This window comes from Canis lupus, chromosome 5, assembly GCF_048164855.1.
Source record: "Canis lupus baileyi chromosome 5, mCanLup2.hap1, whole genome shotgun sequence".
In the NCBI taxonomy this organism is placed as follows: domain Eukaryota; kingdom Metazoa; phylum Chordata; class Mammalia; order Carnivora; family Canidae; genus Canis; species Canis lupus.
This window is the reverse complement of record NC_132842.1, coordinates 37430078-37486474: the sequence shown is the minus strand read 5'-3', so window position 1 is coordinate 37486474 and position 56397 is coordinate 37430078. Positions and strand designations below refer to the sequence as shown.

The 56397-nt window shown below is 51.2% G+C and overlaps 1 long non-coding RNA gene across 3 annotated transcripts; it reads left to right on the top strand.

Annotated features, from left to right (window-relative positions):
- Positions 1 to 27048: 27048 nt before the first annotated feature.
- LOC140633555 (uncharacterized) lies at positions 27049 to 44517 on the top strand. Of its 3 annotated transcripts, none has more exons than XR_012031140.1 (7): positions 27049 to 27396; positions 29691 to 29782; positions 31385 to 31423; positions 37028 to 37252; positions 40946 to 41085; positions 42516 to 42566; positions 44398 to 44517. It is a non-coding gene; the product is annotated as an uncharacterized lncRNA (long non-coding RNA). The 3 variants fall into 3 exon arrangements; XR_012031139.1 differs by having other exon boundaries at positions 42413 to 42566; XR_012031141.1 differs by lacking the exon at positions 40946 to 41085 and having other exon boundaries at positions 42413 to 42566.
- Positions 44518 to 56397: the final 11880 nt, after the last annotated feature.

Sequence of the window (56397 nt, the reverse complement as noted above, 5' to 3'; positions counted from 1 at the left end):
AGAGGAAGAGAAGGGAGAGAGGGAGAGAGAGAGGAGAAACATCAGAAATAAAATGACTCAGAAAGACAGTCTCCCAAGGAGGACCCCACTCTTTTCCTTGCACCCCCTGCCAGAGAGGCTTGAATGGACCCAGGGCCTGAGGATGGAGGGACTGTAGGTGAGGACTAGACAGTGGGCTGGGGGCTGTCTGGACACAGGTAATGGGGACACAGGGGCAGTGAGGGAGGAGCAGGGACAGGGAAACCTGAGTGACAGTGTGGAGGCTTGGGTGAAGAATACTTGGTCTGGGTAAAAGACAGATGAGGGGGGATGGGGGTGGGAGACTTGGGGGAGCTCCTTTCCCTTCTTCCCGGCCTAATTGGCTGTTCAGGCTGAAACCGCTTCTTAGTCACTTAGTCTAATTAGAATTGTTCCCAAGAAGACAGTGGGGGAGGGGAAGGAGAAGCTGGGGTGTGAAGGGGGAAGGGTGGATGGAGACAGAGCTGGGGGTGAGGAGTGGGAGTTCCTTCTATGACCTTCCATCCCTTCCATCACCAACCAGTGGATGGCCTGTGCTCTAACTGTCCAGGTTGTGGGTCAGTATACATTCTGGCCCTCTGTCCCAGCACTCTCTCAAATGCCCCTGCTTTCTGCTTGGCCCCTGTGTCTCTGTGTCTCTTGCTCTACCTCCCACCCTCTTTCTCTCTCTGACTACCCCTCTTTATCTCCTCCTCTTCTTTTTCCCCTTTCCTCAGGATCTCCTAATATCTGCCCAACAATATTTGTCTAATAAACAGGTGAAGTATTTAGGAATTCTGGCTGGGGCTGAATCGGGGAGGAAAAGCAGGGAGAGGAGATTGTATTGAGAGCAACCTCATCTTCTGGAAGTAAGAGGGAATGGGACAGACACTGCCTGTCATGACTCTCCTGTCATTCTCTCTCTCTCTCTCTCTCTCTCTCACAGACACACACACACACACACACACACACACCCTCTCTTCCCACCCCTAAGGTGAGACCTCGCTGGTACATGTGGAGCTTGACTTCTGGGGCCAGTCTGGGCTGCCTTGAACAGGTTACTTAACCTCTCTGAGCATCAGTTTCTCTAGCTATGAAATGGGGAATAAATCCTAAATTTGTAGTGTAGATTTAAGGTGATGGTGCATGTAACCGGCTTAGGACAATAAATTGTAAGTGATCAATAAATGCAGCTTTTCTCAGACTCATTTCCTCTCCCTTCTGGAGCCAGGACATCTGCATCTTCCAAACTCCCTCCCTATTGGGTTTCCCCAGTCTTTCAGGCTGAAAAAGACCTCTCAGCTTGCCTGCTCTGGAGCTACCCATGGAGGGGCTTGGTGTGTGACAAGGTAGGCTGTGATCCTGCCGCCTGGCCACAGGGGTAGGTCAGACCCTCCTCCAGTCTGGGGTCTGGGCTTGCCTTCTCTGCAGTATTCCAAGAGGAGGAAAGGGGACAACTATAAATGATGTAGGGGAAGCGTACTTGCTGAGGGGGACAAAAGGGATGAGCAATGTCCAGAAACCTAAATATTTCATGGGGCTGCAGCACTGGGAAGGGTAAAGTTCCCGAGCCGTGTTTGTGAATGTGCTTGCAACTCCACATGGCTTGGAGCCTTTCCACATGCCCAGCACCCTCTGCACATGCTCCAACCCTCAAAGTGCTGCACCCACAGAAAATTGCCCCAATGAACCCCTTCCTGGCCATGATCTCTCCAAAACTTCCTCAGCACATGCAGATTTTATTTCTTACAGCTGTGGGAGTTTGTGCGGGTTTGTAGCTATATTTTGACATGGTCATGCTTGTTTTGCCCATTCAATTTCCCCTTTATTTTTTTTTAAAGATTTTATTTATTTACCCATGAAAGACCCAGAGAGAGGGGCAGAGACATAGGCAGAAGGAGAAGCAGGCTCCTCACAGGGAGCCTGATGTGGGACTCGATCCCAGGACCCCGGAATCATGCCTTGGGCCAAAGGCAGATGCTCAATCGATGAGCCACCCAGGCGCCCCTCAGTTTCCCATTTAGATGCCCCAAGGATGGGCCCCTTTGCCCCTCAGGTCAGCATTATCTGGAGAGCCCAGTAGTTGGAAAGAGCTTGGGGGATGGGGGTGGGGGCAGGGGTGGAAACAGGGGTGGGGGTGGCAGGGAGGAGGTGTAAGGAGGTTGACTGAGGAGGAAGGTATCTGTTAGAGCAGGTGAGAATGGGCGGCTAGCAGCAGGGTCTTCCAGGTCCACCACTTACAGATGAGCTAGGAGACTGCCTCTGCCAAATCTCTGCCTCCAGGTGGCCCCTGTTCCCCACTCTGACCCTTCTCCCGACTCCATATCTAAGTAGAGGATTAGAAGGTGCCCTTGGAGGCTCTGTCACAGCTCCCCCTTTGTTCCTTTCCTTGACCTTATCCCAGTCTATCATCGTTTCATTTATTTGTTTACGTTCAATTTTTGTCTCTTCCTCTAGAATAAAAGCTTGCAGGAGGCAACAATCTTGTTTAACTTATTTATCACCACTCAAAATGTTTGCTGAATGAATGAATGAATGAATGAGAGGAAATCTTCTTGGGGATTCTGTAGCAACAGCATGCCCAGGGAGCCAGAGGGCAGGTGGGTCCCAGGTGAGTAGGGATATAGGCCAGAAGGACTGAGCTTCAGAGAGAGTGGGAAGGAGGTGTGGAAGGTGGGGGGGCGGGGGGAGATGGAGATGGAGCTGAAGCCAGGGCGCATGGGATTTGGCGCAGGTATCCAGGCTCCCAGAGGGGCTAGAGCCAGGGGCTTTGGGGCAGGAGGAGGTCAAGCTTGGAATTGGGAGATAAGGACAGGGTGTGCTTCAGCAAGGCTATGCTTGGAATTTGAGTCTGGGGCTACAGTGGGTGGGGTGTAGAAACAGCGGAGACTGGCAGTTTCCCAGCGCCTACTGGTGCCATCAATGTCCCTCTGACCCACCCTCACCCCCAAATCTGGCCCCGATGCCCAGCCTCAGCTCCCCTCCCCTTACCCTTCTAGGTTCATAAACAGGAAATGCCCCAGGGTGGACTGGCCAGTGCTTCCCTCAGAGACAGAGCCTAGGACACTCCCGATTGGGGTACTGGGGGTGTGCATAGAGCCAGCAGGGAAGCTTTAACCCTTTGACCACCCAGGTTATATCCAGGGAGGCCCCTTTAGAAGCCTCCAACCTCCCAAATCAAAGGTGACAGCAAAATTCACTCGTTAGCTTTAAGCCCCCCACAGCAAGCTGGGGGTGAAGGAGGAGTTCTTTCACAGGGCTCTGCCTGGTTCCTTGGCCCTCTCCCCACCAGGGGCTTCATGAGAAGGCATGCAAGGGACAGTGGTGGTAGCTGGGGTGAGGCCGGAGAGACTCTCATCAGAATGATCTTGTCTCCCCTAGAATTGGCCAGAGAGAATTGGCCAGAGTGGCTGTGTGTCACGGGGGGTGGGTGGGGGGGGGTGGGGGGGTGGGAGTGGAAGGGATTGGAGGTGCACACCTGCAGTGGTTGTCATGGCAACCTCACTTGGTTCCCAAGAGGGTGGTCTATCCCCCAAAGCCCTCCGCAGCCTGGAACACAAGAGTGGAGATACACACACACACACACACACACACACACACACACACACAACCGGGTCTACAGAACTGTTTCTGAGAGAGGCCTATCAGCTTCCTCTCTCTTCTCTCCACTTCTCTGGGTGAGGCTGAGTGAGACCAGAGATGGCGCCATGAGAAGAGGATGTGTTGGGGCCAGGGAGGGTGAGGCAGCCCTCCGCAATGGGTGTGTGTGTGTGTGTGTGTGTTCCCAAGTGTGTTGGTGTGGGGTTCTGTGTGTGGTGTGCCTGGGTGCTGTCCCAGCGTGTGTAGAGAACATGTGTATACTCAACTGACACCCCCCACCCCACTCTCAGTCCCTAAGCCAGACCACACAGAAGAGGGATTTGGAAGGGAGATGATTATTAACAAAGACAACAATAATCAGTTAACCTTAATTGAGAGCTTATTAAATTCCAGCTATGTGATTGTGCTGAGCATTTTTATAGGCCGTGTCTCGTGTGATCCTCACAGCAACTAGACAAAGTAGGAATTAGCCCTATTTACAGATAGGAAAACTGAGATTCTAAGAGGTTAAGTAAATAGCTCCAGATCCAGAAGCTGGAAAGAGATGGTGTGAGATTCTGCAGGAGGGGAGGAGCAGGGGGAAGGGGTACCAGCCCCTGAAGCCACTGGTCCTGTCCCCGGGCTCCACGGGACATACATGCTCAGGTGCCTCTTTACTCCTCAGAAGGTGGTGCCTGCCCGGGCCAGGCTGGGCTGGGGCAGCTGAGGGCACCCGTGAGGGTGTGGGGACACCGAGCAGTGGGCACAGTGATTGGCACGAGCCAGGGGAGCGGCTGGCAGCCTTGCTCCTGGTAAACACGAGGAGAGGTTACTTCACAAGGAAACAGTAATTAACTTTAATTAGCACCTTGCATCTCGGAATATTATTAACATCTCAATTTCTCTAATCAAGGCAGCAGGAGAGGGGCGGCATCTGCCTTGCGGACTCCTTCCTGGCCGTGCTCCCTGGCTTGGCATGGTTCCTGCCGGGCCCCCACCCCGCTGGATGGCACCCAGGAGCACCTCCTCAGAGGCGGGTTGCCAAGGGGAGCTGGGGAGTGAGGGGACCTGGACAGGGCAGCAAGAGCAGGTCCAGGCCAGGAACACGGGGGCAGGGCTCTTGGTGTGGCCTCCTCATCTTTCCAGGAAGACCATCCACACCAAAGGCAGGGCTAGGGGGATCCCTGGGTGGTGCAGAGGTTTAGCGCCTGCCTTCAGCCCAGGGCGTGGTCCTGGAGTCCCGGGGTAGAGTCCCACATGGGGCTCCCTGCGTGGAGTCTGCTTCTCCCTCTGCCCGTGTCTCTGCCTCTCTCTCTGGGTCTCTCATGAATAAATAAATAAACTTAAAAAAACAAAAACAAAAAAAAACAAAGGCAGGGCTAGGTTTGTGACCTCTAATCCAGAGAACAGACATTGCTGCCTTCCCATCTCCCTCTTCTTCCTTTTCCCTGAGTCTCCTCTCTCCCTCCTTCTTTGAGCTAGCCTGTCCTCCCTCTCCCTAGAGTCTTTATCTCTCTTCTAACTCCCCTTCTCCTTCTTGTTATGGGAGGGTTGGGAGGGTGCTGGCTTCCACCACTGGGGACACAGCAATAGGGACAGGATAAATCCTGTCCCCCGGGAGTTTAGGATCCTGTGGTGGAGATAAGGCTTGGGTATAAAAAAACACTAATTGGGCTCCATACTGATAGGCATCATAATGGAGCTAGAGATAAGGGCTGTGGGGGTTCCTGGAAGAAGGCAGGAATGGGAGAGGCTGGGGCCCTCACTTGGGGGCACCATGAAAGCAGGAGATTCTGAGGCAGGGAGGGCACCTGGTGCCGATCAACCCTTTCTGGCCCTCGGCTGGAGGGAAGGCCCTGAGGGCACAGGAGGTGTCTCTCTCTCTCTTCATTATAGCCACCCTCAGTGGCTGTTAACCCTGCCGCGTGTCTGATATTAATAACTGACTATCCTCCTTGGTCTAATTACAGTGGCCTGCTGCTTGCACAATTCGGTATTTATTTGGCAGTGTCCTCGTGGCTGTCTCCCCTATCCATCTAATTTGTATTTATTGAGCACCTATTAAGTCTCGAGGGCAGGGTCTGCCCTTGAGTAGACTCCAAGTGCTGGAGTTCCTCTCTACAGGGACTGGAGGGGACATGGCAGAGCTGCCCGCAGGCCTGGACATCTCAGCAAAATAAGGGCAGTATTCACAGGGGTTCCCTATCGGGAAGGGGCTGGTTTCACATTGGCTTTGTCAGCACCCCTTGCCTGCTGCTGTAGCTGTGCCTGCAGTGTCATCTTAGTACATCCCCTCCTGTCTCTATTTTTATACCATCCGGACGACAGCCTCAGAAGACTAAAGTTCAACTGTAAATCTCGTCCAACATTAACTCCCAGGGCAGGTTAAATGTTCAGTGGAGACTTCGATCTCCAACCCGCTAGTTGGGGAGGGCACACACCATTTGACTTTATTATTTACCTCCATTCAGAAAACCAATCCCACATCACGTTGCCATGTGGCAGGTGGGACCAGTTTTGTTTGACCACCCAAATGTGGGGCCATGGAGCAGGATGGGCACTGGCTTTATTCTTGGCTATCACTGTGTTTGCCAGTCAGGATCATCTTTCATTGAGGCCTATGGGATCTTATTTAATTCTTGCAAGAACACAGAGAAGCAGGATGAGGATGCCCATCTTACAGCTGGGGAAATCAAAGAGGTGAAGCTACATAGCCAGTAAGAAAGTGAAAGGAGGGGCAGCCCAGGTGGCTCAGTGGCTTAGTGCCTGCCTTCAGCCTGGGACATGATCCTGGAGTTCTGGGATCGAGTCCCACCTCAGGTTCCCTGCATGGAGCCTGCTTCTCCTTCTGCCTGTGTCTCTGCCTCTCTCTCCCTCTTTTTGTGTCTCTAAAGAATAAATAAATAAAATCTTAAAAAAAGAAAGAAAGAAAGTGAAAGGAGCAAGACCAGAACCGCAGCCAGATCAGGACTACTTTCTTTTCTTTTTTCTTTTTTTTTTTTTTTAAGATTTATTTATTTATTTATTCATAAGAGACACAGAAGAGAGAGATCAGGATTACTTTCTGTTTTACGGTCTCCCTGCTTTACGGTGAGCCCACTCTCTGGAAGAAGCTGGGGCACTGGGAAGGCCCAAGTGAGGCCCCTGCCCTCCAGGACAATAAGAGAATGGCCACTTGTCTCTGAGCAGACCCTAGCTCTCCCCTCCCTCCTCTCACTCCTCAACAACGCCCCCCCACCCCCCCCCCACCCCCGCCCCAGCTCCCCAGGGCCCGAAGCTGGGCCTCAGTAATTGTAGAGTAGTCCTCACAGGGCGGGGAAGAATCTGACGTTTCCAAAGGCCTTTTTGATGTCGATGATTATGGCGATGAGGAGGCTGTCCGTCTCCTACCAAGACTGGGGCCTTTCTTTGTTTCTCTCACCATCAGGGTCTTTCCTCTCCCTCTCTCCCTCTCTGCCCCAGGACTGGTATTGTCAGAGGACCAGCATCTGCTCCTCTTTTGGAGGAGGAAGAGGACCATCTGGGCCAAAGTGAAACCTGGGGTATCAACCCACTCTTCACCTTCCCCAAGCTGGGCCCAGGGGTGCGCTGACGTGTCATTAGCATAATATTTGCATAAGGAACAATTGAGGAGATTGGAGTCTCGCCTCAGAGGAAACACCTGCAAGCAACTGTGAACGAAAGCTTCTCCCGCCCCCCACTGAGGTCCCACCCCCACCCCCACCAGGATGGGGGAAGTGGCTGGAGCCCACTCCAGGGCCTCACGGTGAGGGTGAGTGACGGTGACGGTGACCCCGGGTATCGGTCCAGAGTGCCTACTCAGTGCCAGGCACTGAAGTGAATGCTCTGTTTCTCTGAATCCTCACAACCCCCCTCAGTGGTACGTTTCATTATTTTGTAATACAACTTACAGAGGAGGAAGCTGAGGCTCAGCCACCTCAAAATCACACGGATTATGCTGGTGGCAGAGCTGAGCTCTGCGGTGGGGCCGTGTGATTCCGTGCTGGCGCCCTCAACCCCTCAACCACTCACAGCAGGTTGGGGTGCTCTGGGCTCACCTCCGGCACCCAGATCCCATCTCCACGGGCCCGGGCCGGGGGTCCGCGCAGGCCTGGAACAAGAGCTCCAAGACTGGCTCCCACCGACAGGCACGCGGGCTGGCGCTCACTTGCGCAGCCGCTCTGCCCCGCCCCCGCCGGGGCTCCTGGAGGCCGGGAGCTTGGCCGTAACCAGGTTAGCCGAGATCCAATTAGCTGGTTAGCGCAGGCCGAGCCGGGGGCAGGCAGGGCGCGCGGCGCGGGACGGATGGGGCGGGTAATGTGCGGAGACAGCCGAGCCCACGGCTCGCGCTAACCTGATAAGCAGCTCCCGACTCACGGCCGCCCGCCTGGCAGGCTGAGGGCTTCAACCCTGGGTTGTGGTGGGGGGGCTGGGACAGCCTCCGACCCCGATTCCCCCCTGAACACACACACACACACACACACACACACACACACACACACACACACACACTCAGCCTTCATCCTCTGGCCCCTCCTCATCCTCTGGACTGTGAGGAAGGCAGCTCCTGCAAGATACTTTCATCCACTATCCGGCGTCAGGCACAGAAGGTGAGGGTGAAGCAACCACGTCCTCCAGGTGGGGGAATTCATGGGGAGGGGAGGTGGAGATAGCAGTGGCCACTATATTGGTCTTAAAGATTTCAATCCTGGGACACCTGGGTGGCTCAGCGGTTGAGCATCTGCCTTTGGCTCAGGGCGTGATCCTGGAGTTCTGAGATCGAGTTCCATGTCAGGCTCCCTGCATGGAGCCTGCTTCTCCATCTGCCTGTGTCTCTGCCTCTCTTTGAGTCTCTCATGAAGAAATAAATACAATCTTTAAAAAGAATGATTTTATTCTTAAGTAATCTCTACACCCAATGCAGGGCTCGAACTCACGACTGGAGATCAAGAGCCACATGCTCTGCTGAGCCAGCCAGGCACCCCCATAGGAGCCACTATTTATGGAGTTTGCCAGCTGCCAGACACTCTGCAAACCATTTATGTGTACTCCCTCACAGACACTCACCACCTGTTGCTGTAGGTACTATTATAATCCCCATTTTGCAGATGAAAAAAAATGAGTATTAGAGAGGTTAAGAAACCTACCAGACTATCAAGATAGCTTGGGCTTAAAACCACCATTCCTTACAGTACCTCTGAACCAGGTCTAGGGTTAACAACAATATGACTGATAACAATACTTCTTGCTTTTATATACCACTTTAGAGTTTACAAAGGCTCTTTGGATTTACCCTGACAAGTCCATAAGGTAAATGTTTTACTTTTGTCCCCTATATATTTTTTAAAAGATATTATTTATTTATTCATGAGAGACACACAGAGAGAGGCAGAGGGAGAAGCAGTTTCCCTGTGGGTAGCCCCATGCGAGACTTGATCCCAGGACTCTGGGATCACACCCTGAGCCAAAGGCTCAACCACTGAGCCACCCAGGTGCCCTCTGGCCCCTCTTTTACAGATAAATGAACTTGAGGCTTGGAGCGGCTTGTGCTCCCCCAGGCCTCACAGTTGGTAACAAATAGTCAGAATTTGAACCCAGGTCAGGTCTTTATGGCTCCAAGTTCAATACTTTTGAGGAGACAGTGGAAATAGTCCCTAAGTCAAGGGTGGGTCTTTCATCTATTTGCTTGTCTGTCACAACTAGTTGGAAGAGTGTGGCACCATGCTGGGCAGGCTTATTCAGGCCTAGAAAAAGCAAATGGCTTCCTGCCTTCATGGAGCAGGTGGAGAGGAAGGCTCTGAAGTTCTGTCTGGGGACTTGGGGCTGCTTTGGTCACGGGACTCCAGGGAATGAAAGACCATTCCGGTCCGACTTCCTCATGTTTTTCAGAAGCTGTGACTGAAGCCCAGAGAGTTAAGTGACTACCCAAGGTCACACAGACACACTGGCTCCTCTGTCAGTGAAGTTTCTTCTCAGCCCTGAAGTCTCCCATTCATTGCAGGATCGTGACTTACTAACCCTATAAACTCTGAGTTCTGTCTGGCACCCACTACCCACTAGTGAGGGAGCAGATGTAGTGGCAACCATCCCTTGGGGAGGCGACCCCATTTCCCCTCTGTCTGTGCTCTGGGGGAAGAGAATCAGCTGGATTCTGGCCACTTCAGGCAATATGGGTTTGGGGGGGTCAGGACTCAGGGACGAGCATACTGAGCCGGACAGCAGGGACACGGCATCTGGGTCATGTGTGTGAGAAGATGTAGGCACATCTGTTGCTCTCTGCCTTTCCTGAATACCAGCGCCAGAGGGGTTAAGCTGTCCCCAGCCCATCCTCTCCCCAGCGGGGGGCCTGAGGAGTTGTCAGTCCGGAAGCTGCTCTCCTAGTCCCAAAGGTCTGAGGAGGGGGAGGGAGAGGGGGGCGACTTTCTCAGTCTCTTTCCCAGGCTCCTCAGCCTCCCTGGGGATCCAGCTACATGCCATAGAGGTGACCCTTGACCCATCCCTCTCCACCAGGCGGCCCTCCCCTGCCTAGTCTGTAAAGACTCCACTCCTTGCTCTGGGGCATTGTGCTGTTGGGAAAGTGGGATCCCCCTACTTCCTCCCCTCATTTCCCCCACCATTTCACACATTCCCCTTGGTGCCTAATTCCACTTGGGTCCCACAGTCTCTATAGTCAGACCCCTGAACTTCTTCCCCCACCCTGCTCTGGGCCCCCAGGCATCTCCTCCCAGTCCCCCCCCCCCCCCCCCCCCGCATGTGTAATTATCTAAAAATAAAAGCTTGGGATTCAAGTAGGCAACTCCGGAAATATACAGTCCAGCCCAGGCCTCCGCCCCTGTGGGACAAGGGAGGACCCGTGCACAGAGAAATACCCAGATAAGGCGACACCCCACCCCCTCAGGTAAACACAGGAACCAGTCTGTTCCTGAGGAGAAAGAAGGCAGAGGAGGAGGACAGGGTCTGGAGGCTTCTCTTCTCTTGGCCTTCCCCATCTGAAATCAGAAGTGATTTCTACATTCTCAGCCATTGCTTGGAGAAGTGGCGGGCTGTCCACCCCCCCCACCCCCCCATGGCCAGCCCCGAAGTCCTGTCAGGACTGAAATTCAGGGAAATTCCAGCAGGTTTGGGCTCTCTTCCCTGCTCTGTTTCCCAGCAGTAGGCAGACAGCCTCTCTGAGCAACACCCTTCAGAGACATCTATTCTTCACCCCTCCACCTCCTCTCAGACCCTGGCCAGGACAGCAGCAGGGTCTAGGAGTGGCATCATCTGAGATCCCTTTCTCTGCCCCAGCTGTGTGATCAGGTGGCCATAGGAGAAGGGTTTTTGCAGGATCCTGCAGGGGATATTCCAGCCCCTCTGCGGCTGGCCCCAGCCATTTCCTCAGGGTGGCCGAAGGACCAGAATCAAATCATACCAGATTTGGTAAGATCCCCTCCCACACTGGGCCTTATGAACTTCCGGCTGGAATTGGTGTAACTGCTCAACAACAGTACATCCTGGGACCTCATGAACAATGGTAATAATTAGAAGAATAATAGCTCACATTTTTCAAGCACTTGCTCTGTGCCAGACCTGGGCCAAATACAACCCATTGCATCATTCTCAATCCTGTCAGGAGCCCGTTTTGATCATCCATACTTGTAGGTGAGGAGACTGAGGTATGGGTTGCTCACAGAGCTGGCCCAAGCCTTAGGTCACACTAGTTAATGACAAGGCTGGGACGAGAACTCATGGCTGTATGACTCCCCGGCTGGCTTTTCCACTTGGTCTGAGGGTAGGGTGCCCCACTGGAGGGACATCTTCTAAGTAACTGTGGTCTCAAGGCCTCAGTGAGCACCACTCGCATCCTGTGGGTAGAGGCCTCCCGGGAGGCCAGGCTTTCTTTCCACTGAGCCTGGGCATCCTCTCTGCACGCGGCAGAGATGTTTGAACAAAACACCCAGGGTTAGATGATCTCTGGCTCATTCCATCCCTGCCACCTTCAGTTCAAGCTTGGGCAAAGCGGCAGAGGCCAGCTTCGGGGATTGGGGCAACCAGTGCCTCATCAGTGTCATCCTGGGATCTGGGTCCCCAGCATCCCCACTGCTGGCCCCCAGCCCCCCAGTCCCCGCTCACCCCAGCCAGACACACTCCTGCGCCAGCCTCTCTTGGGCAGCAACAGCAGCAGCAGCAACACTCCTTCCTATTTCCTTCAGTGAGGTCTGACAGGCTGGCAGCCTGGACTGGGACGTCCACAGCCCGACTGTGAAGGAAACAAAGACTGACTTGAGAAGGCGCCCCCCTGCCCACATCTCGGGGCCCCTGCCTGGCCTGCCTGCCTGCTGCCCAGCCCCACCCATACCCTTCCTCTCAGGCCTGAGGGGAGCTGTCCAGCTCTCCCTACACCACTTGTAATCCCCACCCAAGAGCAGGCATTTAAAATTGCAGCCTTTTTGGTTCAGACAAGATTTATCTGACACAGGGGAATTAGATGATGTGCCTGGGAGAATCACATCATTAAAGTCCGTAACACAGGCAAACAGGCGGGCACCCGGCATATATAGGGTGAGTGAATTAGGGGCTCACTCAGGAGACCCCTTAGATACATCATCATGATAATAATGATGCCAACATCACCAACTTACCAGCTCCTGTTTATTATCAGTCACAAGACTGACACTGTGCTGAGTGCTTTACACACATTCCTTTTTTTTTTTTTTTTCTTTTTGAGGTTTTATTTATTCATGAGAGACACATAGAGACAGGCAGAGACACAGGCAGAGGGAGAAGCAGGCTCCCCGCAGGAAGCCCGATGCGGGACTCGATCCCGGGACTCCAGGATCACACCCTGAACCAAAGGCAGATGCTCAACCACTGAACCACCTAGGTGCCCCCATACATTCCTTTCTTTAAAAAAGTTTATTTATGTAATATCTACACCCAACGTGGGGCTCAAGCTCATGACCCTGAGATCAAGAGCTGCTTGCTCCTCTGACGGAGCCAGCCAGTAGCATTCCAACACGCATTCTTTTTTTTAAAATAGGTTTTATTGGGATCCCTGGGTGGCGCAGCGGTTTGGCGCCTGCCTTTGGCCCAGGGCACGATCCTGGAGACCCGGGATCGAATCCCACGTCGGGCTCCCTGCATGGAGCCTGCTTCTCCCTCTGCCTGTGTCTCTGCCTCTCTGTCTCTCTCTCTCTGTGTGACTATCATGAATAAATAAATAAAATCTTTAAAAAAAAAATTAAAAAAAAATAAAATAGGTTTTATTTATTGATTTTAGAGAGTGAGAGTGCACAAGCAGAGGGAGAGGGCAATGGATAGGGAGAAGGAGACTCCCCACTGAACAGGAAGTCTGATGTGGGACTTGATCCCAGGACCCTGGGATCATGATCTGAGCCAAGGCAGACACTTAACCAACTGAGCCACCCAGGTGCCCCCGCAACACACATTCTTATTTAATATTCACAATGACCATATGAGTCAGATGCTGTCATCCTCATTTTATAGATGAGAAGACTGGGGCTAAAGTCTCACAGTTACTAAGTAAGTGAGCTGGGGTTAGAACCCAGGCATGTAGATATGTGGTTTTCTCGTGGTCACTTGGCTCCTGGCTGATTGGCTCCTGTGCATGTTCATATGCTCTTCAGATAAAGTTGACAGCACTTTCTGAAATTCTTAAACTGGTCTAAGCAGTTCTGATGGAATAGACATGTCCTGCCACTTAGGTGAGGCTTTGCTTTAAGCCTCTAACTGGCTTTGGGCCAGCACTCCCCTTCTCGTACCAAACTCTTCTGATCAATAACTAGTGGATGCTTTTATGTGCAGGAAGCACCCACCAAAAGTCTATGTCATTATCACAGTTCTTGATCGCTCCTCCCAGCAGAGAATCCCTTTGCCCACTTAATGTTTGTCAGCTGAGCTACTAATTTATATGCTCCCTTTGACCTTCTCTCTCAGATGCTACCTCATCCTCCCTCCCACCGTGACCTTAGGGGTCCAGGATAAATTCCATTCAAACCGCCCCTCCTTATCCCTACCCTAGTAGTCCTGATACATAACTTTAATTCTAGCCCTTCTGTCTGCCCACCCTTTATCTCCTCTTAATATTTCTCTGGTCATGTCACTCCCGCTCCTCCTCTGACTGTCTCTGGTGTCTCTATTACTGTCCCCCTCCCTGGAGCCAATGCCACGGAGCCGCCCAACATGTGTAAGTGTGACTGCCTGGAAAATGTAACTTTCAAGGAGCCTGAAATTGAGTGACAGTAAACAGAACCTTGGAGACCCAGACATCATCTAGGGTTTACATGGACTCAGCAGCAGGAACTTGGAAATGAGGCAAAAAGGGAGAGAGAGAGAGAGAGAGAGAGAGGAATTAGGATGATCAAAAGAATGAGCTGGAGGGAGAAATGGGAAATGAGGGGAGTGATATTGATTCAACCAGGCCCAAAGCATCCTTGACGGTCAGTATTGGAAGGGCCCTTAGAGATCAACCAGTCCAGAGTGGCAAAGAAGTTTCAAGTCACGAGTTAATACTGAATGATGAGCAGCAGCTGCCTACAGTGTGTCCTGGGAAGAGAGTGCTGCTATTGATTAGCAATGTCTGCCATGGGCGCTGGATTAGGCACGGTGGTATGTGTGCCAGAATTTACTTCCTTGATCTAGTTTCAACCTCTTTAATGTGGAGTCACTGAGGAGCCCAGAGGGCAAGAAAATTGTCCAAGATTTCCACAGTGAATTGGTAGAAGATCTCACTCAGGGCCCTTGCTATCTCCTAAACTCCAGGAAAAAGTTGTATAATTCGACGAAGACAAGGAGCCCAGGGAAAATGGGTCCTCCATAGGGGATGGTAGGTAAAGGAGCAGCTAATCTGAAGCTGTGGAGAAGACAGTGGATATTATAGTCTAGATGCAGGGTGAGTGCTCCCTTCTCACTGGTTGTTCAGTTGACTGGATGGGTCCAGAAGCCTGGTGATGACTTCGCTGACCTCTAGCTTCTCCACCAGTCCCAAGGAGGACAAGGAGGCTCCCTGGAGCAGAGGTCTTGACTCTCTGGTCAGAGCAGCCAGTCAGAGGCATGCCTGGGTGGCTCAGCGCTTGGGCGCCTGCCTTCGGCTCAGGTTGTGGTCCCAGGATCCCGGATCGGGTCCCTCATTGGGCTCCCTGTGAGGAGCCTGATTCTCCCTCTGCCTGTGTCTCTGCCTCTCTGTCAGTCTGTGTCTCTCATGGATAAATAAATAAATCTTAAAAAAAAAAAAAAAAAGCCAGTCAAAAAGAGACAAGAGGGGGGAAATGGGCTTGGAGCAAGGATGGCATACATCAGGGCAAAGACACCAATGGAGAAGGCCCCGAAGGTTGCAGCAATTTAGAGGAGCCAGACAGGAGACAAACATAGAGGCACTTGTGTGCAGATTTGGCATGTGGGCCAGAGGAGAAGAAAGACCCTCCAGGTGATAAGGGCTGCAGAATGGGGATAATGACACCCTGACAAAGCACTGGGTGTTTGGAGCCCAGCCCGGCCAGGGTGCTGGCACAGCTCAACCATGACACACCTCTCACAGGCTGGGGGATGCAGGCAAGGAGGAGCAGGGGGGCCGAGGTGCCCAGCACCAGCACAGCCTTGGAAGCTTGTTCTTGAGCTCCTGTCTCTCTTCCTCTCTCTATCTCTATTGTTCTCCCCTTCTCTGCCTTTCTCTTACCTTTCTCCCTGCCTTGTCTGCACCACAGAGTCTCCACTGGGAGCAGAAATGGGCAAGGGAGTAGTGAGAATGGTGATACAGAAAGACCTGAGGGCTGCTTTAACCCATATCACCTGTCCAAGGCCACGACAAGAAACCAGGCTCGAGGTGTCTGAGAGCAGAGAATCATCTGGGGTATGCCTGGGTGGTTCAGCGGTTTGGCGCCTGTCTTCGGCCCAGGGTGTGATCTTGGGGTCCCGGGATCGAGTCCCACGTCAGGATCCCTGCACCGAGCCTGCTTCTGCCTCTGCCTGTGTCTCTGTCTCTCTCTGTGTGTCTCTCATGAATAAATAAATAAAATCTTTAAGAAAAAAAAAAGGGAGAGTGAGAAAATCCATCTGGACACCACACCTAGTTTTTATTTTTTCTTTTTTTAAAGATTTTATTTATTTATTCATGAGAGACACAGAGAGAGAGACAGAGACACAGGCAGAGGCAGAAGCAGGCTCGGTGCAGGGATCCCGATGTGCGACTCGATGCCGGGACTCCAGGATCACGCCCTGGGCTGAAGGCAGATGCTCAACTGCTCCACCGCTGAGCCACCCAGGCACCCCCCACCCAGTTTTTTTTTTTAATTTTTTATTTATTTATGATAGTCACACACAGAGAGAGAGAGAGAGGCAGAGACACAGGCAGAGGGAGAAGCAGGCTCCATGCACCGGGAGCCCGACGTGGGATTCTATCCCGGGTCTCCAGGATGGCGCCCTGGGCCAAAGGCAGGCGCCAAACAGCTGCGCCCCCCAGGGATCCCTCCACCCAGTTTTTCAAGAGAGACAACTAGGAGTAAATCCTGCCTCCAAGTCAGTGTCACGTTCATTTGTCATCCCACTCTCCCATCTTCGCTCTGGGGCTAAGCTCACCCACACTTCCCTAAGGGAGCCATCCCTTTCCTATCTCGGTCCATGTGGTGTAGGAAGGGCTCACTCTACCTGACTAGCCAAGACCTCAGGGTGGGCCATGGGACTGGAGCTGGTCCAGCTGCGCCTTTCATCCCTGTGCCCCTTGATTCAATAAAAGCTGATCCAGTATGATCAACACTAAACTATGGGAAAAGGTGTGCTTTCTATGGGGTTGGGCACATTGGTAGGTTTAGGCCTAGAGTTGCTTAAAACACTTGGGGAGTGGATGGGGTGCCTGGGCGTTTCAGTTGGTTGAGCGTCTGACTCAGGTTTTGGCTCAGGTCATGATCTCAGGGTGGTGAGATCAAGCCCTGCCTTGGGCTCCTTGCTTGAGATTCTCTCCTTCTCCCCCTGCCTCTCTCCCTGCTAGTGCATGTGTACATGCTCACATGCTCACTCTCTCGTTTTTTAAAGATTTTATTTATTTATTCATGAGACACAGAGAGGGGGAGAGAGAGAGAGAGGCAGAGACATAGGCAGAGGGAGAAGTAGGCTCCGTGCAGGGAGCCTGACTTAGGACTCGACCTCAGGTCTCCAGGATCATGCCCTGGGCTGAAGGCAGGCGCTAAATCACTGAGCCAGCCAGGCTGCCCTCTCTCTCTCTAAAAATCAATCAATCAATCTTAAAACAAAACCACTTGGGAAATAGCTACCAGAGTATACATCTAACACAAAGGAGAACAGACCCGTGAGTTGGAGAGAGCAGCCAAATGATCAAGTGCCTGGATCCAGCTGTGCCTGAAGTCTACATCTGGGCTTTTCAGTTATGTGTGCAAAAAAGCTCAAGCCAGTTCAAGTTGGACTTCTATCCAAGAGATTCTAAGTCAACTTAGAGAATCAAAGGAGAGAGGCAGGGAGACAACTGCAGGAACGAGTGCTTCATCTGATGGGAAAGCAGGAGTGTGTGTATGGGGGGTGGGGGCTGGTACATTAGGATCACTGAACCTGCATGTGACAGTGAAGCCAGATACCAGAATTTACTGGAGAGAACACATAGCCAAAGTTGATTCTCCATGTGGGCCAACCTGAGGTGGGATGAAAACTTCCATACCGCTATATACACACTATCTGCGTCATGACAGAAAGTCCATCTGACCCCTGGTCTGCCTGTGGTGTGGGGAGGAAGGCAAGGTCAGGTGGAGTTTATCTTGACAGCACCCAGTTGCAACGGATGTCCCTACTAACAGCTCTTATGATGTAAACCTCATTCCAAGACAGACATTTAAAGACAAATGAAAACATTCAACCAATCCCTGCTTATCATACACGCTCAGCATCTTTCCAACCCCTTCCTTATCAGATGTTTCCAGATTTCATCTAATTTACAGAATACTAAACTTAGTGATAGACAAGAGAGACAAGAGGAACAAAGTCACAAGCTGGACTTGTAAATGGTCCAGATTGCACAACTCCAACACATCATCAGGTGACCCCGGCTTTCCTCTTCACCCTGGAGTGGCAAGATGTGTGGAAACCCTATTGGTTATAACCTAAGAAATGATCTCCTGGGGCCTTGTCTGCACTGCTTGCAGGAGGTGCCAGGTGGGGAAGGGAATGTTAGGAGGAAGCCATGCCCAGCACAGGTCCCTTCCCAGGCACCTGCGTGGCTCAGGTAGGTTGAGCATCTGCCTTTGGCTCAGGTCATGATCAGGTCAGGGTCCTGGGATGGAGCCCCACATGGTAGGGCTCCCTGCTCAGCAGGGTGTCTACTCCTCCCTCTCTCTCTCTCTCTCCCCTTCCCCCCTTCTCCTGCTCACTCTCTCAAATAAATAAATAAAATCATAAAAAAAAAGAAACTCTTTTCTCTTGTCACAGGCACATGGATGTCTGTGCTGGGAACCCTTGTGGGGAGGGGGGACACAGCCTCAAAAAAAAGACAGACAGGGTGGAGAGTCTGATTCCTGGTGCTTGAGAGTTACTTAACTCTTCACACTTCTCCACCTTTTTCCATCTCCCCTTGCTGAGAAACCATCAATGCTTTAAGGAAAAAACCCTACACAAATGAAATACATATATGTAATATATGTGTGTATATAAACCTGCACAGAATTCAAATGTTGTGTTTCTCCTCTGTTACGTCTGTGTTCTATAGAGATTTCCCTGCTGTTCAAGTAAGGCCTGCCTCATCTTCCTTACAGCCTTCATGGTAATACTGTTTATTTTCCTATCCCTTTATTGATGGACATTAAGATTGTTTTGGATTTTTTTTAAGATTTTATTTTTAAAATTATTTTTTAACGTTTATTTAAGTAATCTGTACACCCAACATGGGGCTCGAACTCAGGGCCTCAAGATTACAAGATCAAGAGCTGTCTGCTCCTCCAACAGAGCCAGGCAGGTACTCCTGTTGAGGATTTTTTCTTCTGTCATGTATCTGCTCTAAATATCTAATATATTTTGTGCGGTGAACACCTAATACACCTTGTGCACATGTATGAGTGTTTCTTGAGGATTCATCCTAGGAGAGAGATTGTTGGCTCAAAGCGTGTATGTGTTTTTCACCCCGAAAGAAACTGCCAAGTTAGAGTGGAGACATTTTTCCTGTGAAGAACCCTCCCTGGGGCTGAAGCAGAGATTAAAGGCACCCAGGGTGGAAAGAGCATGGGCTTTCAAATCAGATCTATTCAGGTCCAAATCTTGGCTCTGCCATCTTCTTCCTGTGTGACCTTGGATAAATCACTTAACCTCTCTGAGCTGCTATTTCCTTAACTGCAAAGTGAGGGACTGTAAGAACTGCCTCACGAAGCTGATGTGAGGATCAACTGGCATCTTCTAGGCCAAGACTCTAATATGGGCCTGGCACACAGGAAGTTCTTGGGCAATGTGAGCACCTTTTCCCAGCACAGACTCCCTACCTCATTCATCATGGGTGGCCAGCTCTGGGGAGAGGCTGAGAAGGTGATTTATTAGTGAATGTCATGCAGAAGTCAGGACTCCATGGTGGCTCCTTCTAAAAGGTCACCCAGGCAACACTTGGAGCTGGGAACTGTTGCAAGTAAAGCATAAAGGTCTGCTTTTGAGAACACAGCCTGGGGGCCATCTACTGGAGGACCTTTCACTAAATGATCCCTTCACCCCAGCCACTGCCCTCTGTGTTCTGTCTCTGCAGAGGAGGAGGAAGAAAATCTTCCTCAAGAAAGAGTGAGCTGGCTGGATTTTATCACCGGGAGTGGCTGGATTGCTCTGTGCCCAGAGAACAGAACAAGGACGAGGATAATACACAGGACCAAGGTCGGGCAGCAGAGTGAGATCTCTGTCTTGGGGACCCAATGTGCATGCTCGCAAAAAGCTGCAGGGCTGCCCTGCTGAAGACCCTCGCCCAGGAGGTGGCCCACCCATTTCATCTCAGGTTCCATGAAGGGGTGTGCAAAGCTGGAGGGGGGCGGGAGGAGGCCATCCTTCAGGGGGTAATGGCCAGGTTGTGCCATAGTCCCAGTCAGATGGCAGCAATCTTAGAGCCCCTACAGGTCACTGTGTTTTACTCTCTTGAGGCACCCTCCTCCAAACTTCAGGACTATCGGCTCTTCTTTCTGGAGACTACATGGGCCGTAGAATACAAGACTGGGCTCCCTTCCTGGAGGAGGATGAGTGTATGAGCCCAGAGACTGCTGCCCTGGGGATCACGGTGGTGATTTTGGCAAAAGATGTGAAGCTGAGCAGCCTGGTGACAGCAATGGTGACGAGGCCTCCAGTAGGTGTAGTCACAATGAATGATGGCTTGCTTAGGGAAGCTGGGGGGTCTGGTAAGAATGAGCTCTGTAATAGGAGTCTAAACACATGGTTTTCAGTTCCAGATCCATCTATTACAAGCTGTGTAGTCTAGGGGAAATGGCTTATCCTTTCTGACCTCAATTTCTTCATCAGTAAAATGGAGAAGCTCATACCACCAGTCCTATCTTCCTCAATCTCTCCAAGCAGCAGGTGTCTTTAACATGCCAGAGGGTGAGTGAGAATTCAGATGGAGCTACTTTGCTAAAAACAGCTTGGGAGGGGAGAAGATGACTGAGCAGAACTGGTCGATCACATTATTCCCAGAATGATTTCTTGTGTCCCCTGGAGGCTCCTGTTACTGTGATTATGTTTCCTGGTTCCCAATTCCTGGACTCTAGGGTAGCTGGGATCTCTGGTTCTCTCTTCACTTAGCATTTTACAATGATGTCCTGGCTTCTTGCCCAGGCCCTACTCACTGATGCTGGAGCTGACCCTGTAGGGCCCTGGCTCCCTCCGCCCAACCTGGAGACAGGGCCCAGACTCTCTGGAAGGAAGTAGCAGGAGGCTTGCATGAAAAGCCAAATGCTGTGCATGACAGGAGCTGATTGTGGTGGTTGAGGGCGGGGCCTGAGCAGTGTCACCCAAGGAATATTTCACCCAAGGGGCCCAGAGAGTTTCGGCTCTATGCCTCAGCGTGATCCTGGGATGAGCGGGTCCTGGGATGAGCGGGTCGGGGATCGGGGATTAGGCAGGGAGATGTGTCCTCCAGGTGGTCCCTTAGCCTATAATGGAAGTAGGTTCCCTGCTTTGTCCATGCCCTGTTCATACTCTAGAGAGGTGGGCAAAGGACAAAGTATGAGGGACGCCTGGGTGGCTCAATGGTTGAGCATTTGCCTTTGGCTCAGGTCATGATCCTCTGGTCTTGGGATCAGTCCTGCATCAGGCTCCCCTGCAGGGAGCCTGCTTCTCCCTCTGCCTATGTCTCTGTCTCTCTCTGTCTCTCTCCATCTCTCATGAATAAATAAAATCTTAAAAAAAAAAAAAAAAAAGGACAAAGTGTGAGACTCTGTCCAGGAAAACAAACTCCCCACATTGAGAAGGGAGATGAAGGCCACTCAGTCCCCACCATTGCAAATACAGTTTTTAGAAAAGGAATAGGATTGAGGGGGTACCTGGCTGGCTCATGTGATTCTCAGTCTCAGGGTATTGAGTTTGAGCCCCACGTTGAGTGTAGAGATTACTAAAACAAATGAGTAAACTTTAAAAAGTAAATAGGGAGTAAGATTGACCAGTGCTTGCATATAAATGGAAGGGGGTGGTGTGGGGGGTGAGGGCCCTGGCAGGGGAGGGAAAGTGGGCAGACCATCCTTTATTGGGCACTGAGGAGATGCCAGATACAGCTCCTGCCCCGCTTCAGTCCTCCTCAGGGCCGCCTGGTGAGGCTGTCTCCACAGCTCCATTTAGCTGATGAAGAAACTGAGGGTCTGAAAGATTAAGTGGTGCTGCTAGGATGGCGCTACTAGGAAAAGGCTGACTTGGAATCTAAACCCACGACTGCCTGCCTGTCTGTCTGCTGAACTGGAGCTTTGTGTTTGTCACCTGTTCCCAGGCCTCAGGGCCAGCCCTCCTCAGACCCCCTCCCCTGGCCTTGCCTCCCTGCCCCAGCCCCTCCAACCCGCGCTCTGTTCCCCAGAGCCCCTTGAATCTCTTCACTCACTCCTCAGTCTGCTTCCTCTTTGGAAACAAGCCACAGGCTTTTTAGTTCCATCCGAGGGATAGAAAATGGTCTCATTCCCCACCCCCAGGTCTCTCCAGCCTCTTATCCATCCAAACCTAAGCATCTCTCTCTCCTCCCCTCCCCCCTCTCTTCTTGGTTTTTTTTGTTTTGTTTTGTTTTGTTTTTTTCCTTTCTGTTTATCCATCACTAGAATCCACCACCCCCCTTCCCTCTTGCCTGTAGGTTCTGTGGCTATAATCAAATCATAACTTTTATTAAATTTAAGATTACTTTTTAATGGAATCAATTTCTTGTGTGGTGCTTCTCTGCCTGCCCACGGGCTCCGCGGGCTCTGCGCGCAGCATCCCCACCCGCACAATTGTCTCTGCCGCTGGCGTTTCTGGCTCAGCTGCCTGGAAAGGAGGGGCAGGTCAGCCATCCCTAAGCTCACACGCGGAAACGCACACACCAGGAACGCGTGCGCGCACACGCGCAACGCCCCCCCCCGCCCCCCAAGGTGCACCTTCGTGTGAAGCCCCAGCGCCACGACCTTGCACCCCGGCGCCCACGCGGAGCGCTGGGGCGGGGAGCGGGGAGCGGGGGGCGGGGCAGGAGGGGCGCCGCGCAGGGGAAGACGCAGAGCGCAGAACAAACACGGAGCCAAGCAGACATTTCTCAGCCTGCGAATTTCCTGCAGTTCTGTTTTCCATCCTCAGAAAGAAGCTGGTTTCTGCCAGCCCTCCCCCAGCCCCCTGACTCCATTGTGCGGCTGATGAGCAGGGAGGAGGGGGGCCAGGGGAGCGCCTAGGACACTCAGGTCCTCCTTTGATTTATACAAGTCCGGGCAAGATGCAGAGCTGCACCTGAAGCGGTGACCCCAAAGAGAAGCCCAACTGGGAGATCTGCAGGCCGGAGGGGACAAACCATCCAGGCCTGGGGCTTCAGGAGGAAGGGAGACTGGGGGAGCCACAGGGAACATTCTAGAGATAGGAGAGTGTGCAGGGAAGAGAGGGGTCAGAGGGTCATTTTGATGGAGGGGCAGAAGCTGTAGGGAGGTATTGGGGTGTTCTCGTGGTGAGCTGACTATGGGCGCCTCTAGATGGGGGCCTGCTGACTCAGCAGAGACTTGGCAGCTTCCTTGAGCTGTCTAGGCAGCCCTGGGCTCTGCTCCAGCTTTCCTGGGAGGCTCCCCAGACACAGTCTCAGGTGGACATGATCACGGGTGGATACAATCACGGGTGGACGGGTAGATCTGAGGCAACCTCTTGGCTCTTTACACTGTCCTCAGTGCGACTTGCTCTGAGTATCCAGAGGGGGCCCTGTCCGTCCTGGAGGGTGGTGCATAGCTTAGTGGGGAAGAGCACAGCCTTTGCCATCAGGGAGGTCTACGAATCCAGACGCTGATGCTAACTGTGTGACCACCCTCTCTGAGTGAGTTTCTTCCTCTATAAATAAGGATTTAGTGATATGATGCATGTAGAACATCTAGCACAAAGCCTGGCACACAGTAAGAGCTCAATACAGAGACTGTTAATATATGTATTATGTCTTCTAAGCCCCAACCAAACACATACATAGAGCTGAGGTGGACTGGGATCTGAGCCAAGGGGTAGGCCAGAGGGCAGATTGCACCAGGCATCCCTCAGCTCCTGGATGCAGATCATGCCGGGCCCATAGGCCATATATATGAGTGAGAATTCCAAGACTGGAACTCAGGCCATGGTAGGACTTCAGGAGGGGCTTGTAGTGGGAACCAGAGGAGAGGCAAGGGACTGATGAAGGCTCCTAGATACTGAAGGCCGAGCCCACTCCCCTACCCCTGACTTTCAGGGGCACAGGAGCCTGAAGGGGGATTCCCTCTGGGACAGGAATGATGGAGAACTTCCTGCCCCCCTGGAAGCCTCCTGGTAGCTACCTATTGGTTCTGGAGACATTCATGGGCTCTAACCTTCTTAGGTAAGGTCCAAACAGGAAGAGCCTATAAAGCTTTAATTAGGTGCAGTGCATAAATGAATTTTTTTTCCCATTTCTGTCCTCCAGCCCTGGGAGGAAGAGACTGGTGGAGAATGTGAAAAAAGGGCAGAACTGGGAAAGGCTGGTTCTGTAATGAAATCCTACATGTGCTCAGCTTGGGACCAGAGGCCAACATAGCTGAAATCACGGTATAACTGAAATTTGCTGCACAAGCCCATCAGGGCTGTATTTTGGGGCCTGGCAGCTGCCTTGGAGTGAGAGGCAGCTGGGGTCCCCTCCCCCAGGCAGGAGCTTACCTCTCACCTTTCCATTATCTGTAGAAGGAAGCTGGTCCAACCTGCTGAGTATCTTCCTCTGTTTGACCCCTGCTACAAGAATGCTTGATGAATCTACACCTGGACTTACAGACCTGCATGGTCTTGTCTGGGCCTGGATGTTCCCACAGGGCCATGTATTGGTCATACATGTAGAGCTTTACTGCTCAAGGGGACTTCTGAAGTGTGAATATTACTCACTTCAATTATCCTCTCACTCACCAGGCAACTAAGGCCAGGGGGTAGTGGAGAGTCACATGGAGTAAAGAATGATTGAGCCCCACCAAGGTCTCCTGATTCTTTGATCCCTGCCTGCTACGCTTTTTGGGCCTCACTCCTCCAGATGTAGCTGTAACTCCCATCTACACCTTGTATCACCCACCCTTCCACGGTGCTTACCATGAGCGGGGCATTTTATGAGGCAACCCCATGAGGCAGGTACTGTTACAATCTCCATTCTACAGATGGGAGGCAGAGAGGTGAAGTAACTAACCTTAGCCAAACGGGTAGAGCTGGAATTTCAAACCAGAACATCTAGCTGCAGAATCTGGGCTCTTAACCCCCTTATCCTATAGCTCTTCACCTGCACACATTTGCCTTCACTTTTCCCTTCTCGAGTTCCTTGCATTTACCATCACTGTTGCCACCACCGCCACCTTCATAATGCATCAATTTCCCATTTTTGGACTCTAGGTTTGTTTTCGGTTTTAGATTTTTTAATCTCTACACCCAATGTGGGGCTCAAACTCATGAGCCCAAGATCAAGAAATGCACACTCTTCTGACTGAGCCAGCCAGGTGCCTTCTATTCTCTCATTTCTGATTTCAGTCTAAGCCAGATAATCACCTCTGCCACAAGGGCATGCTTAGCATTGTGATCATCCTCCCTTTTCTCTGGATCTTCCTCATCATTTTGCCATCATTGTCGTCAGCATTCACTATCAGCACCACCTTCACCATCTACAAAATTCTTTTTTTTTCTTAAGATTTTATTCATTTATTCGTGAGAGACACAGAGAGAGACAGAGACATAGGCAGAGGGAGAAGCAGGCTCCCCATGAGGATCCCATTGTGAGACTTGATCCCAGGACTCCGGGATCATGCTCTGAGCCAAAGGTAGATGCTCAACCACTGAACCACCAGGCATCCCACCATCTATAAAATTCTTAATTGCAGATGACTGTGACCTTGGAGATCAATGCAGACATAACTCTTGCCTTGGGACAGGAAGAGAGTACTTACAGTCTCTAGTCTCCTCCAGCCATATAAAAGCTCTTTTTAAAATTTTTTTAAAATTTAGGGATCCCTGGGTGGCGCAGAGGTTTAGCGCCTGCCTTCGGCCCAGGGTGTGATCCTGGAGACCTGGGATCGAATCCCACATCGGGCTACCTGCATGGAGCCTGCTTCTCTCTCTGCCTGTGTCTCTGCCTCTCTCTCTCTCTCTCTCTCTCTTTCTCTCTCTGTGTCTCTCATGAATAAATAAATACAATCTTTAAAAAAATTTTTTTTTGTAATTTATTTTTAAAAAATATTTATTTATTTGAGAGAGAGAGAGAGTGAGTGAGTGAGATAGCACGAACAGGGGAGCAACAGAGGGAGGAGAAGCAGATTCCCTGCTGAACAGGGAGCACGACTCGGGGCTCGATCCTGGACACTGGAATCATGACCTGAGCCGAAGGCAGACGCCTAACTGACTGAACCACCCAGGTTCCCCTCTTTTTTTTCTGAGGTGGGGGCAGAGGGAGAGGGAGAGAAAGAATCCCAAGTAGGCTCCACGCCCAGCATGGAGCCCAATGCAGGGCTGGATCCCATGATCCTGAGATCATGACCTGAGTGGAAATCAAGAGTCAGATGCCCAACCAACTGAGCCACCCAGGCATCCCCATATATTTAAAGTCTCTAAAGTAAAGGTACAAGCCAGAATGTGGGAAGGTAGTCTTGTTCTTAGAGACTTTTCTGGAAAAAAGAGGGGTGGGGGAGAGAAGTTGCAAACAGCCAGAGAATGTCTCGTGAGGGAAATTAATCAATGGTCAAGGAGATTGCTTGTCATCTTTCAATATCTATAGCAATAACAAGCCTCCAGGGAGGGGGTTGGAGCTCCAGGGGAAAAGATGATCAGAGGATATGCTGCCCAACCCAATCATCTAATGAACTACTGGGGAAAAATGGAATCATAGGCAGCTTCCACCTACTTTGGGTGTTGGCCAGTAAATACCCCATCTTCCCAGCACAGTAGCTCTTGCAGTCCCTGGAAGCCAGCAGCAAGCACACTGCCCAGGAGTTTTAAAAATTGATTATGCCTTTGGGTCCAAATTCCACCCACATCCCAGCCCATAAAGTCTGCTGGTTGGCTGTCCATGATTGGCTGCCAGGGGAGCCATCGTCCTGCACAAGATCACAGGAAGAGGGGGCAATGGCTTCCCAGACCAGAGCCTCCACCCAGAATTCAGCCAAGTCCTCAGAGCTCCCAGGACCTGGAGGAATTTTCCCCCCGGTTGTGTTTGGAATTGGCTGGTTTTCTGGGCACCAGGCCCAGCTCAGTTTAATTTTTGTTTATTTTTATGTACAGATTCTCTTCTGTTTGGGGAAGAGCTTTGTAAATTATTATTATTTATATGATAAAGAATAAATCACACCAAATAAAAAAACCCACAATCTCTTTTTCTCAATAGAATTACTAAATTAGGGGCTGAAAGGAACAGCCGATATGCCGGGGTTTGGTTTCAGGAAGCTTTTGGACATGGATTCTCACAAAATCTCTTAGTAAATGGGCTCTGTTGTCCTGGATTTGATGCTGCTCACAGCCAGCAGATGCACACGGGGCCTCTCAGGAGGACTGTGATGGTTTGGGCCTAAGGGTTCTTCTGGTCCTCCACACATCCTATTCCTTAGGAGATGAGTAGGGTGTTTTTAAGTGATTCACCAACTCAGAATGGGAAAAGAAAAGGGGAAATAGAGGAGTTGGAGTTTCTTGCCAGAAACATGATCAAATGCCCAGAAATGGGATGGGGGGAAGGTACCTAGGGGTTACTTGAATAGTGGCATTATTACATCAGGGGAAAATGAGCCAATCATTTCTTTGCCTATTCATTAAATTTGCATGTTACAAATCTATTGGTTGGAATGAAATGAGTCAGGAGGCAGGGATGCAGATGGGCAGAGGAGGCGCTTGGCCCAGAGAGTGTCCCCAAGTGGCCCCCACCAGCCAGGGTAGGGAGAAGACCAATTCACCAGAAGCACCATCCCGGCCACCTCCTTGTCCACTCTTAAATTCTGTTTGGGGACTAGAGAAAGACACACCTAGTGCAAGAAACTACCATGGGGCTAACACACTAAAGGCCAGTTGACAAAATCTCGCTGCTGCTGCTGCTGCTGCTGCTGTTTTTTTTTAATCTCCCAGGATCTCAGGCTACCAGAGCTTTTCCAAAACAGACAGACCTGGCAGCGATGCCTACCAGCTTTTGCTCAAGCTGTCTTCTTCCTAGAATGGACTGTACGTACCTGCCTACTTGAGTTAGGACCTTTGCTTTCAGCATAGCTATGACCACCCTTATGGTTAATAGTAGGAGCTCTGGACTCTCCCATTGAGCTTGAATATTCATTCTGCCACTTAATAGTTGTTGAAAATTTGGGCAAGTTGCTTAACCCCCCTGAGACTTACTCTTCCCATAAAAAAGAGCAATCCCCTCGCAAAGATATATAGTGAGGATTAAGTGACAGAATCCATGTAAAAAGTACTTAACACATAGTAAGTGCTCAATCAATGCAGTCATTATTTTAAATAATACTCTGGGAAGTTATCCGTGAGCTCCCTCTCTGGGAAATAACCATGCCCTGTCCCCCCAGTCCATGTGGACTCTGAGAACACAAAGCTTCTACTTAGTTTTTTTAACACTTACCACCCCTAGATCAAGAGTCACATGCTCTACCAACTGAGCCAGCCAGGAGCCCCACAAAGCTTCTACTTCTAAAATTTCTTTTTAAAATATTTTATATATTTATTCATGAGAGACACACAGAAAGAGGCAGAGGTAGGCAGAGGGAGAAGCAGGCTCCTGGCAGGGATCCCAATGTGGGACTCGATCCTGGGACCCCGGGATCACGCCCTGAGCTAAAGGCAGAGGTTCAACCACTGATCCACCCAGGCATCCCTAAAATTTCAACCTCAATCATTTTTCACAATCTGCCCTGAATCAGCTATTATGTATAAATGTGATAGTCCCTAGCACTTAGTCCCTTGCACTTAGTAGGTATTCAGTAAATACTTGTTAAAAAAGTTGCCTAAGTAGTCCAATTCCAAGCCCTGTAAATGCCACTAAATTCAAATTTCTCTGTTCTAGCTCCCATACAATGCCGGTTTGCCCAGTAGAGCAGGACATGGGGAGCAATGGGACTGGGCTAGGGCCCCAGAAAGAGGTGGGAGATGGAGCCTATGAGTTGTTCTACTGCTTCTAAGCCACATCGTCCATCTCTTTCTACTACTGCCCCTCTCATAGGGCACTTAAAATTCCACCCTCATCTTTGATTAACCAACAGCTGACCTGACACATGTCTGTTTGTACAGGTCTTCGTCCAGCCAGAGAGTATAGGTATTGATTAGCTGAAGCAGTGCAATGAACTGTACAGGCCATGACTCTGAATTGTTTAAGAGGCCCCTTGAGAGGTGGCTACGTAGGCAAAGGACGTCTCTGTGTGACTTCGGACACATATGCATTTGCCCTTTAGTATCTATGAATTTATATATGTGTATTTGTGGGTAAACACAGGTCCTTTCATCTTGGAGTCCATTCAGTTATTCATTCATTTGTTCATTTATTATTTATTGAGGTCCTACTACGTGCTAGCACTACACTGGGGGCTGAAGCCACTAAGACATACAAAATTCCCGCCCAGAGTTTATTTTCTAGTGAGAGAACAAAAGTGAACATGCAAAGAAATAAATAGTTCACCTTCAGATTGTGAAAATGGCTATTAAAAATAATAAGACAGGCTAAAGGAGTAGAGAGTGACAGGGCATGTAGCCAGAGCTCCTTTAGGCTGGCTAGGCTAGGCAAAGCCCTGAATGATGAAAACAGGTCAGCTTCAGAAAAACCTAGGAACAGAGCACCTTTGGCAGAGGGAACAGCACACACAAAAGCTTTAGGAGAACTGCTTTAGGACCAGCCACGCTAGGGATCTGTGTCTTTTTTAGGCAAATTTTAATTTTTTTAAAAATTTATTTATTTATGATAGTCACAGAGAGAGAGAGAGGAGCAGAGACACAGGCAGAGGGAGAAGCAGGCTCCATGCACCGGAGCCCGACGTGGGATTCGATCCCAGGTCTCCAGGATCGTGCCCTGGGCCAAAGGCAGGCGCCAAACAGCTGCGCCACCCAGGGATCCCTTTTAGGCAAATTTTAATCAGCTTTTATTGCATATATACATTTGGGTCATTCCATTGCTCTTAGAATTAAGTGCAACTCCTCACCTCACCGGGGTGTCCCCCTGGCTTCTTTAGTTCTTTGTTTTTGTTTTTGTTTTTTTCTTTAGTTCTTTGAATGAGATAAATTCCTTCTGGCCACAGTGCCTTTGCACAGTCTCCCCCCCCCTAAAATTCTGTTCCCTATCCTTGTTCTCTAGTTAAAACTATATCCTTTACATGTCAGGAAGCCTAGGGTGGTCCACTCCTTTCCCTTTCACACTAAATCAGATTCTTTTGTTAGATGCTTTCACATTACCAAGTTGCTTTAGTCAGATCCCTATCTCACTTGGTAATTATGCATTCATTTTTGTGCTTATCTGTTATCAGTATCTGACTTCTCCACCAGAATTACAAGCCTTGGGAGAGTTAGGATCTTGTCTGCATCCCCGGCTGTGAGCACAGTGCCTGGTACTTGGAAGGTACTTAACAAATATTTATTGAATAAATGCCTATGGCTGCTGGGGTCAGCTCTGGGCTCCAACACTAAGAGCCCTAAGTGACACACCAGGCTGCACAGAGGAGGAAAACAGGATGGTGAAGTGACTCAAAACCACAGACTCAGAGGGCCTGGGGGAAGGGTGCAGGGGTGTTCAGCCCAGGAAAAATAAAGCCTCAGGGGGCTGCTGGGGCAGCCTTCAAATTCCAGGAAACCTGTCACATGCCAGAGGGAGACCACATTAATAGGGAGCCAGAAGGTGAAGGACTGGGCTCCTTCTGGGGAGGTGGGAGGGGCTCCTTCTAAGGAAAGTCTTATGATAGTGAGACTTGTCAGGAGTGGAACAGGTGCCTTATAAGGTGATGAGTTCCCTGTCCTTGGAGGTCCCTGTAAGCAGACAGCAATGAAGGGTTTCCAGTGGGTCAGGCCCCTCAACCCCAGGGCTAGACAGTCCTTTCAGCTGCAAAATAGAGGCCCAAGGCACCAAGGGGTACAGCACCGAGTGGGGGGCAGGGTTGTTTTCAGCTTGGTTCTTGGTAGCTGCTCTTCCTCCTCTTCCCTGCTTTGTTCTAACAGGGCCTGGGAAGGAGGGGAAGGGGGTAGTGGTAGGGGAGGCTCTTCCGGGACATCTTAAGTGGCTCCCCAGCTGGAGCATAGTGCATATTTTAAGTGGAGTTTACAGACAATAGATCTCTCTAGGGCTTGCAGGGGAAGGAAGCTGAAATTCAGGACCATTCTGTGAATTCCCAAGTTCTTTTTGTCCATTGTATAGAGAACAATGCTGTTTGTTCTGCACATTCACCCAAGGTAGGGGGTGAGGGAGAGTTAGGTTCTTGAGAGGTGGGCTGCTGAAGGTGGGCACAAGGAAGGTGGGGAAACTGCAAGTCTGCTTGGGTGGGTCTGAGTTCCAGGGAAGCCTCCTAAACAGAAAGAATTGCTTCCCTTCCACTCCTCCCCACCCTTCCCTGGGGATTCTAACTTTCCAAGGCTTCTAAAATAGACGTAGGCTGCATATGATGGGGGGTGGGGGTGGGGCAGTAGAGTTGCCTATTTATCAAGTGACCTTGGATTAGTCATTTTCTCCTTGAGGTCTTACCTCCTCACTTTGTTTCCAAGGCTGAGGGTTGGGCCCAGAGACAATCTCACAACAAAGCCAATTCAGACATTCCTTGGACCAAGGCTAGTTGCCTTCCTATAGCCACCACATCTCCAACCTCACCTAGCCTGGGTACCCCCCTGACCTCCAGCCTGTAGCCCAGAGGAGCCCGTGCATTTCCTCAGAGTGAAGGAAGTGAGAGACAGAGCCCCAAGTTTGGTCACAGAACCTCACTACTAAGAATATCCCGACTTATTATGTACATTATCTCACACTGCCTGGAATCAAAACCCTGCTTTCCCCCTTGCAGTCTCACCTTAACCTCTCTGAGTCTCAGTTTACCTTCTGCAGAAGAGACACAGCAATAATGTCTACCTCACTGAGCTGTTCTGAGAATGAAACATCATATATAAAGCCCTGTGTCTGGAAGGGATGTAGGGCTCATAGATGTTCGCCATATACTTGAATATGATTATCTCTGCTTTTCAGATAAGGAAATCAAGGCTCAGAGAAGGAAAGTATCAAACAGTGAGTAAATTAGGGCATTATGATTCAAACCCAGGCTGGTTGATTCTGAAGCTGAGCTGCTGACCATGCTTAGGGCCTCCTGCAGGGATGGGACTGCTAGAAGCAGACTCCTCCTGACTTTCTGACAGCACCTGCCAGTGCCAGAAACCAAGATTCTTTTCTCCCAGCCAGGGCAGTTGAATTGTTTCCCCAGGGCTGGGGTGTGGGAGATTCCCTCCAGCTCTTGTCATAATCATACTATAAGGGGCACCTGGGTGGCTCGTGGTTGACTGTCTGCCTTCAGCTCAGGTCATGATCCCGGCCGGGGTCCTGGGATCGAGTTCTGCATCAGGCTCCCTGCATGGAGCCTGCTTCTCCCTCTGCCTGTGTCTCTGACTCTCTGTGTGTTTCTCATGAATAAATAAATAAAATCTTTTCAAAAATCACACTATAAACTAAAATCCTCCTACCCCTCTTGCATTTGCAAGGCAGTGTCTTATACAGGAGGGGCACAGGGTCAGGAGCGGCCTTAATGCTCCTGGGCTGAGCTCCAGAGCTGAGCTCCAGTTTGGCTGGTACTGGAGAGAAAAACCTGAGCTGGAGGCTGAGACCTGGCACTGTTGTGCTCTAGGGTCTTGGGCTCATCAGGGCGCCTGTCTGGGGCCTGGATGGTCACAGAACTAGGGCTGGCGGAGACAGAGGTCCAAGAATCAAGACAGAACTGGGAATGGGAGAGCAGAGGTACAAGTCTTGGGGGCCCAGGGGTGGGGGGACACTGAGCCATGGCTCCTCCCATCCCCATCTCAGCTCTTTACCCACTCTAATCCAGGCCTGCTCCCACTGCCACTCTCAGCATTTCTCTCTCTGGTTGGTGGATCTCCACTGCAAAGGAAGAAAAAATGGGAGGAATGGGGGAGAGAAAGCTAGGAGGAAGCGGTCCACTTTGCCAGGTTAAGCAGTTCTTGTTCTGTGAATGAAGGTGATGTGTGTTCAGGCTGGGGGAAGGCAGGCGGAGGGACGGTTGGGCAGGGCAGCCTGGGATGGGGTTGCCATGGGAACAGCAGCCTGTCAGGAGCCTTGCCTTCAAAGCTGAGGTGCGGGTGTTGCAGGTTCCTACGGGGGGAGGTGGATGGCGTGTACCCGTCTGGGGTGGAGGAGCAGTACTGATGTGAGCCCCCCTGGGACTCCAGCTCCTGGATTCCAGATCAAAACCCTAACCTGAGAGGGAAGCGGCTCTCGTGATGTTTCCTGGCAGACACCCCTCAGCCTCAAACCCTCTCTTGTTGGATATAAGGCAGGAATGGGGATGGAATCTACACTGGGGGGAGGCTGTGATGCAGGTCCTCTGCCAACACCATCCTACCCGCACACTTCAAATGGGGCAGGAGGGGAAGGAGGGAGGGGACTTTGTCTTCTAGGCTTGGGTTAAGGGCCAGGCTCCACAATGACTTGGTTATCTGAGGCTCCTGGCTTCCATTCCCCAAGGGAGCCCGCGAGAGAAGGTATAGAGAGAAGCCCAGTGGGCTACAGGCAAGCTCTCAGCCTGTGTACTCTCCCACCACCCACCACTGTGACCCTCTGGCCACCAGGGGGGGCCATGGCCCAGGAGCCATAGGAATTCAGGGAGGGGGTAGTTTTGAGACCCAGGGTGGCCTCCAGGCAGTGTAAGGAGGAAATGAGGGCTCAGTGGCATTTGCTTTTCATGAGGTTAGCTCAGCTAATTCAGGCCCCAGCAAAACCTGAGGGCACACAGCTCTTGCCCATTCCATCCTGGCCTTCTCAAGCCCGATGCCCAGCCACATGCTCAGACCTTTCTAGAGACCACCAACCAGGGATCCCTGGGTGGCGCAGCGGTTTGGCGCCTGCCTTTGGCCCAGGGCGCGATCCTGGAGACCCGGGATCGAATCCCACGTCAGGCTCCCGGTGCATGGAGCCTGCTTCTCCCTCTGCCTCTCTCTCTCACTGTGTGCCTATCATAAATAAAAAAAAAAAAGAGACCACCAACCAATTTATTTATTTATTTATTTATTTATTGGCCACCAACCAATTTTTTTTGACCACCAATCTATTTATTTATTTATTTTTTTAAAGATTTTATTTATTCATGAGAGACACAGAGAGAGAGACAGGCAGAGACACAGGCACAGAGAGAAGCAGGCTCCATGCAGGGAGCCAGATGTGGGATTTGACTCCGGGACCCCAGGGTCGCACCCTGAGTTGAAGGGAGGCGCCAAACTGCTGAGTCACCCAGGGATCCCTAACCACCAACCAATTTAAAACAGCTCTCAAGCACCCACTCCTCACCAGCACTGTGCTGGGCATTGGAAGGGAGTCGGGAAGAGGGGAGGAGGAGGCTGCTTGCCTGTGGCAAGAAAAACTGGTGGCCCTGGAGTCATGAAAACCTGGCCTTGAGCCCTCACTTTCCAACTGGGTGATGTGGGGCAACTTATTTAACTTGAACCTGGGCTTCCTCCTCTGTAAAATGGCGATGATAAGGGCACCTAGCTCATGGAGTTGTGTGGAGAATTAAATGAGAAAACGGGCGTAAAGCCTTCAGTGCACGTCATGTCATGGGAAACCCCAGTCCAAGCCATTACTGCTCTTCTGAGGGAACCGCAGTGCTAGGGTGGAGCTAGAGGCCAAGTGGCAAGGAGTCTCGGAAAAGAGGCAACTGGATCTGGTGAGAGAATCAGGGAGGGCTTCTTGGATGTGGTGCCTAATGTGAGCCTGAAGGAAGGACAGATTCTACTGCTGGGGAAGGCCAGTACCGGGTAGAAGGAACTTCAACGAGGAAACGCATGTCGAGCTCTTTATTGAATCCTTGCAGCCTAGCCGGGCAGCCCTGGGTCCCCCTTAGGGCACCCGTCTCCCACATCCGCACTTCCGGGAGCTCTCCCACCTGCCGGGATCCCCGTCTCGGGCCCTCCTCAGCCCCTCCTCCTCTCCCTTTCTCTCTCTCCCCCCTTCCTCTTCCTCTTCCTTCCTTCTTCCCCGCAGGGAAGCGGCTGAGAGAGCAAGCGGCACCGACAGCGACCACAGCCCGGAGGGCTTGGCCGACCAGGGCGCTTGGCCCGCCGCGGGACAGCTGGCGCTGCCTGGAGGCCGCACGTGGCCGCTGGGCGACAGCGGGGACGAGGCCGCAGGGGCTCGCGCTCCCGTGCCGCGGAGAGCTGCCTGGCGCCGGTGCGGACACCCTCTGGCCTCGCCTCCCGCGGCTCGGGCCGGGCCCCCCTCCTCCTGTCAGGCGGGAGCCAGCCCGCGGGCTGCACGAGGCTTCAGGACCGAGCTGCCTGCCGCCCCCGGCGCTGCCCGCCCCCCCGGTGGCCGCGGCCCCGTTGCCATGGCGACCCCGGCAAAGCCGGAGGCCCCCTTGCCAGCGCCCCTCCGCCCCCCAGGCCCTATTCAGCGGCGAGAGCAGCGACAGGCAGGTTAATAAACCGGGAGCCCCGTGAGGGGCCGGCTGCGGGCCGGGGTCCCAGCGTGGTGGCCGCCCGGGGCGGGGGCGGGGGCGGGGGGGGGCTGCGGGTGCGAGCGGGAGCGGGAGGGGCCGCCGCCCAGGCAGCCCATCGGGCGACTCCAGCCGCAGCGGGCTCGGGGGGGCTGCACCCGCCCTGGGGTGCTGGGGGTTCAGCCCCCTGCTGTGCACCTCCCTGCAGCGGCCTCTGGGGGCAGTAGCCCCGCGGCCTCCAGGACCACGGCACCCCGTATCTGGAATGGCAGGGATCCTGGGGGTGGGGACCGGGAAGCGGAGAGACGTGCACGTGGGGTGAAGGAGGGAAGAGGCAGTGAGCCCTTGGAACGGGAATCAGGAAGGCGATTGGGTGAGATGGGGATGAGGGGGGAGGGAAGCTGGGCTCTGGCTCGGGAAGGGAGAAGAAGATGAAGGAAATGAGGAAGGAGCTGGCAGGGAGGCGGGGGAGAGGGAAGGGGGATGGAATGGAAGGTGGAGGATGGCAGATCGTGGACACAGAGATGAGGCCCCGGGGTGAGAACGCAGGGGCGCTCGGGGAGGGTGCACATGGGGTTGCTGGAAGCAGGTGGCAGTGAGAGACGGAGACAGGAGAGAGCTGAGGCTAGGATGACCAAGAATGGAGTGGGAGGAGATGGGCAGGCGGGCAGGCGCGTGAGGGTGAGGCCAGGGGGCTGTGGGGACAGGTACAGCCTCTGGCTCCTTCACCACCTATGCCCCCCCCACCCCCCACAGCCTGGCCAGAGCGCTCAGTAAGCAGAGGCTTGTCACATAGTCTCTGATACTCACAACTTGTCTGTGGAATGAAGAGCTAGGGTGGAAACCGGTGGGCTGTGGGTGCTGGAAGTGTGTTCGCATTGGAATCAATGACTGCCAGTGCCACTCTCAGCTGCCAGTATCAGTAATGATGGCTTCTCATTCAGTACTTCCAATAATTCTTTGAGGCAGGCACGATTACCATTGGACAGAGGTTCAGAGACACAGAGTAACTTGCCCAAGGTCACACAGCTCTGATCCCTGTCTCAGATATGGTCGAGACCTGGTCAGCCTCTGTGTCCAGACATGGGCATTTCTGGCCAGAGACCCAAACCATACGGGATTGGTAGCAGGGGAGGACAGGGAGCTCTCTGTCACACGGGCTCAAGGATGGAGTGTGGCTGTGATAGCTGAGCTGCGTGTCCGGCTCCTGTGGTGTCATCCCTGACCCACTCACTCCCTGGCTCCTTGAGTCAGTTTTCCCAGCTGGTAAAGATGCTGGGTTTGCTGCTGCATGGGGCATCACTGCAGTCACAGCTCCCTCCCTGCAACAGACACACGGACACTATAACAGTTCTTGCAGTACCATCCCTGAGGCCACCCAACATGAGACAGAGACCAGAGCCAGTGCCCAAAGTTTGGAGTACAAATGGCCTTGGGGTAACAGAAGAACTTGGCTCTGCCATCTGTGGTATGGCCTTGGATAGATGACTTAAATTTCCCAAGCCTCAGTTTTCCCATCTATAAAATGGAGGAAACAGTACATCCTAGGGTGGTGATGCAGATTAGAAGATATCTGTGACATGAATGGCATGGAGAAAGTTCTCCAGAAATGCTGGTTCCCTGCTCCTAGGGCCAAGGTGCATCCATAGATGCTTCTCTGTCTCCAAGTCTCAGAGGGGAGAAGGGACCTCCTTCCTCCCTGGTGTCTGCATGGTCACCACTGCCAGAGTACTCAGTGTGAGAGGTGGAAGCCAAATTTGCATAGGCCTAGAAAAAGAGGTGGAATGGGTAAGCCCCATGTGGTCAGGACATTTTTTGTCTCCTCGGAAGGCACAGATGTATCCAGGCTGAAGGCAGGAGGTGGACTCTGCCCATCATATCTCCCCCACAACTCTATAGCCGGTGGGTGGGGGGGTGGGGGGGCGGGAGGCCACTGAGAAAGGCCAAGCCAGGGAATGAAACACAGGCTTCCAGGCCCATGCTGCCTGGCTGCTGCCCCTCCCGCCTGCTCCTGGCCAGTAGGACTCAAGAGACACGGCCAGGCCAGCAGCTAGGAGCCCAGGCCTGGGAGGGCAGAGGCGGCTGCAGCAACCTGAGCACTCGATAAGCCATTAATTCTTAATAAACGACAGGCTGTGCATTATTTAACAATAATGATACTTTCTGTTCCATTATAGATTAAAACACCGGCCTCTTCTTATTAATCCTGCATTTCAAAAGCTTGTAAATCCTGTGCAGCCGGAGGAGATAAAAGCCGGCTCATCCCCATCCCAGGGCTGACACGCTTGCAGTGACACAGGGTGGCTCAGCGGCCAGGCCTGTGTGCGCACACGCGTGTGCCTGGGGCCCACCCACCAGCCACCAGCCGGCGTCAGAGCCAGGAGAGAGGAGCACAGCTGCAGGTGGGGAGGCGGCCTCCACTCCTTCTTGCCTTCTCTCTCTGTCTCTCATTCCTGTTTCTCCCTCTCAGCCTTTTTCCTGATTTTTCTCTTTGTTGGTCTTGCTTCTCCCTCTCTCCGCACACTGCTCTGGTTTCTCTGTCTCCCCTTCTTCCTTTTTTTTTCTCCTCTTGCCCCCTTGCCTTCCCTTCCTCCCTCTGTCACCCTCCCTCACGTGTATCACCTGCCTCTCTCTCCTTTATCTTCACTCCATTTAACCAAACACTTCCACAGTATGCAGACTCCATTCCCATTTGGACTTGGCTTTTCTCAGGGGTCCTCTGCAGGGTGGAGTGGGGAAAAGGAAACAGAACTCCGAGAAGGAAAAGAAGGAGTATAGGGGGCGGCCTGGGTGGGTGGCTCAGCGGTTTAGCACGGCCTTCTGCCCAGGGCCTGATCCTGGAGACCCAGGATTGAATCCCAAGTCGGGCTGCCTGAATGGAGCCTGCTTCTTCCTCTGCCTGTGTCTCTGCCTTTCTGTGTGTGTCTCTCATTAATAAATAAATAAAATCTTAAAAAAAAAAAAAAAGGAATACAGAAAAGAAGAGTGGGGGCAAAACCCCCGAGACCCCCCCAACCCCCCGCTCAGAGGCTGGGCCACTTCTGATCCTGAGCTTCCTTGACGCACCCTGAGAGCTGCCCAGAGACACCCAGTGAGTCCTGAGGGATGCTTAGTGCCCCTTTCTATTACCTCCATGCTCTGTTTACACTCCCCTGGGGACAGGGAACTCACTTCCCCAGGAGGCAGTCTCTTTTATTGCTGCAAAGCTCCTATTTCTCAAGTGAGCCTTCAGCAGAAGCCCATATTCACTTCCAGACCCCCTCTAGCAAGTGACAGAAGTCCTCCATTCCAGCCCGCAGACACCCCCAGTCTCACTGGCTGAACAGTTCCTCTAGCCCTTATGGATCAGGGGTTTGAGTTCCCTCTTCATCCTGGTTCCTGGGCTCAGAGAACTGTTAAAGGTGGTCCCAAAGCTGACCGCAGCCCTTTGTGTGGTGCAACCAGAACAGCGGTCAGTTAGACCCTCCTCCCAAGCGGGGATCATAAACCATAACCCAAGGCGTGGGAAGAAAACTCACTCTGATCTTGAATGTCTCTCCAAGGTCATTGTAAAAAATACTATCCATCATCAGTTATCAAACTTTTACTACACTCTAGGCATGTCATGTATATCCTTTACCTCATTCAATCCTATGAGGTCCGCTCCTACAGTGTCCCCATTTTGCAGATTAAGAGACAGACTTGGAAGTATTAAGTTAACTTGGCCATGGTCACACAGTTGAGTAAGCGGTGAAGCCAGAATCTGAGCCAGATGCTGCCTGACTCTGAAGCATTTAAATTCAGCTGGAGGGACACCTGAGTGGCTCAGGGGTTGAGCATCTGCCTTTGGCCCAGGGTGTGGTTCCAGGGTCCTGGGATGGAGTCCCACATAGGGCTCCCCATAGGGAGCCTGCTTCTCCCTCTGCCTGTGTCTCTGCTTCTCTGTGTCTCTCATGAATAAATAAATCAATAAAATCTTTAAAAAATTAAAATTAAAAAAAAATTCAGCTGGAGACTGCAGCCCTAGAAGGCTAACCTCAGATCTTCTTCCCAGCTGTTTGGGACTAAATGTATCTTCTTGGCCCACTGGACCCCCAAAATCAGAGGGACTGGTGTTACTGAAGCTAAACTCTCTCTCAAGGATTGGATCAATAGTGTCTCACTGTGGGCTTTTCAGGTAGAGACACAGATCAAGTGGAGGATTCCTGGAGGCTCTGCTTGTACATTTTAGACATTTCTTCAGGCCAGGGTAGAAGAGATGGCCCCTAATGCTTCCTGACAGCTCCCATGCATGCCAGGCTCCATCATCTCTTTAAACCTCACTACAATGTTTTTTTTTTTTTTTTTTTTAAGATTTTATTTATTTATTCATGAGAGACACAGAGAGAGAGAGAGAGGTAGAGACACAGGCAGAGGGAGAAGCAGGCTCCATGCGGGGAGCCCGATGTGGGACTTGACCCCCGGTCTCCAGCATCAGGCCCTGGGCTGAAAGCCGTGCTAAAGTGCTGAGCCACCCGGGCTGCCCCTCCTCACTACAATGTTATACAAGGGGTGTTAGCCCTATTTAAAAGAGTAGCAAACAGGTTCAGAGCAGTTCAGTCAATGGTATCCATGCTAACCCCTTCCTCAGGAGTCTTGGAGCTTGACTGTAATCCATCCTCCGTCCCTCCCTCTATCCCTCTCTTCCTTCCACCCATCTCTGCATCCAATGTATGGCTTGAACTTACAACCCTGAGATCATGAGTCACATGCTCTACCAACTGAGCCAACCAGGTGCCCCAGACTGTGTTGCTTCTTTAGAGGTGTGTGTGTGTGTGTGTGTGTGTGTGTGTGTGTGTAGAGGGGAAATGAGAGGAACATGGGTTGGCTTTGAGATATACTGAATTGGAGAGGGGAGGTGAGCAGCTTTCTTCCTCTTTTGAAATACACGAATGGGAAATTTAACTTGATCCCTCGTGGTTTCTGGGCCAACCCCTGAGTGAAGTCAGATAGCTTTTGCAAAGGAAAATTTTATCCATTTTCTGGTTTTTATGGGGCTTCCTCAATGAGCAAAACCTCTCCTGTTGGTGCTTAGGGAGGATTTCTCTGCGTGCCCCACAGTGACGCCCTGTAATCTCCCAAAAAATATGGTACTAATATTCGCTGGGTTAGGGTTAGTTATTTTTATGTCTTTGTCATTTTGTTTCTCGGCAGCTCTTTCTGCCGCCTGGAAAGGACGCGGCGGACACTTTATTTCCAGAGTCATATTTTTTAATTTGATCAAAGCAAATTTCACTCGTTCTCTGTATAAATTATTTAACTCATTTCTTTTAGGTTAAATGTCTCAATAGGAAGATAGAAAGTCTTTCCATCACATTTTCTTCCAGGATTTTAATCAGCTCCTCTAGATTGTATGAACTTCTTTCTCATCTTCCATCCTTCTCTGTCTTTACGTCTCCCTCCCTCCCTTCCCCTGTCTCTCACTAACCAGTCCTCTCCATGCTCTGCCCCCAACTCCTCCTGGGCTGCCTGGCTCCATCTCTGCTCCCGTTCTTCTAGGACTCTGGGTGAGAGGAATGGGGGAGCTTGAACATGCAGGCAGTGAACCCTGCAACATGCAGTGAAACCCTCCAGCTGGGCCAGCTACCAGAAGGCACCTTTGCTCTGGGCAGACGTGGCTCACCAGTCCCTGTGTGGCCAGAGGAGGGAGGGCTGAGAATCGGGCCCTGCGTGGCCCCTGAGCCGAGTCTCCGTGTACGATCACAACTGCTGCTCCCCCACTCTCCCCCTAGGCCTGCAGTCTCCTGCCCAAGATGAATGCAAGAGCCTCTCCCCAAATTCCAGCTCTGTTTCCTTTTTTTTTTTTAAGATTTTATTTATTTATTCATTGGAGACTCAGAGAGAGGCAGAGACACAGGCAGAGGGAGAAGCAGGCTCCCTGAGGGGAGCTAGATGTAGGACCCTGGACCCCAGGATCACGCCCTGAGCCAAAGGCAGATGCTCAACCGCTGAGCCACCCAGGTGTCCCATCCAGCTCTGTTTCCTAATGAAAAACTCCATCTTAACCAGTTGCCCCTGGTCACAGCCTGGTTTCCTCAGTGTCTCTTTTTCTTTTTCTTCTTTCTTTATTTTTCTAGGATTTATTTATTTATTTGAGAGCAGGGGAAAGGTCGAGCAGATTCCCCACTGAGTGGGGAGCCTGGCCCAGGGCTCATCTCAGGACCCTGAGATCATGACCTGAGCCAAATTTGAAATCAAGAGTCAGATGTTCAACCAGGTGAGCCCCCCAGGCGCCCCTCCTCATGTCTAAATTCACTCAAGTCTGGTTCCCTCAGCCCAAGGGCTCTTCCTGCAGCATCAAACCTCTTCTGCCTGATGCCTCATTCTGATAATAGTGCAGGGCTAGAGGATAGGGGGCTGCCACAGAGGTTTGGGGCTGAGGAGCTGGGCTGCAAGGAGGGAGGGGCTTGGCTCTGCAGGGGAGGGATGGGGGGAGGATGGGAGGGCAGCCCTGCCTCTAGGAGCAGCCCCATCTCTGGCCCCAGGCCCCGTCGGAGGAGCTGAAACCAGCAGAGCATGCTCATATGCTCATACGCCCCTCCCTGCGTATACTCTCTCTCCCTTCACATCACATTGTTTCAGCCAAGAACAAATCTCCGGTGGGAATTCCCTTTTCTCTTACTTTTAAAATATACAGTAATTAACAAACTAATGCTATTAACTGCGACAAGAGGAAATTACAATAAAATCACTGCAGAGTCCACAAGCAGTTGGTCTGGTGGTAGGTCCCAGCTCCGTCTGGAAGGGAGAAGCCCAGTCCAGTCCAGGTGTCACCCTCTAAGCCACAGTGGGGCCCTGTTGGGCTGGGGATGGTCTGCAGGGGCTCTGAGTCCTCAGCAGGTCAAGCCGGGGCTCTGGCACAGCTGCTGCATTTCCTGTGCAGGAAGAGTCAGGATCCCGGTCATTCTTCCAGGCCCGGAGGTTTGCTCTTTTATGAAATCCTTAAATAATAGAGTTGTGGCCTGGGGCTGACCTGGGCTTGTCTGCAAGAACATGGCCCTTGCTCCGGAATAGGCCCAGTGACTTCCCTTCAAGGTCAGAGTAGGTTCTGAGAGGCCTCCAGAGGACATGGCTTGAAAGAGAACCTGGAGGAGGACCTGCTGGACCACCGTGTGCCCCCTCTCTGGCCCCACAGAAGCATCTTCAGGCTTCTGGTACAGTCAGGTTGAGCATCTCTGTGGCAGAGATTTTCCTCAGGTATAGCCAAAGACCCCCAGGAAGGAGTGGGCTTGTTGCTGCCCGACTGTCTGGAAGTCTGTCTGCAGTCTGACTTGAATCCTTCATACTGCAGTACTGTGTCATTTCCTCTGGAGAGTTCTTAGCAAGCCGGTCCATGAATTCTACAGGCCCTTCCCACTCTTGCTTCCTACTCTGGGTTTCAAAATCTCCCCTGTTGTCCTTTGAATCTCCTTCTTCCATCAGGCAGCCACGGTGAGCAGGAAGGACAACCTGCTGTCTTCCCTCGCATACTGACAAATATCTGTTTGGAACCGTTAGAAATTCTGTTCAGTCACAGGCGTTGTGTTATTATCCCCACTTTACAGATGAGGAAACCAAGGCTCAGAGAGGTTAAGTGATTTGTTCGAGATCACACAGCTGTCAAGACGCAACCTCAGGACTTGACGAGCGCATTATGTTTTCCCATAGGATTCTGTCTTCCTTGACTCCTCTTGCTTCTCAGGGGAATGAAGACCCCAGGTAAGAGGACATAAAATCCACTTTCCTTTCTCTCTGTGACCAGGCTGAGCTTGGGAGGTGAATGGAAAAATTAAAAGGAAGCTCATCTCATTTCCCCCTTGGGTAGCATTGTGAGTTGGATGACATCACCACAGGTCTTACACATGGGGAAACTGAGGCTTGGAGAAGCCCAGTGCTCTGCCAGCAGTCTCAGGGCTGCTGCTGATAGAGCCAGTTCCCAAGCAGCCCTGTGACCAGAGCCCACCCCTGCCCTGCCCGCAGCCACTTGCCCGAAGAGTGAGACAGGCTGACTTGAAGTCAGCGACAGTGAGTCCAGCCAGGGCGAGTGGGGAGTCCGAGAACCTCATTAGGAGTGAAGCTGCCACATGTCAAAAGCCCCGGCCGCCTGGCCAGGCCCACGTGGGCTTCCAGCGCACAGTGTAAACATCCTCGCTAATTCACCAAACTCAATCACGTTACTGTGATGGATTTTCCCATCATTACTCCTGAATGAGTGACAACCAGCTCAGACACTTGCCTTCCCCTGCTGCCTTCGGAGAGTTTCAGGAATCAAAATGCTTTGCTCCCTAAGTTGATTTCAACTTGTCCTAAAGTCATTTTAATTGGTGAAGCATCAGAGGCAATTTGGGTAACTTTCTGAGAGCCCTGTTCCACCAGCGCTGAGCTGGAGGGGGGGGTCCTCCAATGCCACCCTGGCCCCGGGGGTGGCACTTTCCCCTCATCTGATTGATCAGGAGACTGTACTCTGCGCTTTATTTTCGTGTTTCTTGCTGAGGTTCCTACCGCTGGTTCCTGAGGATAACAAGATTCATTTTCTCAATGGCTCTGACAGATAGGATTGTTATTGTTATTACACTCATATACCACCTTTCCTCCGAGGAGCTTAAGGCGCTTTACAAATCTGAAAATTATCTAATAATCTTCCAGCAACTCTGAGGGAGGGGGAGAAGTTGCAGCTAGAGGCACTGCAGTGCAGCCAGAGAACCCCCACACCCCTCGCCCTGAAGGACGGGAGGGCGTCTGTGTGGTCAAGGTTGGGTTGGGGGTGCTTGGAGTCAGAAGCCTCTGAAGGTCGTGCTCCCCCTTCTGAATGAGGGAGAGGATGATGTCTGGGTGGGAAGAGGGAGAGGGGAAGGACAAGAGAGAGGGAGGGAGCGAGGGAGGGAGTCAGGCCCCACTCCAAAGGACAAAATCCAATGGGAGGAAGCTCAGGCAAGGAGAGTTTTCTTTAAAGACACAAGAAATGAGAGGAAGCAGGAGGCTCCCAGGGGCTTGCGGGTAAGAGAGCTGAAATTCAAAATGGAAATCTGCCAAAGCAGCCACTAGGCCGGCTGCTCAGGCATGAGAACATGGGCAGAAATATCCAGAGAACCCAAACTGCAAATTTAGGTATCTGCTCTTAGGTGGGTGTGGGAAGTCTCTGTGGACTTTTTTTTTTTTTTTTTTTTTAAACTTGCAAGCTGAGAGGTGTGGCATTAGGGCTCTCCCAGCCTGATATCCTACGACTCTCTGTCTTCCTTTAAATTTCCCCTTGCCAGAGGTGGCCACAGTAACTGCAGCACCTTCACTAAGCGGGAAGGGCAAGCTACTATCAAAATGACAGGAGAGCTCTACTGTATTGCCATTCTTTTCCTGAGAAGAAAGCATGCAGACCCCACCCTGTTTGAGGCTGTCCTTTTAGGATTAGGGATTCCTGATGGTTGTAGGCTATATAGCCTTTTAGAGACCCAGTAAAGTATTGTGCTGAAGAGCTGGACTCAGGTCAGACAGTGCAGTGACCTGGGGCAAAGGACATGAACACCATGAGCCTCAATTTCCTCATCTGTTCAAGGATAGTGGTAGTGCCTGGTTTCTGTGGAGGCTTGGGGATGAACTGAGAGGATGTCTGCGAAGTGTCTGCCACAGTCAGCCATGAAGGTGGCGAAGAGGAAGAGGAGGGGACGATGATGCCATTGCGATTTAAAATAAATCTTTGGTCTTTGTCCATTTCTGGCACAGAGTTCCTAAAACCTTTGGAATTTCTGAAGTGAGGAGTGGCACAAAGGTGTTGTTTGTTATGTTAATGAAGTGACTTTTGGAAAGTCCCTAAGGATGGGGGCTGGTTGCCAGGGGAACCAATCCTGTGATTAGGGGATAGGAACTTTGGGTCTTCCCCCACCCCCAACCACCTCCAGCTCTGGGGAAGGGGGAAGGGCTGGAGAATGATTCCAATCACCAAAGGCCAATGATTTAATGAATTGTGCCTAGCTGATGACACCTCCATAGAACCCAAGAAGACAGGGTTCTGGGAACTTCCTAGTTGGTGAACATGGGGGAGGTGCTGGGGGAGTGGCCTGGAAGACCCACCCCCACCGCTGTCCCCTTGCCCTGTACCTCTGTGTCCTCCATCTGTTCCTGTGTTACAGGTGACCCTTGAACAACAGTTTCTCTCTTTCTTTCTTTCTTTCTTTCTTTCTTTCTTTCTTTCTTTCTTTCTTTCTTTTTTTTTTTTTAAGATTTTATTTATTCATGAGAGACACAGAGAGAGGCAGAGACACAGGCAGAGGGAGAAGCAGGCTCCATGCAGGGAGCCTGATGTGGGACTCAATCCCCAGACCCTGGATCAGGCCCTGAGCTAAAGGCAGACGCTCAACCGCTGAGCCACCCAGGTGTCCCACAACACAGTTTCAACACAGGTCCACTTACGTGTACATTTTTTGGGATAGATACAGGATAGTACTGTAAATGTATTTCCCTTATGATTTTCTTATGATTTTCTTTTCTCTAGCTTACTTTTTTGTAAGAATAGAGTATAAAATACTTATATAATACATACAACATACAAAAGATGTGTTAATTGACTATGTTACCGGTAGAATTTGTGATTAACAGTAGGCTACTAGTTAAGTTTTCAAGGAGTCCAAAATTATGCATAGATTTTCAATTGCAATAGCGGGGAGGGGTTGGTGCCCTTAACCTCCTGTATTCTTCAAGGATCAATTGTATATCCTTTTATAATAAAACAGTAATCTAGTAAGTAAAATGTTTCTCTGAGCTCTGTGAGCCTCTCCTGTAGCACTGAGGCCTTAACCTGTGGAATATGATGCTGTCTCCAGCTTGATCCTGTCAGAATTCAGTTGAATTGCAGGATACCCCGCTACGTCAGAGAATTGTTGGTGTGGGAAAAGCCCCTTTCCTGTATTGGAATTGGGTTTAGAACCCTTTATAAGGCTACCTTTGCCTTGAGCTTCTTTTATTTTATTTTTTTAAGATTTATTTAGGGGATCCCTGGGTGGCTCAGCGGTTTAGTGCCTGCCTTTGGCCCAGGGCACCATCCTGGAGACCCAGGATCCAGTCCCGCGTCAGGCTCCCTGCATGGAGCCTGCTTCTCCCTCTGTCTGTGTCTCTGCCTCTCTCTCTGTGTCTATGAATAAATTAAAAAAAAAAAAAAAAAGATTCCCCTGCAAGCTTAACTGGTCCTGAGGTACCAGCTGGCTGCATCCTGCTCCAGCTTCCCACCAGCTCCTCTCCCTGAGTCTCCACTGGGGCTCTAACAAGGCTGCTTAGTGGGCTCAGTCTTTAGAGGAGGCCTGGGGCTCCTGCTGCTTTGACAGGTGTGGGGTATCCTCCAAGGAGCCCAAAGGAAGACATAGGAGGTGGAAGTAATGTTGCAGACCAGAGTGTGAAGGGGAGATCAGGGAGGAGGGACAGTATAATTCAGGACAGTGAGAAGCTAGAGAGAGAGCAGAGAAGCTTTCAAGAATGGAGAGAGAATTTGAGAGGGGGGAGGCCCTGGAGTGCTCTCCACATCTTCCTACTGACATAAGACATAGTAGGTACCCACTAGATGGGAGCTATTACACACACACACATACACACACACACACATTTTTTTCCACGAATGTTTTTTAAATAATTAAGAAATTAAATAATTAATTAATTAATTAATTAAGAAATTCCCCAAACACCAAGCCCTCTTAAGACATTGTAGAACTGGTACCTACCTAACATACATCCACCCATCCATCCACCCATCCATCCATTTCATCTACCATTCATTCATTCAATAAATATTTATTAAGCACTGGCTCTGTGCCAGACCCTCTGCAAGGCACTGAGGTACAGCAATGAACAATAACACATACGGACCCTGCCCTCGTAGAGTTTAGATTCCAGTGAGAGGGGTGCCTGCATGACTCTCTCAGTTGAGTCTGCCTTTAGCTCAGATCATGATCACTGGATCCTGGGACAGAGCCCCACATCCTGCTCCCTGCTCAGTGAGGAGCCTGCTTCTTTCTGTCCTCCCTACCGCTTGCTCATGCCCTCTCTCTCTCTCTCATAAATAAATAAATAAATAAATAAATAAATAAATAAATATCTTTTTTTTTAAACAACACTTGAGCGTTTTTATTTTTTTATTTTTACTTTTTTTTTTTTTAATTTATGATAGTCACAGAGAGAGAGAGAGGCGAGCAGAGACAAAGGCAGAGGGAGAAGCAGGCTCCATGCACCGGGAGCCCGACGTGGGATTCGATCCCGGGTCTCCAGGATCGCGCCCTGGGCCAAAGGCAGGCGCCAAACCGCTGCGCCACCCAGGGATCCCAATAAATAAGTATCTTAAAAAAAAAATAGAGTCCAGTGAGGGAGCCAAGACTTTAAATAGGCAAACACACAAATAAAGAAATGATTTCAAAAGCATCTTCTTCATTCCATCATGCATTTGACAATATCTGGAAGAGCAAAACTAAGGAGTACAACTCTAGACAGCTGGCCAGGGAGGCCTCCTCGTGGGAATGCTGGTTAAGATAAAGTATCAAGGCTGAGCAGGAATTGGCCAAGGGCCGGTTGGGGAGGGAAGGTTCTAAGTAGACCCACTGACAGAGTCAGCAGGACCCAGGCATGAATGGGAAGTTACTGAAGAAAAGTGATCCAATTTAAGTTTTTAATGACCTCTCTGGCAGTTGAGTAAAGAATGGAAGAATGGATTAGGGAGAGGGACGAGAGTGCAAGCAGCAAGTGGTGAGCAGGTTATTTCAGGAGCTAACAGGGTAGACAGCCTCCCTCAATGTCCATCTTCTACCCCCTTAGGATCTAGAATATAGTGGCTTTTAAGATTCTCTCACTTGGGGAGTTTTAAGAATCCTGGTACCCTGGTTGCACCCCAGACTACTTAAATCAGAGTCCCAGAGGGTAGGACCTAGCACCAGTGCTTCGTAAAACATCCCAGGTGACCCCAATGTACTGTTCCAGGCTCCATCTCCAAGACGGCGAGAAGTCACACTTCTGAGCACCTACTATGCCAGTTTAATTGGCTGATACTAGTTTCATCCTCACCACAACTGTGAGAGATGGGTCTTACTTGCACCCACTTTACAGAGGAGCAAACAGGCTCAAAGGTTTTGCTTCCCTACTTCCTGGCCCTGATGAAATCACTTAAGTCTCTTTGAGTCTGTTTCTATATTAACTGGGGATGGCATTTGTATAGAATCATCAGGAGAGTGAAATGTGGCAGGTTTGCCCACATCCTGAACATGCTAAGAGTTCCATCTATCACAACCAATATTAGCAGAGCCACAGTCCCCGAGTCAGTAAGCGGCGGAGCCAGGATTCCAGCCATTACACAGAGACGAGCTCCGTGGAGAGATGCTGGATCCGGAGGTGTCCCTGTGGGTGCACCGAGGGGAACCCAGGTGGGGCACGGGGATCAGAGCCCCCGACCAAGCCTGAGAGTCTTTACCACACCCCAGGCTCGCGTCAGACCACAGCATTCTGAGTTCTGACCCGTGCAGTGGGGCCTTCCTGCTCCTCCCAAGCAAAGAGGAGGCGGGAGGGGTGCTCGCATTCATAGCCACGGGAAGCAGCCTGCCCTTGGACACAAGTGAGAGAGAGTCAAGAAGGGCCCTGGGCCCCCTTGCTCCCTGCCTAAGGCAATTTCTTCTTGCACAGGGGATGGAGGGGAAAATGAGGCTTGACTGGGGTGGGGACAGCTGCCCAGAGCTGGGCCACCGACATGGGTGGGTGGTCTCAGGTGAACTATGAGGCCCAGGGCTCAACTCCTCAGCCCTACTACTCATAGGGTCCCCTGTGACTCTGGGTAGGCCCACCCCCACAAGGGCCCCCACTGCCATCCCCGCCCCCTGAGGATGCCCCCCAGCTAGAGCCCAGACCTAGCCGCAACAGGACAGAGCTGCTGTGAACACAGGCTCTGAAGTCAGGCGGGTTTGAATTTCCATCCCAGCCCTGCCTCTTTCCTGGTATAATACTCTGGGCAAATTTCTTAACTCATCTAAGCCTCAGTTTTCTCATCTGTAAAAGTCTGGAAAGAAGTAAAAAATAATGTAGAGAAAGCAACCTGTAAAGGAGCTCCAAGATACATTACTCATTGAAAAGAAAATGCAGAACAGAAGAAACCAAAATGCAGAACAGGTTTTTGTTTTGTTTTTTAAAGTAGGCTCTATGCCCATTGCTGGGCTTGAGCTCACGACGCTGAGATCAAGACCAGAGCTGAGATCAAGACTCAGATGCTTAACTAGAGCGAGCTACCCAGGTGCCCCAAAACTATGCACCGAGGAAAATTTTTTGAATTTTTAAAAAGGGGTCCTCATATACGTGTGTGCCTGTTATGAATAGATTATATTGGAAAGTCCACAAGACAGTGGAAACTGTGCTTTCCCTTTGGGGCAGAGAGTGAGGGGTGGGAGTAGAACAGTTACTTTTCATTGACTACCGTTGGTACTATTTGAAGTGTTTACTTTGTGCAAGTTCTATTTTTTCAATTAGAGTTTTTCTTAATGAGGTTAATCAGATTTACAGGGTTGACTCAAGGATTAAATAAATTAATACATGTAAAGTACGTAGCACAGAGCAAGCACTCAGTTCTGCACCATGATATTTACTGAGCATGTTGTAGTTCTAATTGGCCCCAATTCTTTCCCCCTCTACTATATCCACACCCTTGCCATAACCTCATGTCTTGCTTTGGCAGAGAGGGTGCTGGCGTGCTTAGCCACGTTCTCTTGCATTTTTGCCTTTTGCAGAAGAACATGCCTTAAGTAGCTGCTGGTCCAGCAATGGTTAGAGAAATATGCAGCGGATTTGTATTCAATCCACAGTTTTTTAAAGCTTAAAGTCTAGGAGAGCAGGGAGGCAAGGAGGGTTGATCTAGGTAGAGGGTCAAAGAAGCTTCCTTGAGGAAGTGACACTTGAATTGAGACCTGAAAGATGAACAGAGTTAACTAGGTAAACTCCAGACAAAGGAATGGAATGTGCAAAGGCCCTGAAGCTGGGAGGGACCATGGCTCCTACAAGGGGGCTGGATAACAGAGAGACAAGTGTGAGATGAGGTGGGAGCTGTAGATCAGGCAAGGATTTTTTTTAAAGTGATGGGAAGCTTTGGGAAGGTTTAGTCAAAGACAGAAGAGGACACAATGAAATTCACTTAGGAAGAGGTCATTTGGACTGAGGTTGAATACATCCTGGTAGTTATGCTAATTGAGGTGGTACTGGAACTGTTACATCTGTGCCCATCTCTTTGTCTCTGCTACTTCTTCTTTTTTTTTTTTTTTAAAGATTTTATTTATTTATTCATGAGAGACACAGAGAGTGAGAGAGGCAGAGACACAGGCAGAGGGAGAAGCAGGCTCCACGCAGGGAGCCCAATGCAGGACTTGATCCTGGTTCTCCAGAATCACACCCCGGGCCAAAGGCAGACGCTCAACCACTGAACCACCCAGGGATTCCCATGTCTTTGCTACTTCTGTGTCCATATCCATATCTCTGTCCTTGCTTTTGTGTCCAGCGCCAGAAACTCCAGTCCCCAGCCCCTTCCCAGATTACTGGGATCCTTAAAAACCTAGGATCTCTTCCTCCGTACCACATATGTATACTCTGTGTGTTTCCAAAATTCTTGCCCATCTTCTGGGCATCTTGGGTCTCTCTGGGAGTGCTGGCCCCACGCTGGTACCTCTGGACCAAGCTCCTGAGTCTGAAGCCTGATGACTCCTCCCAGGTCAGGGGGAGGGGCAGGAGGCACAAAAGGCCCTGGCATCTGCAAACCTCCCATCAGTGTAAATCAATGCAAGATTAAAATTCATGATGGTTCCGGGGCACAACTGCAAACAATTTGTTCAGTAAACTTTGCTCTAATTGGCATTCGTAGAATTTCCTGTTAATCAGGCCCCTTGGGCTCTGTGGAGCTGGGATGCTCCATCTCCCCATGACAGGACAGGGAACATGTACAGGTGGGCGTCACACAGAGGAGGAGGAAGGATGGGTAAATGGGTGTCTCTCTAATGATTTGCCACCACCATATTACATCTTACCGTATGGATTCAAAAGTCGGACTGGGGTGTCCACAGGTAAGCTTCCTCAAGGAGTACCTCTGTTCCACTCCATGCAGCTCTCTGTGTTTTGGGGTGAATCTGGAGTGAATCTGCTGAGTCAGAGTTTCTGCACAGGTGTGTACCTAGGTACCGGGTGATGTAAATCCGTTGGGATATGCATCCAAGTGGCGGGGCTATGCATCTGTCAAAGAGTGTACTCTTTGCTGTCTGCACACAGCTGTCTAGGCTCAGGCTGCAGCAGGTGTCTGCAGGTGAGTAGAGCATGGCTCAGGGTGGAGGCTTCCGGCCCGTAATCCTTATCTGGCTTTCTCTCTGGCTTCAAGAGATAGGAACTGGTAACGATTAAGTTGGGTCCTGGAGTAAGAGGGCCTCCCACCCATGAGTCCCTGGTCTATCCATGCTAGCTGCCACCAAAGCCGGGCTGGGCATTCCCCACTCCATCCCCCCTCTCTCTTCACGGGGGCCCACACTTGCCCACCCACACGCCAGAGGCCCAAGACCCAGAGCCCAAAGGCTTTTGAGGGTTCTGCTGAAAAATAGCTAGGCCCTCAAATATGAAAAGAAATCACATGAAGAGGCTGCAAGTAATAAATGCTTAATTATATGTCTCCAAAATGTAACATTGTGCCACCTGCAAAGCTGCTCAGCTCATATGGGTTATATAGAAATGATCTGTGATGGGGGATCTGGCTGTGCTTTCTTGTGTTTGAAATGGGACGGATAGGGACGCCTGGGGGGCTCAGCGGTTTGGCACCTCCCTTTGGCCCAGGGCATGATCCTGGAGTTCCAGGATTGAGTCCTACCTCAGGCTCTTTGCGGGGAGCCTGCTTCTCCCTCTGCCTATGTCTCTGCCTCTCTCTCTGTGTCTCTCATGAGTAAATAAATAAAATCTTAAAAAAAAAATGAAATGGAATGGATAGCATCCAGGAGGAAGAAGACCCAAGAACATCCAGAGACAGCCCTGGCCAGTCCCCTGAGCTCCAGCAGGAGGACCCAGCCAATTGGTCCCCAACTCTCTGCTGGCTGTCTGTCACATAGAGGCATCCTCTGCCCTGTAAGTGATGGGGGGTCACCCTGGCATGCTGTCAGACCTGGCACAAGGACACTGGGAAGGTGTAGCTCCGTGTGTGTGTGTGTGTGTGTGTGTGTGTGTGTGTGTCCGTTACAGGCTTCTGAGTGCCAGGCCTGCCTGCAGCTTGTGTCTGAATGGGTTTATGTTCAAACACAGGGAGCAACCGCAGTGCTGGTATAATTGTGTGTAAGGGACTGTGCTTTCTGCCCAGACGGTTATGATGCTTCTTTTTTTCTGTGTGTGTGTGTACATGCATGTGTGCATGCCCCAACAGATAACTTGCCTGAACATGAGGGCTTTGGGGGGTGTGCTGGCTTGGGGGATGGTGTGCGGGTGGCCCCCACCCCAGCATCCCTCACCATCATTATCTCAGCAGGAGCAGCTCTTGCCCTGGGTCCCGCCCTCACTGTTTCAAGCAGCTGCTGCTTTCCCCCAAATTAACCCCTCTGCTTCATCTTCTCATTTTCCTGCTGGGGGACCTTGGGCTGGCTGGGGAGGGGTCTCGGGAGGGCAGTCCCCCAGCAGGCAAGCTGATCTTTCACGGACCCCAGCCCCCCCCACCCCCCAGTCCACTGGGATTCCTTTTCTTTCTTCATTCCTGTTGCTGTGGAGGACAGGGATAGTATGATTGGGTATCAGTTTGCTCTTGTGACTGCATGTGTGTTTGTGTGTATGTGCATGTGTGTGTTTGTGCACATGCGTGTGTGACACATCAGGTGGGAGAGGAAGGGACTGGCTCTAGGATGGGAATGGATCAGAAGCACTGTGACAGGGCCCTGGCTGCCTGGGAGGGGTGGGGATGCTCTCTCAGTTTTAGGGTCGCAGCACCTGGGTCCTGAGCTCCCCTGGCAGCACAGAAGGGCCCAAATAGTCTAAAGTGGCTTTTCCCAGCTGGGGAAGTCATGGGTCCACCCGAGGCTTATCCGAGGGCAACGAGGGAAGCTCAGCCTGGGCAGAGGGCATGTAGCGTCCCCTCTCTGCTCAAAGGGCCCCATCCAGGTAAAGGAGCTCCAGGATCTCAACCGAGGTGGCTGAGGAGAGGGGGAAGCAGGAGGATAGGTGAGAGAAGGGTGAAGGAAGGAGTTAATCCCAGGAGGCCTTGATTTGAACTGCTCTGCCTGCCACCTCCTTGAGGCCAGGAAGAAAGGAGTGGGCTCCAGAGATTCCAGATGAAGCCCAGGGTAGGTGCAGACAAGGGACCCCAGGTCTGAGGGAGGTGGGTGGACAGCCACCTCCAAGCTGGGTGCTCTGAGCTCTGGTGGCCGTGTGGAAGGACCCTATGCCACGACGCAAATCTGTAGACCATGCCAGGTGGCAGGGACCTCACCTACCAGAACCTTGGCTCTGATTCCAAGACATTCAAGTTCTCCTGCGTGCCCTTGGGACATCAACGTGAGCAAGACCGGGGGGCAGCCCCCCATGGAGCAGCAGGCTGCTGGGATTGCAGGGGAAGAGCCAGCACTGGGAAAGGGAATGGGAGCTCAGGGAGGTGGCTGTCCAAATGAAGCACATCACCCAGCTTAGGGAAGGTTTCTCGGAGAGGGTGGTGTCTCAGCCCAGGCCTGAATGACTGGTTGTAATAATAACACAAATAATTACTTGTAATCATAGCAACAGACAATAGCAACCCCAAGAAACTTCCCAAATGCCAGATAGATCTTCTCAGCTTTATAACCCTCATCTTACAGGTGAGGAAATGGAGACTCAGAAAGGTGCCCGACAACGAATCACTAGTAAGTGACAGAGCCAAGATTTCAAGACCACCAGAGTTATTGGCCCACCCCAGGATGCAGCCTTGTGTGCCGCTCTGCCCCCTTCCTGATTTCAGCAGCAGCTGCATGGGTCTCCGAGCACCTGCTGAGCCTCGAAGGTTAGCCTGGCAGCCTGGACCAGGCTCCTGTAGGCCAGATGCTGGCGCCACCAGGAAAGGCAGGTGTAGTGCTCCGACCAGTGTTTACAGAGACTGACACCTACCTGGCCCTGTTTTCATTTGCTTTCTAGTTGAGAAGGGAAAAGGCCTGGGTTTTTATGACACCAGCTTGTGATTCTATTTTCTGTTTAAATTCTGGGTGAGGGAAAAATAAGAGACATCAGAGAAACCTTCAGAATCTCATTTTGAGAGTCTGAGCTGCAGATAAATGAGCCTCCTGCAGAAATGCTACATCAAAGCAAATTTTCTCAGCTGTATTTTCTTTCTTTTAATAGGGCCATTTACTATATTAATATTCCAGGAAGTCATTTTAATTTCATGTTTATCATCCATTGGGAAAGTTAAACAGGATCAATATGTAACCAGTGGTGAATTTGGGGATCTGGGGGGAGAAGGGGAGTGTTTGGAGGCTGTGGTGATTCCACCACTGGGAGTCCTTGAGAGGGGAGTGGGGGAGGGGGCTGAAGAAGGGAGGACAGGCTGGGATGGGGGAGGGGAAGAGGAAGCATGGGGGAGCTGGAAGGTGGTGATTGAACACGCATCAGAGGAACAATTATTGAGCAGCTACTAGTGTGAGGCACAGCTTATGCCTTATGTTTTTTAATCCTCACAATTCACGAAGTAGACATTCTTATTCCCATCATCACATATGGGGAAACTGAGGCTCGGAAAATTTGTCACATGCCCACAGTCTTCCAGGAGAACTCTGACTCATTGACTGATTCACTCAAGAAATATATGTCAAACACCTGCTATGTGCCAGGCATTTACCTAGCAGCTGGAGAATTTTGGTCAATGAAAGCTAATTTACCAAAAGCCTAAGGCTCCATGTCAAATCTACTGAATGTCTCTTTTAGTGAATTGCCTGCTTCTGGGGAAACAGGTGAGCCCCTGCCCTGGTGGAGGTTACAGTCAAGTGGGATGACAGGCTCTCATCAATAATCACACAAGTCAACATGAACCTACCATCTATGGTAGGGGTTAGGGCTGGGACGGGGGGCTTCATCTAGAGGGGCAGGCTTCCTGTGCCGGGTGGGGACGTGCCACCAGCGAGGGGAAGCATGGGAGGCAGCTGCTTGACTAGGAAGCACGGAGCCTTGTTCCTAGGAGCAAGAGATGGTTGGTTCTAGGGAGCAAGAGAAGAAAACAAAGTTGGGAGGAGCCAGGGACCTCAGGGGCCGCTGAGGTGGACAGCAGGGATGATGGGACCCCTTGAGCTGAGGAACGACTTGGGGGGGCCCTAGAGGGCCATGAGGCAGATGTATACTCTGGATTAACTTCTATGTATCTGGTGTCCTCAAGCCTGGTCTCTGGAAGGCACATTCCCAGGCTGTGCCAGGAGACAGGGGTGGGAAGTAGTGAACGTGAAACAAAGCCCCATGAGCTGAGGCTGTTTCAGGAGGACTCGGGAGGATGCAGTGGACGCTAAAGATGGGGATCGGCCTCAGGGAATTTAGAGCCAGAGAAGGCAAAACCCTGGAATCATGTGGGATTCTCCTCTTCCTCAAACCGCCCTACACTTGATCCGTCAGCTCATCCTGCCGGCTTACCTCGGCGGTCCATCCTGAATCAGACCTCTACCCGCCGGCCACGGCCACGTCCCTGAACTAAGCCAGCAGCTGCTCTCCCCCAGATTACCCAGGAGCCTCCTTCCTCTTGTCTCTGCCTTTGTCCTTGACCCCCTACCTTCTATTCTCAACACCGCAGCCCGAGTGATCCCTTTAAAACATAAAGCACATCATGCCTAAAACCCTCTGGTAGATTCTTGTCTCACTCAGACAAAAGCTAGTTCTTACAGAGGCCCACGAGGCCTTACAGTCTCCCCACTCCTCTGTGGCTCTAAGTCCTTCTGCTCCACCGTTGCTAGCGCAGTTACTCGGGCCTGCTTGCTGTGGCAGCCACTTGCCGGCCATGGTCCCTCCTCAGCACCTTCGCACTTTTTACTTGCTGTTCCCACTCACTGCAGTGCTCTTCCCTCGATATATGTGCTTGCTCGCTCCTTCACTTGCTTCCAGTCTCTGCTCAGAGTCACTTTCTCTGACCACCCTGTTTGCACTGCGGTCCTCCCCACCAGCCCCCCGCCCATTGCTGCCTGCTTGTGTTCCATGGCATTTCTCACTCCTAATACAGGTATAACGTACTTATTTACTTTGCTTGTGGTCTGCCTCCCCTCTCTAAATGTAAGCTCCACAGGGTGGAGATTTTGTCCATTTTGTTCACGGTTACATCCCCTTTGGCTACAACAGTGCCTAGGCCATCATGGGTGCTTTAGTTAGCTGGATAAGAAGGGATACCTCCCAATGCTGGGAGTAAGGAGCAAGGTGCCAAAGGGAATACTACTTCTGGGATGACTTGTTCTTAATTTAATTCTTGTGATTTCTTTGGCTCCTCACAATAGCCCTTCATGGTGAAAACTATTGTTGGGCTCATATTCCAGATGGCACAGCTGAGGCTCAGGTAGGTGGAAGGGGAGGTGGGAGAGCTGGACATCCTGCTGATCTCAGGACA